The 61,333-nt window shown below is 37.0% G+C and overlaps 2 protein-coding genes across 2 annotated transcripts; one reads left to right on the plus strand and one right to left on the minus strand.

Moving 5' to 3' along the window:
* Nucleotides 1-6,212: 6,212 nt before the first annotated feature.
* LOC121425734 (transcription elongation regulator 1-like) lies at nt 6,213-49,536 on the minus strand. Its single transcript, XM_041621908.1, has 19 exons — nt 49,328-49,536; nt 35,444-35,696; nt 33,972-34,247; nt 33,195-33,405; nt 32,383-32,670; nt 30,485-30,675; nt 28,402-28,555; nt 26,791-26,912; nt 26,150-26,280; nt 25,860-26,011; nt 24,701-24,900; nt 23,985-24,193; nt 22,890-23,040; nt 14,449-14,625; nt 13,909-14,076; nt 11,722-11,901; nt 11,135-11,218; nt 10,107-10,207; nt 6,213-9,742 (listed from the first exon to the last, which is right to left on the minus strand). Exons 1-19 carry the CDS (start codon nt 49,462-49,464, stop codon nt 9,538-9,540), a joined length of 3,390 nt encoding a protein of 1,129 aa, XP_041477842.1. The 5' UTR covers nt 49,465-49,536; the 3' UTR covers nt 6,213-9,537.
* Nucleotides 49,537-49,635: 99 nt separating this feature from the next.
* Nucleotides 49,636-54,374, plus strand: LOC121425735 (H/ACA ribonucleoprotein complex subunit 2-like protein). The gene is made up of 4 exons (XM_041621909.1): nt 49,636-49,942; nt 50,748-50,817; nt 53,212-53,317; nt 53,959-54,374. Exons 1-4 carry the CDS (start codon nt 49,780-49,782, stop codon nt 54,082-54,084), a joined length of 465 nt encoding a protein of 154 aa, XP_041477843.1. The 5' UTR covers nt 49,636-49,779; the 3' UTR covers nt 54,085-54,374.
* Nucleotides 54,375-61,333: the final 6,959 nt, after the last annotated feature.

Here is a 61,333-nt window from a genome sequence, read left to right on the forward strand (position 1 = left end):
GGATACAAACACAACATACAATGTGGAGTTTCATGAGAAAGTAGCAAAGCCTCGTCCAACATCCTTCAAGCCGGAAGAAAATGTAAGTGTAGTGGGAGAATCATCCATGACACCATGGCCCTGGAACCATGGATGAGATTCTATGAAATGCTTGGTTGGTGTGGGCGACAGGTGTTCAAACCCAAATCTATTTCAGCCAAGGGAAAAATGAAGGGGCCATCATGGTCTGGTCCACATTTTCCTTTTTAAAATAATGAAAAGGATGTATAAAGTAAGAAAATATCCAAGGACAATTTAGACAATGAAAATATATAAAATCCTAAAAATGGATGCAGATGCCTAGAAAAAAAAATTCCGACAAAAAGATGCTCTCTTTTTATTTGACCCCCCCCCCCCCTTCCCACCCCTCGCATCGTACTTAACTGTACTTAAGACCCACCGAGAAATTGCGATAAGTAACAAATGCTAAATTTCTTTGGCAAAATGTTATTATTTTCACGAACTAAGCGTCACGATTTCTAGTTACTTAATGGTAGCTTGTAAATTGCTACTGATGTTAACTATTTTCTGAAATTTAGTCCAGATATTTCACCAGTGGCGGAGAGAGAAGGGTGAAATGTAATATTATTTTCTGAATGCTATGGCAAAGTCTAAATGCTGAAATTTTTGCTCGCTCGCAATAGGCCCTATACCGGGCCTCCTTAAAAATCTTTGTCTCATTACTCCACTGTATTTTGCTCTTGGATTGTTTCTTTGTCACTCCTATTATAGGTCATAGATAAAAAGCCTTTCAATGCGAAGACAGTTTACCAGGCTCACTTTAAAGAGTTTTCTCAGGAGGAGTTAGACGCTTGTAAGGTGGAGAAAAAGTTGCATCACGATAACCTGGGGAAGGAAGAGAAAGAGGTTTTCAATGCGCAGAGTACCGTTCAGGTATACGGTGATGATGAAGTTATGTTTAATTGTGGTGGCGGTGGTGGTTGTGGTAATTGTGATGGTGATTAGCGATGATATTGGTGATAGTGGTGATGCTGTTGCTGCTGATGATGTTGATTGTAATGATGATGATGATTGTGGTAATGTTGATGGTAATCATAACGTTATCATGATGATTGATCATGATGATGATGATGTAAATAAAGGTGGTGGTGGCGGTTTTGACGGTGTTGGTGGTTGTGATGGTGATGGTGGTGGTGGTGATGATGATGAAGATGATGATACAGATGATGATGTTAAGGATAATGAAGATGAAGATGATAATGGTACGGATGATGATGAAGAAGATGATCATAAGGATAATGGAAGCTGGTGATGATGATACAGATGATAATGTTAAGGATGACGATGAAGAGGATGGTGATAAGGATGATAATGCCGGTGGTGGTAATGATGATGCTGGTGGTGATGATGATGATAGAGATGATGTTAAGGATGATGATGAAGAAGATGATGATGATAGAGATGATAATGTTAAGGATGATGATGATGATGATGATAGGGATGATGAAGATAATGATGATAGAGAATTGATGACAATGATAAGGATGATGAAGAGGATGATGATGCTGGTGATGATGATAAATATAATTTTAAGGATAATGATGAAGAAGATGGTGATGATATGGATGATAATGGTGATGATGATGATGATAGAGATGAAAATGTTAAGGATGATGATGATGATTCTGGTGGTGATGATGATGATAATGATGAAGATGATGATACTGGTGATGATGATAGAGATGATGTTAAGGATGATGATGAAGAAGATGATGATAACAGAGATGATAATGTTAATGATGATGATGATGATGATGAAGATTATAATGTTAAGGGTCGTGATGCTGGTAATGATGATAGATGGTGCTCGTTTTGAAAATGATGAGGAGCATATGCCTAATACTCAAGAATATGAGGATGTCAGTGGTGCCGGGAAGCTTAGAGCAGAACAAAAATTGGAGGGGCAATTATTATGTTTTAGTCTTAAACCATTGCTTTCCTCTTCAAATCAGTTTCTCTGATCAGAACTATCCATTGCCATTTGATGTGGATAATAATGTTAAAGGACGTGCTTCTTTTACTTTATTGTCTAAACTGTCATTTAAAAAAAACAAATCCACATTTTCTCTGACCATTTTCAGGATTCCTTCCGACCGCCCGGTAAGGTTCCTCCAGCTCCTTCTCTTAAACCGACGGAGAACGCGCACATCGACCCCTCCAAACCATTCCAGGACGAAACCACCCACCGCGCCGAATTTACCCCGAAGAGCATCCCTCTCAAATCCCAACCCCGCCACACGCCGACCCCGCCACCAGCCAAGGCCAACAAACCCAAGCGGGAGAAATCTCAATTCATGACGGTGTTCAAGAGGGACTATGTCAAGCACAACACCACTTATACTGACCATAGCTACAAGCCGAAACGGACCTACAGGCGAAATCGTAAGTAAATACACGACACTTGTGCAGGTCCTGCACTAAAATAAAATTATGAAATGTACTAAAATGTTAGATCAACCCTTCAACATACCGAATGGCTGAAGAACAATATTCGGATGCTTTTCTGTAACACTTTTGAAGTATCTAAACTCTCCCTTTCTTAACCAGTTCTCCACTTCCCTTTATTCTTCTCCCTTCTCACTCTTTCTTTGATTCAGTTTTCTTTTTCTTCATCATCTCTTCCTCTTTCCTCCTCTTATCTTCTAGTTTGTTCATTTCACCCATTCGCCATAACATTTTCCTCCAGTTTTTTCCCCCTTTGTCTTTTTCATCCCATTCCCTTTCCCGTCTCACCCCACATGCATGTATTTCAATGTGTCATCAATTAAAATCAATACATGTTTTTAGATTGCCTTTTCCTCCGAGTTCCTCCAATACTTGATGTGAGTTTTACAAAAATATCAAAATCACACAAACGACGCTGAAAGATTATCCCAAAATCAGCTTCATTATAGGGTTTGTTGTTCCTCGATTCCCAATTTGAAATCCCTATCCAAATGTCATCATGGTGCCTTCCATGGCCACGCCCAGATTTATTTTGCATACATTTCATCCAATCACAGCATCCAAGTTTGATGGAAGGACAACGCACCGCATGTCATACCAACCAATCCCGTTCGTTTCCATGACGCCCCGCCCAGCCTGGGCCAATCGTGATAAGGCTGTGGTCGTTTCCAAAGCTCAAAGAGCTAAGCTCGATCTACTCACTTGTTATCAGGTGAGTTTTTAGGTTGGGGGTGGGGGTATGGGAGGAAGACAGGGCCCCGTCTTACAAAGAGTAAGTTATGATTGATCCGATCAATCTCAAGTATATGGCAATCCATCAATGTCATAATTTTTTCTTCAGAAAATTTGCTCAATGTCCTTTGAAATCAAAGAGAGGCATACTAAATTGTCCAGAAAAACAGTGAATGTATGAACATACGTGATTTCTACAAAATATTTTGAATGTGTATTTCAGATATTGCCGCTGCTGGCTTTCCATAGTTGCGGTTGATCAGATCAATCGCAACTCTTTGTAAGATGAGCCCCAGATATACATGTATACAGATAAAGAAAGGAGAGGGAGGAGGGGGGAGATAATTTTCACAAATTTGTCTCATGAAATCTAAGGTAGATGTCAACATAGCAATGTAAATTAATAGTCATTTCATAGGAGTAGAAATAAAACGATAAAAATCGCTGTTTTTCATTTTCTCAAAAAAGAATGTCTATTGCTTAGGTATATTTCTAGAAAATCAAGGACACCAGAAACTTTGTTTTCCCCTGGAACATGATGAGGTTGGAGGTATAAATTCAATATCCAATAAAGAAAGGATAATAGTAAAATAGTACTTTTTAGTAGGGAAGGGATAATTCTGGTATATATATATATATATATTTATATATATATATGTCAATAGCTATTGCAATTAAGACTAATACTTTATTCTTAAAAAAAAACGTCTGTATAATGCTATTCATACAATCTGTTTTGTTGACGATACTTTAAATGATCCAGTGATGACATATGCAACATTCTTGTGTTTCTATTCCGTTGCCAATTTTAGGATTCCTATCGGGACCCAAGTCGTATCATCCCGATGGAGAAATGCCGAGGGGTCACGTACAAGGTCTCCAACAACCTGGAGGGGTCGGGTGCGGGAGCTTCCGGGGACAAAAGGGCACCAATGGAGGATACAACATCCTATAAGATGAGCTACATACCATGGGGAAAGGCTAAGAGGGCAGAGTCATTCAAAGTAAGTGCACCCGGTGTGAATGGTGTAATGGAATAATACATAATACACTAATTCAATAATTGATGCATTCACACTGCAACTATAACAAGTAGCCAAACTTGTACATTGTAGTTTTCTTAAAAACATTTTAATTTCTTAAAAGAAAAAAAGCTGTAGGCTAATCATTGTTGGCGAGTTTGCTCCCCCTTTAATCCGACCTAGGCCGGGGGGGGGGGCCTCGGAGGCCCCCTCTTGCGTCTTGCGTAACTTTTGAGACCAATTTTGCGTCACCCGGGTACGTGATTCCGAAATCACGCAACATTATGTAAGTGCATGTCAGACCGAAAATAGCTCATAAACGTGATTCTGTGTACAAAGTCAATGCAAATTGTGTTTTCAACCAAAATTCATAAATGTTTGATTGTTTTTAGTTTTGCTAGTCTAAATGTATTCATTTTATGATTTCTATTATCAGAAGAGTCCTCAACAAATTTCATTGAAAAAACAATGAAAAACAAAAGGTCAAAAAAACAAAGAAATACATAAGAAATTGCAAAAAACAATATAATACATAAGAAAATGATTTGATATCACAATTTTTTTCATGTACTCTTGCTAAGGACACCACAAAGAGTTTCTATACCAAAAATTAGTACATTTGGAGCTTTATTTAGGGAGTTAGAGGAAAAAGTATGATTTCGCATACTAATTACACATAAATTAGCATAATCACTTAATAGTGATTCGCATGAAATGAATTACTATACAATTTTGTAGATTATGTCCCAGACAACCCGCGTGCCAATTTTCGGCGCGATCGCGCTGTCGACGGCCAAGATCTTAGGGGGGGCTGGGAGGCCCCCCCCCCCCGGCCATAGGAACTCCCAAAATACCCCAGCCTATATAGAGTTAAAGGCCGCTTGCTTATTTTTGTGGCTATTTGCTAATTAGAACTTGCAAGATTGTATAACACAAAATAATAATAAAAAACAATATTCTATAATCATAAATCACTTGATATATTTGCAACCAAAAAAATAAAAAATCAGACACATGTATATGTATATTGGAGAGATTTGAGAATACAACGCAATATTACCAAAGTATGCATTTTAAAATAATTTCATTGTCATTGCAGTTGCAGCAGCCCTATATGATACCCACTGCTCCATTCTTAGGAAAATCAACGACAGGCACCCATTACGTGGGTATCCCAGCACCCCCGGCCAAATCCTGCAAGCCCCCCACCAGACCCCGCTCCGGTCCGGGTAAAATGAGCAGCTTGACAACGTACAGGGCCACGTTCGGCCGCCGTGCAGCCAGCTGTCCTCCACCGCGAGAAGCCGAAGGTTCAGCCTCGGCGTCGCAGGTCTCGAGGGCGGAGAGGACGATCAAGCCACCAGCCGTGCCGCCCAACACAGCCACCAATAATACACCGGCAGCATCCATCTCTAATCACGTCTAATTTTCAAGATTAATTCAAGATTAAATGAATTCTGACACCATTGGGGGCAAATTTTGTCTGCATGGGTAGCAATAGCATTAAGTACAGTTTAATGAAATGAACATTAATCATTAATGATTATGAGAGCTTATTATTTATGAGGGATAGGTAACGATGGTGTCGGACAGAATCGAGTCTGAAGTTAGATGAGGCATATCATCACATTTTTTGGATCAGTGAATCGATTTAATATTTCTACGACGATTTTCCAAGTTGGAGCTATTATCTTGATTAAAAAGTAGGGATAATGAATCGAATGCAATGACAGCTGTAGGAAATCATCAGCATTAATAGCAATATTAATATTATGGTGCTACATATGACGAGCAATGAAATATTTTCATACTTAAGAATCATGATAAAATATTGCATTTATACTTCTATCACAGACAGCTATGTTGACCATGTTTTAAAAAAAGGTCACTCTCACTTAATCTTGCTCAGCTTAAATTCACAGTGTACTGGAAGAAGACCAGAGAATAAAGCACTCCATTGAAAAAATCCTTACCTTTATTCCATCAAAAAACACAACAAAATAGTACAACATTGACTGAAAGTGAAGTTCATTTGGATCTAGAGATGTACGAACTTTACATAATGTTTAACAGTATCTTACTTTTTACTCACATACAGTATGTAATAACATATGTCTTGATATGGCCTGATCATGTATGGAACAATGTGAGTGACATTAAAAAATAAAATTTAAAAACAAATCAAGTGTGAAGGTTATAGTGAAGTTTTAAGCAGTGTGAGAACATACAAGTTTTGAGTAGCCAAGCATGGTGGTGTCCCCATATCCATTGTCTTTTAGCAGCTACAGGGCTGGGAAGGATTTCACATTGGCTCTCACAGGCCCCTGTAACCCGAATGTTTGCGATGGATTGTAAATGTGAAAGGACAATTCCAATTGGTTCCTTGTCAGTGTTTTAAACAAAATGTGCATACAACTCTAATTCTGATTGGCCATCGATATCAAGGGATTAATTAAACAATGGCAAAGGTGCTGAGTGAGTGGCAGTTGAGTTGAATAGTGGCTTAGACATCTAGAAAGGTGCCTTAGCTTCTTATGTATATCTACCAGTTATTTCTAAATCAAATAGATTAAATTCATCAGCTAAATTTCCAACATACATGAAAAAAAGAGATATTGGCAAAGTGATAGTTGTAGAATTAGCTAAAATACCCCCCCCCCCCCGCTACCTCAATCAAGAATTATTTCAATTATACTCGATCAAGAATATTAAATTTAATAGCCTAACTCCTATAAGCCAGGGCAGGGGGGGGGGAGGGACAGTTGGAGTGTACTGCCCCCTCCAGTATATCAAGGATATCTAGCTGCAATGTTTCAACATTTTCTGCTCCAAATCTATAGATCATCTGCGACTGAATTCACTAAACAAGGCATGGACAACTAAGCATTTAATTCATACCGAGGGAAACAATTGCAATCCCTCCACCCCTAACCTTTCTCCCCATTCTACAGTATAATCATTATTTGGGTTAACATTACAAGAGGACTGATTCCATTAAAAGAAAATATCCTACAATAAATGTCAATTTTGTGGATCAAGTATATATTTCATAAAAGCTGTAAGTTATGAAATACTTTACAAATGACTGGTGATCCTTTCTTAGGTGCTAAAACAATATAAATGAAAATTTGGTGTACATCATTTACAATGAGAAAGGATCACAAGTCATTAACTTAACGACACTAACATACAGCAACTTTAGGAGAGAACTACCAGTTATGAGAATTACTGTGCAGTGGGGATACAATGCAACTAGAATGATTCAATTTCAAAGTAATGCTGTCATACAGGTTTTTCTGACAACATAATTCATAAAAACAAAAAGAGTAAATACTAATTGATGTGCCAGTAATTAAGATGTATTTAAGAGCTATAAAATGCTGAATTGAACTTCAAATTTGACGTTAGTATATTTGTGATTTAACTTAAAATATTCAATTACTTGTAGTAATATTATAAATAAAACATTCATAATTTAATTGACATGACGAGGATAAAATAACATTTCACTCATCAGTTTGTAAATTTGGTTTTGTCTAAAAAAAAAACCATATACAGTCAACAAATTAGCATCATAAGAAGCTTGTTATAAAATGAAGCGTTTTATACTCTTCTTCATTATGACTCGCAGAAAAAAATTTTGTTCAAAAATTTACATTGGAATTAATCAGTGTCAATAATGATAGTATAGACATAATGTACATTTCATTAGCATTATTGGAAAGCTGAAATCACAAATAATAATTCTGCACTTTAAAACACTTGCAAGAAACGGGAAGAGAAAATAATTCACAAATTGCAATAACAGGACTTCATAAATATAACAAAATTAACAGAGTTGGTAAACAGTTATGCATGATGAAAATTGAGATTTTCGGGGTGATAAATTTAAGCCTAAAATCGATTTGAAAAGTTATAAACCTGAAAATCAGGCATAGATCAAAGGAAGAAGGGGGGGGGGGTTGGAGCATGTGACCCCCCTTTCTTTAGACTTTGTTTATGCAAGTCAGAAACTCTTGTCCCACCTTCTGGTATATTCTTGATTCGCCCCTGGTTGTGACTGTTGAAAAAGACTGCAATAACTCAAAGTTGCTTGTGATCACAGTTACAGTGTATGAATAGCTCAAAATTCTCATCATTCAGCTGCAGATATGGTCAATATTTTAACCAATATTTTCACTCTGTATACCACTTAATTCCAATTCCCCAAGGTTGTCTACGGATAGCACCCTGATTCAGTGTGCAACAGTTTAATGTCTTCAGCGCAACTGCATAGTCACATCAGAATGACCAGTCAAGCTGAAAAATATGTACAAGGGAATTCTTTTTACAACACCATCCAAAATCTTTTTTGGATGGTGTTGTATTCTTCACAATTAAGTGCATTCATTCAGACTCAGAACTTGAACTCTGTGGATGCACTGAATCACGCTGAATAATCACTTTATAAATGCACGAACTTCCCACAACTTCAGAAGGGCATTCTGTTTGTAGCAAGAATTGCGATCTCATCATCTTACAAACATGAAACATGACGTGCAATTACAACATAACAGCACAAAACTGGATAGAATTAGAAAGACCATAGCTGGTATTTTGAAAATTATTTAATCCGTTATCTTAATTTATTGTCACAAGATGACAGAAATGAGATGCACCTGAGGCTTTACATCGTACACTTTTGTCATATGACCAGGTCCAAGGACACACTGCCACCTATCAAAAGAGTGCTTTCAAATTCTATTACAAGATTTACAATGGTAAAGATTAGATTAAAGATCAAGAAATATTCAGACGACCGGCCCATGGGCCTGATTGCGGAACCCTTATTATGGTTTCCATAGCTTCTACACAGAATTCCAGAAAGAATCTTCCATTTATAGATGCCTTAGGTATCAGCATCAGCCTCAATCACACATGGCGGCTTCATTCAGGCAAAAGTGATACGTTCCCATTCGGAAAGCCATTCCTCAAGGTGCAATCGGCAACATTCTTAATAGTCTCATCAAAATGCATGCCCGTTGGTCTTACAAGCTAGGGGAACACTTCATCCACACCCGTCCTTGGAACCTAGTCCGGTCCTTATCAGGTAATAACCTTCGTGTCTTCCACTGTGATGGGCGGGGCTCAGCTCATTTTACGTGGAAACTCCACAGGTGTCCATGGACTAGTACCCATTGTGCAGTCAATCTAAGTAGCTATAATCAAAGTATAGACGTTCTTAATACTGTCCTTTCAGGAACTGACGGACCAAGGTTCACTCCAGCGAGCCGGATCCTCATTTCATGATGGATCTCCTGGACGGTTCCGAGGCCGTCGGGGGCGGGGGAGGTCCGCTCCGAGCCACCTGGTCTATGTATTCCATCAGCATGTCCTTCCTCTCGTTGGGAACACAGTCCAGGATGAGGTACCGCTTGTCCTTTTGCAGGACCTTCTCAATGTCCTCAAAGTGCTGCTTGGACTCCTCGATCATCTTCTTGGACCTAGACAATGCAACCAGAGATGAAAAAAATGATTATCTGAAGAAAATCACCAAATGGTATAATTGCTACTTGAAAATACACCAGCTATGGTAAACCACACTTCAAATTCTGTCATTGATTAACCATGTAAGCCCAATGGACAAGAAAGCTTGACTAGGGTACATAAACAATGAGTATTATACTGATAAGAAATTTCTAATTTATCAAGTATTCAATCAGGAAAAAGAAATAAAAAATACACAAGATAATATTTAAATTTAAGGAGGTCTAAAATAACAGAAACAAAGAAAAAAGTTATTAAATAAAAGCACATGTACATAAATAAACAAGATTTCAAAAAAAAATTAATGTATTATTCACTTACTTGTATGTGATGAACTTGGTTTCCTTTAGAAGCTTCTTGAAGGCCACTCTACTGTCATAATATTTCTCTTTGATGTAATCATCAAACTCATGCTCACGTTTCTACAATCAAAACGACAAAATATCATGAGGCGCAATTAAGAAACCATTCATGCTGAGGAAGGTTGCAGCAACACATCAGGTTCATAATTCAGGCAAAAGTAAACTTATGTAAGCCTGATGGAATTAAATGCACCAATATGCTTCAAGTTTGTAACAAAATTTGGCAGGAAAAGCTGGCCATGGATACACCACTGGAGTATTTCATGGATGGTATGTTTAAAATCAAAGGTAAAAGATAGTAGTTGTAGCTAGGCCTTGTTGTAGCAAACAATTATTACGTGAAAAAGTATTCAAAATCAAGGTTCACTGCCAAAATATTACCGTACATCAAGATCTGGTACATTAATGTAAACTTATATTTGTAAAATTATGAAATCTTAGCTCAAAATAGATAATTCTGATGATCACTAACACAGAAAAGCATATGTGGGACGATGTATTAAAATTGCTTCCAAAAATACCAGACATTTGATGGAATTCCGTGCATATTTTGCTCATTTCTCGGCAATTCACGAATTTTCTTCCAGAGCTATTTGGCACATATTTTTTCAGTTATACATACAAACACTTTGGTGGTAATACTAATTTCATTGGATTCTGTTCAAACTCTTTTTGAGATCATTACCACAATGGGTATTTAACTTTAAATCTGTCAATTCATCTTTCTTTTGTTCTTGAACAGAATACAGCATACACAGGTAACTCCATCAGAGTCATGGGTGATTCACTCCACCATGAAATATGAAACTGAACTTTAAGAGGCAAATAGAGTCATTTCAGATTACGTCATAGTAGGAGGAATAATAACGTGCATTAGACCATAAAAAAGTCAATAATTTATCAAGATTTGATGCACAGGTTTCGTTTGTTTGTCCACCATAATAATGTCCATTTGTGGGAATGCTCTTTAGAAAGGAAGAAGCTTACCCTATCGCTAGAAGAGAACTTGGTGAAGCGAGGGTCTTCCTTGATGGCCTTCCTAACTTCCTTCCACGACGATGTTAGCTCAAGCTATAAAGATGGGGAAAGATAAGGAATAACAATTGGAAACTCTGCTTAAGAACCATGTCATGCTACGTCACACCAAGAGAACCAACTCTGAACTGATCAAATGTTTAAAGTTGCTAGAGCAGGTTTGACTGTAAATCTGCATCATTTTTCTTTATATTGATTCTTTGACACAATCAGGATCAGAGTGTAGTGGTCCAAAACAAAAAGAGCTGGGGTAAAAAAAATGAAATTGAAAGAGCACCCATATGTTTCTAAAAGGAAAGCTTCAATAAGCTGAAAATCAAAAGTAAAAATGGCTGATATCAGCTAAAAAGCTGAACTTTTACACCACTGTATATTCATTGTCTTTGAGTAACTTGCTAATAATCCAGCCATTTAATGATTTCACTCATTTTTATTTCATCATAAATCATGGAAATAATAGCAGCATCATTTCAATTTTTATTCCTTTTTTCCATTCAGCAGAAAATAAAATCAATGTGACTCAATGCTCATTCACTTACGGACTTTGTCTCATCTAGAAGTTCCCTGAACTTTGATTTCTTCTTGCGAGATAAATTGCCAACGTGCTCGTTGAAGATCTTTTCTTTTTCATCTCGGTCAAGCAACTCTGCCAGCTTCCAGCGGCTGTCTTTTCTCAGAGAGCGCCTGGTATCACGCCAGCTGGCATCGGAGTCACGTACCTGGTTTGTGGAAACGTACAGTGAGCAATGAATTGTAAAAAAAATTCTAAAATGATTGCCAAGCTTTGTGTTATGGCCCCCTGGTTTGTGGAAACACACAAATAATTGTTCATCATACAAATGAGAACTCTTCAAAATAATGTGAATTATTAATACATGCTTACAGAGCAGCTATAGTAGATCGCAGACTAGACTTGATTGTAGAAAACATAGATTGAACATGACTTTGTAAGTAATTTTCTATTGTTTGATAATCATGTTCTTAATTGATAAATACAAGAAATAGAGACTACTCCAACTTCCATTTCTCCTGTGGAATCTAAATGAATGAATAATCTGTGTATTTCCACATTTCAAACATCAAAATAATAAATGGTTTCAATAAATGTTAAGAAATCAATATATAAAGTGGAGTACAATGAGTATCTCACAGAATCCTCTGAATTTCATGGACAATGCATTTTTCAGGCCCAAAATTTTGAAATACAAGAGTGAAAATAGCAAAATTAAAATTAAAATATGCATCACTGGAAAATCTGTCTATCATACCTGTATTTGCCGCACTTTACTTTCGTACTTCAACCATGGAACCTTTTTAAAAATCAGCTTTTCACTATTTGCAATTGCTTTATCATTTTTCTACATGTCAAGGAATCATAAAGGAACTCAATGTTTTAGAAAACAGAAGAGCGCAAAATTTGCTGCTTCGAAAACAAAGCACCGAGTTGCATCTTTGAAAAATATAAACTGGGAACTAAATTGATTGATTGATAAAAAATTAACGACACTATCAACATATGCATGTCATATAAGTGTCGGACAGTTAATCTGGAAAGGTTACTATAATACAGTACAAATTACCCTAATGCAACTTTACAAAGGAACAGGATTATGAATTAGTAATTATCAGTAATAAATTAATACGTTAACTACTTCCCTGGGATAACTTCCCTACTCTTTACGAAAAGAGGAGGAGGTTTTTTAACGTGCAAATGGTGTGACTATCCTTTAAGGTGGTGTCACACCTTGGCGTTTTAGACAGCGTATGCCCGACGTATCAAAATTTCTCTAAAACGTTGGCATACGCTGAACTTTTTTCAACTCTGGGCGTATATTTAGCGTATTCATAACGAGTTGGACGTATAAATAACGTATTAGTAACTTATATCGAACGCTTCGTTAACTTATAAGTAACGTATTCCAACGAATGCTTAGCGTATTGCTGGCGTACACAACTTATGCCCTACGATAGCCTAACTTACGCATAGCGCGCGGCAGCGTATTGCTGACGAACACGTGTCGTAGCCTATAAAAAGGCTGCCACTCGACTATTCAAATCATAACCGCACGATACATCACCTATCAACACCACCGCCATGCCGAAGAAAACTCCTGTGAACCCCACCTTTATATACCAATTCCTATAAACATGATAAACGTTGTCAATACGCCATTATACGGTAGCTGTAAGTTATAAACACGTTCAGTAAGTCTTGTGGTCGTCTGGAGCACGTCTTCATACGTCAATATACGTTGGAGTTAAGTTACACATACGTTCAAAGCACGTTACTCATAGGTTAGAAGTAAGTTTTAGGGTACGCTGGACATTATCTCGACGTATATCGACTTATGAGTAACTTACGAGTAACGTGTGTCAACGTGTATCAACGATCGCGTAACTTGCCTACATACAACTTATGGCCCGCGTATGCGGGACGTATGAGCCATACGCTGGCATACGTCGAAAAATTTTGTGCTTGCACAAAATTTTTCGACGACGACCTCGCCGTATGACGACGTATACCAGCGTGTTTTAGCGTACTCTTAATGTATGCAAAACTTACCCGTAACGTTTTCGACGTACGCCAGCGTATTCGCCAAATTCCTCATACGTCGGGCATACGCTGTCTAAAATGCCAAGGTGTGACAGAGCCTTTACACGGGACCGACGGCTCCGAAAGACTAAGACTGGGAACTAAAGTAAAATCAATAATTGATTAAACTCACCAAGTCAGCCAGTAGAGCATTAAAATGTTGTTGGGCTTCATCTTTTCTATACTGATCCCTCTCTCTATCAAGCTCCTTCTGCTGCTCAGTCCGTGTTCTCTGCACCTCCTTCTCGCGCTCACGCAAACTAACCTCGATGCGCTTCTGCCTCTCCGCATCGTCGTTATTCTGAAAAAAGAATGTGAGAAAATCACAATGCCCTGACCGAGATTCGTATCCATGATCAGTGCTCTACCAATTGAGCTTCCCAAGCTCTTGTCAAGGATATGCAACATGCTAGCCTATTTCTTTTTTTTCACATTGAACATGTGATTTTATTAAACAGGGTGTAAAACCCTTAATATCTTCAGATTATATCTTGTTTCACCAGCTGAAAAAGTTTAGAGGTCACATTATATTCCAATTTCCTACTTTAAAAAAAAAAGGTCAGCCAGATAGGTGTTCCATACATGTACATGGAGCAATTCTCTGATATGCCTTTATTTTCTTGCAAGAACCGCTATAGTAGGCCATAAGATGCATTGTAGAAAGAAAACATACCTTGAAATGTTGGTCGATGAAATCATGGAAGATGTCCTCCCTCTTGGAGCTGCTCTCGACGCCCTTATAGCGAGGGTCTGACTTCATCAGATCCTTGACCTTGCTCCAGCGAGTACTGGCAGAGAACTTCAGCTCCTCCTTGTGGTCCTCCAACATTGCCATAAACTCCTTCTTCATCTGTTGTCATGGCAACAGATGCAAAATGAAAGAAAGAGACAGAAATTAAATGTTAGTGGGCATTCTACTGTAATTATGAATTTTAATGATATATTTGACAATTCAGTCAAAATGATTTTCTAGTGATTATTTCTACATCATGCATCTGCTCGCTCTTGCAATCTGGGTCAAAGTTGATAGAAAAAATTGATAGAAATTAAAATTTCTTAGGCTAAGTATCTTTCAAAAGCATTTAGCTTTATGTTGTACTAAAATTTTAAAACAGCAATCCAAAGACCTGCGGAGGCAAATGGTTAGATTTAAATTGTGTAGACAAGTTCTCTCAAATAAGAATTAAATAATATCAAAAAAGAATAACATTTCTGCGAATGCCCTTTAAATCAAACTTGAGTTCGATGAAAGTTTCTTTTCAAATCAATTTTTTAGGGCTAAATTTTGATATCTCCAAAAACTTCATTCATAAACAGTAAAGGAGCTAAATGTTGAATGTAAAATGTATCTGGTGAATTGCTCTTGGCAATAAAAAAAGATTAATGGCACAAGTTGGAAAAATAAGATTTTCAGTATTTGAGAGAACAAGTCTAATGAAGAAACAAATAACATATATTATACTCTTTGTACATTTTAAACAAATTTAAAAAGAAATTTGATTCACACATATTTAATACTAAGCTGATTTCATTTTAGAGAATGGACTACAGTATATTCTTTAGAAAGCAATCATAAACATGTAATTTGCAAGTTCAGTGTTGCATAAAATGTTTCAATAAAAATTCCAATCATGTTTAAACTGATAAAAAATGCTGATAGGATCATGTCTACAATATCTTTCTATTGCTTTTTCTCTCAAGGATGAATTTAATTTCCAAAATTTCTCACATGTTGATGTAGTATAAATAATGGATGACAGAGAAATATGCATAATATCTTTGTTCTAAAAACCCATTACAGATTAATCAGCAACACATATTCCATGGCCTGTTACTATGGGAAGAGGTGTCCTTATGACGACCAAATGATTTTGCTTATCGAGACTCGCCAATAAGAATTGATCAGGAAATTGAAAATCGGACTTACATTAGTGTGATAATATACACGAGATGCCTATCTGTAGCCTGAAAAACAATGCACAAATTCAGAAATCGCTACATTAACAAGCATCACCTTTGCGTTTCCCTACATGGTCTATTGCCACCAGTAATCTACATGTAAGTGGATTGTAATGACTCAAGAGCTCAATGCATTTCTCCATGAGTTTGCTGGAATGGATCACAAGTTTGTGTCAAATTCTCAGCGTTTTATGAGAAAATTAGTGAAAGATGGATTTAAGATAACTATGTTAGCTGTCACCCTCCAAAACCAACAAGTTGCCCAAAATTAATTTTGAGATTTTCATTGAGCTTTAAAAAAGCACATCCTGGTAGCTTGCCAAATTGATCATCAATAACCCCCACAATAATACTTGGTTGAATGCAGGAGAAATATAGTGAGAGCTTCCAAGAATATTGAGGACAAAAAAGGTTTGAAGTTTGGGAGTTGTTGTAACTTCAGCCATTCTCTGGTCTGATAAGGTCAAATGACACTCCCCAATAGCATAATAACATACAATATGTGTTGCTGTTTAGGTCATTTCAAAGTTATATCACAACAGATTCATTTATCAACACTGTACATATATATTTCACTAAAACCTTCCTTAATAATAATGTAATATCAGATCAACAATACATTAATATATACATCTGGAATGATTAAAAACAAAATTTGGTTATCTGTCACAGTATAAGATCAAAATAATAGTCATTATATCACATTTCAAGTAACATGGTATTATTTCTTTCAGCAAACATTCATTAGTGATGAAAATTCTTTCCCTAGATCCACTTTTACAGGGACTGTTTGATGTTTGGAGTTTATCAGGAAGCAAATGGTCAGTGATTTTTCACTAAAAAATATATATTCTGAGTGAATGAAATGTGAGGACTTCAGTAGCTTGAAACAGTAATCAGTGAACACATTGACTATTTGTTTATCTGAAATGCTCATATGAAATACATCCAGAATAAATGAAATTGCTTTCTCAACATGTAAAATGGAAAATTTTGAATGGTTCAAATAAAAATCTCATGAATAAGTTGTGTTTTTTATTATTATGTTACATGAAATGTGATTAAAAAAAAGAATGCTCCTTTGCACATTGGATGGCCAGAGACAAAGAGGAGAAAAATATTGTCATGGAAACAGTATCAAACTATCGAAAAGAGGAGAAAAATGATGGGATGTCGTCAGCACATTGATATGTCCCTTGTGAGTTTTACCATCTCCCCAAAAAATCTCCATTTGGTGTACCGGTAACATGAATTATACAGTAGAAGCAGTAACAGTAACAGTAGTAGTAGTAGTAGTAGTAGTAGCAGTAGGGGTAGTAGTAGTAGCAACAGAAGCAGTAGTAGTTAGTAGTAGCAGCAGTAGTACTACTAGTAGTAATAGTAGAAGTAGTAGTAGTAGTAGTAGTAGTGGTAGTAGTAGTAGTAGAAGTAGAAAAAGTAGTAGTAGTAGTAGTAGTAGTAGTAGTAGTAGCAGTAGCAGTAGTAGTAGCAGTAGTAGTAGCAGTAGTAGTAGCAGTAGTAGTAGCAGTAGTAGTAGTAGTAGTAGTAGTAGTAGTAGTAGTAGTAGTAGTAGTAGTAGTAGTAGTAGTAGTAGTAGTAGTAGTAGTAACAGCAGCAGCGACAGCAGTAGTAGAAGTCAGAAATATTTTAGCTTAAATGAACATCATATATTTATATAATACATTTTTCTTTTAATTCCTTTATTTGTAATCTTTAATTATACAAATATTATGGTATCAATGAACAAAGTTGCCTTAATAATTCAGTTTACAGTGCATTATCATTACCTCTCCTTTGCAGCAATGCAAGCTATCTTTACCAATTATAGAATATATCATTCAATAATGCTTCGATACGGGAAGCTCGGAATGGGTTGTAAAAAAAAATCTTGCAAACAAAATGTGAGAAAGGGAATAAGAGTGACAGGTAGGAGAGAAGGAATAGAGGCAATCATTAATAAGGTTGGTAACTTGGTAGGCATTATCATACAAGCTATTTTTCATTTTTCCAAGGGGATAAGACAAGCAGAGAGAGAGAGATACAGACAGAGAGGAGGGAAAGAGACAAGAAGTTGTAAACATGCACAATGAATACACAGTGAAAATTGGAAAACAAGTAAAATAGTAATAATAAATAGTGGAAAGGTGAAGAAATGTTAGTGTGGAAAGGGGGGAGTAAAATATGATTTATAGGGCAATAATATGTTATAAAAGATGACAAGCAATATAACATGGATAAAAAAAAGAGGAAACAGGCAAACCAGACCAGATGAAGTCAAGAAATTAAAGAAAACAACAAAAGGCTAGTGTTAACAAAGGAGGAAAAATAAAGGAAAAACAGAGAAGAAAGAGGAATTTCAAATCATATAAAACAGAATAGGAGGAATTGGAGAGAAAAAAGAAGAAATGACTGAGACAAAATTGGAATATCAAACAATGCATGTAAACAAGAAAAAGTGCAGTATAGAAAGTAACAAGACAATGGAAAATGACAAAGGAATAACTACATCATGCAGAAGATAGCATCGGCAGACAAGAAGACATTGTGAGAGAAAAGGGCAGAGAAAGTAAAGAAAGGGGAGAGATTAATGGGCTCATTCAAGTGCAAAGAAGCATTCAAAAAAATTCTGAAATACATAAAAATATATCATTTAAAAGAAAAAAAAAATCATTCTTCCACACTACACAGTCTGGGTTCACATTTTCTCGATCTACCATTTAAAAACTAACTTGGAACAATGTGCTGTACCGAATTTAGCTGGACTAATTTTGCAGCAGAAGCCATGAGGAGACCCGAGGGTCATTCCCCCCTTTGACACGACAGCTGAGGGAGAGAACGCAAGCAGGAATGATAGCTCCATTCAGCAACCCCGCAATCGCCATGGCTACAGGTTTGGATGGTCGTCATGACGAGATAAAATACAAGGCTTGTTAGGATTTAGGTGTTATCAATAAAGGTTCTTTTTGTCAGAATTGGGGAATTATTTCATTGTAATAATGATGCTCATGGAGGAAAAAACTATTGTTTGAACAATGGTAGGAGCATGCATTTATCAATAAGCTTTTTAAAAATTATTTTAATCAAAATTTTGTGTATTACTTCTGTCGTACAAAATCAACATTACAATCACAAGATAATTTGTGTAAACTCAAAAAGTAAATAATCTGGATTCTTCAAGTCAGAAAGCAAAGTATGATGTATGAAAATGGTTCTTTTAAGAGAAAATGAGACATGCAATGCAAGGAAAAACTGAGGGAAAATACAAGATATACAAAATCAGATCATGGAATTCAAACCTATAATCATGCACCAAAATATCCAGTGATCATATTCATATTTTTTTCAACTTATTTTTAATATACTTAATTTCATAACAATAATATTGCAACCTGTGGAGAAAACATTTTATCTTGAACATATCAACATATTTAACTTCAAGCAATAATGCAGGATAATGAAAACACAAATTCATAAGAGTGAACAGATGTTGTAAAAAATAATTTAAGAATTAAAATAGATCAATTAACTTTCATACCAGTTTGAAAAGACAAAATTGCAATTGAACTGTCTAACAATACAATGACATTTTTTTAAAGACAATTATGTAATTGAACATTGATTCATTGCTCAAATATTTGTCTTATTATCAATAAAGCATGATCTTCAATCATTGTTCTGAAAAGCACATACATGTATTCTTGGAAATTAATATAGTAATCAAATATTTTAAAATAAATAAGAATGCTGCAAGGGAAAGATTAGACATAGCAATTAAATCATACATCATCATATAATTTCAGTAAGTAATAAAAGTAATATATTATACTTTTCATTAAAACATGTAATATAATAAATAGTTTAAATCAACTTTATAAACAACAACATCATAAATATTTGTGCACAAGTGTATTTATTGTGTATTTGAACTCAATATAAAAATAATTCACAAAAAATCAATATTTCATCAAATCAAATTCAATATTTGAAGTAATAAGATGAACCTGAAAAAGAAATCATTAGGATTTAGTAGTGGACTGTAATATAGTAATAAAGAGTGGAGCAATACAACATAAACCTGCTAAATAAAAATTTTATTCACATTGTACAAAGTGCAGAACATAATATGGATGTTAAAATAGAAATATTCCATCAGAAGCCCTGGGCCACTTTGCAAAACACAAGCATTGATGGCAACTTTGCAATCAGTGATAACTTCCATGGCAACCTTATATATATTGGCAATGGTATAAGGTGGTATTTATCATTGATGACAAAATTTCCATAAAAGGTATTGTTTAACATTGTGAGCAGTCGATTTAAAAAATTCTCAAACCAAGATGAAACATGTGTACCAGTACATGTATTGGAACTAATAAACCATGAAAACAACCATTATTGAGAATGAAAAGCTAAAACTACAAGGATAACCCCGATTTTGTAAATAGACGTCTTATAGATGCCTAAATAGTACATATAAGTGTATGGGATGAAATTAAGATGGTGTTTCCGGTCACTTTATATTTCAATTATTGAAGCACTTAATAATTGTTTTCGAACGCAATTTTTTCTGGGCTTCATTTTTGTAACATATCCTAGACACAGGTGACAAGCGTGACCTTCTAGCTCAGATTTTTTAAAAGTCAAACTGATGTTAAACAATCACTTTAATGGAGTTTATGTTATGCAAGAGGGCCTGAGTCATATTAAAATGGGATTACTGTCCACAACAAACAATAAAACAAGATATTAAACAGCAATAAAAAAAACATATCCTTGCTCATTAAGCAAGAGTATACCTGCCATCTAAGAACCAAGAAATTATAGATAATAGAGTTTTTATGGGGACAAAATAAACTTCCTGCATTGAAATTTGAAAAAAAAAACAAAAAACATTTGACATGGAAAAAAAATCAATTTATGTAAATCTAGAAATTGCCTAATTGAAGAGGAACAGCCGACAGGTATACATTATGGGAACATTTTAAATCATTAGGAATGTTCAATGTAAGTTGTATTCATATAACAAAAAATGTCTACCGTAAGTAACGGTGTATTAACCGCACCTTTTTCTCGGCGGGATAGAAGCAAAAGTCGGGGGTGCAGTTTATACACGGTGACGGGTCTGAGCCAGCCCGCCGTAACCCCTCCCGTACATGTACGATGTCTGCCAGATCACAACACATCGAGTGGCCGGGCGTAGCCGCCCAGGCAATGTCGTTTAGAGGGGTATGAGCCGAGGGTAATGGGAAGCAATTATTATGATCTTAATCAAATATTGTCCATAACAAACGCACCCACCTTCATGACACTAATTTTGACTTTATTCTTGATTCAAAGTAGTGAAGTTCCCTGGCTAATTTAAAAGAGACGCCAAGCATACTCGGTAATATTTTGTCACTGCTGAGCGAGAGTTGAGTGAGCTTAATTATTGCGTTGTAATGTGGTTGTAGTGCGACTTAAGCTGGCGCTATTCAAAGTCCTTGTTTTTTTTTCCTTCCTGTTTGCTTTTCATAAGATACCATGTAAACCACGCACGAGAGAGACGGCACGAAGCCGTAAAAAACAACTGGAAAAAATGTCAATTTCTTTGTTTCTTGAACCTTCCTGTAATCCCGTATCCAAAATTCATGCTAAGACATCAAATTTCTGAAAGTGATTGTGAGATTGTGATGCAAGAAATGTGAATGTTTCTTCCTCCTACGCTGGGAAAGACACAGATCATAATTTGATAAGATGTACTGGCATGACTGGTACTGTATCGTAGTTTGCAATGTAATGGCAGTGCTGTGTGTGTACACTGTGACTGTGAGGTGAGTGAGTGTATAAGTTGCCAATATTGTCGGCCGGGGACCGTTCTTTCTAACATTTGTAGATGAATTGATCAAGAACAGCATATTTCCGCATACCGGTAATCTCTTTGGATACTTTGAAATCTTAAAAACTTAGATTTTGTTTCTTCGTACATGTACCTCAAATATGCATGTAAATGTGAGAATTTTTTTTTTTTTTAGTCCAAAGTTGGGGGTGCGGTTAATACACGGGTGCGGTTAATACACCGTTACTTACGGTACTTCTGATAGTAGCTCTGAAAAGAACGCTATCCTCGTTGTTTTGAGCAGATAAGCTTTGCTCTTTGTCAGGAGAAGAGCAAAGCTCTCCTGATGAAAAGCAAAGCTTATCTGCTCAAAACGAAGAGAAAAACAGTTCTTTTCAAAGCTACTATCAAATGGTCTACACATCTCCTCTCAATGAAGAGTAAAAAATCCCTCAAAGTTCCTCAGAAATGACAACAAAACCTCTATTTTTCCCTAATTTTTGGTTCCTCCTAATTTTTTTTTCAACTTTTGTGGAGTTTCTCTAGCCTAATCTGATTGAATTCACGATGTATGGCAACCTCAAACATGGTTTAAATCCATAAAACAGCATGTAAGTATAATTTTTTCAAATGAATTGAAATAAACTGGGGTCTGACCAATAGCTCCAAATATAAATGGAGAAGGACTATTTTTTTCTCCTGGTCAATCTTTCTTATTACACATAATTTGGGGATCAAGGAAAGTAAGGCAACTGACCAATGAGACAATTTTATTGTTGATCAACATTCACAGACTAATGTTTCATGTTCTGAAATTTTACAACTCAAAACAGATCTCAGATTTGTACTTTAAGTAAACATTCAAGTACAAACAGCACTTGATAAAGGTTGAGATTAGAACCGTTCTATTGTGAAGAGCAAATATCATACACATACAGGCCCTCACACTTCGTGAGGAAATCAGAAAAACATGAATTAAAAAATCACAAATGACATTGCATCAATTCTGATTCTGCATTATTACAGAAGGCATTTATATGAAGTGCAATAATCAATGCAAAATATTTGTGAATTCTTGGCTTCAGAATAAAAAAAAGGAAAAATCACGGAAAAAAATTGATTTTGGCATAAAAGAATTATGAGAGCCATCTTAGAATTTGGAAAAAAAATCAAGAATCCACTCAAAGCTTAGGATGAAAATTCCAGAGCACGCATGGTTGTCAAATGTTGCCCCCACCCCTACCCGCATCTCTTGCCCCACCCCAACCCCATCTCTTGCCCCACCCCAACCCTATCTCTGGCCCCACCCCAACCCTATAAAAGGCACCAGTACTCCCTACCTTTTCAGCCTTGCTGATGCCCTCCTCTTTGGCTTGTCGGCGGACCTGCAGCATGTACTCGTTGTAGAGGCTCTCTCGTTCTCTCATCTTCTCGATGGCCTTGAACCTAGACTCCTTGCCATACTTTTGTGCAAATTCACTGAATGTGGTCCTAGGAAGGAAAGAGGGAGGAGGATTCAAGAAATCCTTTACCGATTTTACACTAACACGATGATCAACATCTTCTATAGTTATTGTCCATGGGGGCGCTGTGGTCTATGGTTACGAATCTTGTCGTCTTTCATGGCGCAGTCAAATTTCCCCTACGGTCGCCGTACAGCGAGTCGCAAACAGCTGTTTTAACATTTTTTGTACCAGCAACATACATGTACGGGTGGTTTGAATAAAATTAGATGAAACGGCTATTTTCGACTCACGGTATGGGAACCATAGGGAAAATGTGATTGCAGCATTAATGAGAGGGGCATGGGTTCAAATCTCAGCCACGGCTGTTTTCCTTCAGCAAGAAATTTATCCACATTGTGCTGCATTCAATCCAGGAGAGGTGAATGGTTGCCAGGCAGGATTAATTAATTCCTTGAATGCACCAAGTGAATTTTGCAGCTAGAGCTACAGCCGGGGTAATACATAGTGCACCATTTAATAGGAAACTAGATAATTGGCGCCTCATGAATGCTATACATTACTATTATTATTATCATTATATAAGTGATCCATGCACAGTGGAAGGAAGGGGTTGGGGGTGATTACTGCAGGTGAAAGATAGTACCAGCCATCTCTGTTCATCTTGGTTCACTTATTTGAATGGTGTTTCATATCAAAATTGTGAAGACATGCCGTTCTTATTTCAGCTTATCTTGCTTTCCATACCCATCTTCTATTAAGATAATCTTTCAAAACTGCAATAAGGGAAGAGTCTCTCTCACAATGCAATATACCAGAGTATAGCCTTGCCTATTTAGGTTTAAACATACAAAACTGCTGAAACCTTCTTCTTCTTTTGGGGGGGGTCTCTTTTGGAATTTGTTAAGTAATCATAAGTCTAGATTTAACACTATGATTCACTAAAACATTTACTCCTGGATGTTGGCTTACTTTGGAGTCAGTTTGGCCTCCTGCATGAGAGCCTTGAAGTCATCCTTGCTCTGTTTGACCTTGGTGGCCTTCTCCTTGCGCTCCTCGTCAGCCCTCGTCTTGATGAAGTTCTCAAACTCATGCTTCCGCTCCCGGGGAGTCAGGAGTAGGTACCTCTGATCAAAGACGATCTTGTGGAGCTCCTTCTCCCAGGTGGAGAACGCTGAAACCTGTAGGGGGGGATAGAGATGATAGGCAAGACATTGATATATATTTGCCACTCTCCAGCCAGGTGCAGTAAATACGCACCAGATAGGAATTCCATCATCATCATCATCATCATCATCACCACCACCATCATCACCACCACCATCATCATCAACACCATCATCATCATCACCATCATCATCATCATCACTATCATCATCATCACCACCACCACCACCACCAACCTCATCACCACCACTATCATCATCATCATCAACATCATCACCATCATCATCATCATCACCAGCACCACCACCACCACCAACTTCACCACCACCACTATGATAGGCAAGATGTTGGTATACATTTGCCACTCTCCATCCAGGTGCAGTAAATATACACCAGATAGAAAGAAATTCCATCATCATCATTATCATCATCATCTTCATCATCATCATCATCAACATCACCATCATCATCATCATCATCAACATCATCATCATTGATTATTGAAAAGGTGAATAACTCACCCCTCTCTCCAGCAGCATGTCTCTGAACTGCTTCTGCCTGATCTCAAGGGGAACCAGTGCCCTCTCCCGGGCCGCTTTGACCTCGGCCTCCAGCGCCGCTAGCTTCTCCGGATCTCCCTGGTGCTTGTCCTTCTTCTTCTTCTTGGCCTTGGGCTCGTGGTCCTCCTCATCATGGTCCTTCGTCTCCTCTTTCTTCTCTTCTGACGGATTGAGATAGACAGAAGAACAAAAATGAAACATACTCGTATGCAAGACTGGGAATTGTGTGGTGTGTACAGTGGTGCTAAAGAGTTAATGAACCCCACCAAACAATGCACTCCTTCATGCTGAGTGATGAATGTAGACAACGAAACTACAATGTCTAGCAAGCCCAGAGAAGCAAACTATTGACTGAAATATTTTACCACCTGACTTCGCAATGAAATATCTAAAACATGGCAGAACTTGAACACTTTAAAATATGTTTATTTCCTGGTGGGCTTCACTAACTTTTAAACACCACTGTAGGGCAATTCCATGAAATGATCAACCTTTTTGCAAGTCCGACCCCCATTATTCTCAAGTTTTACTTCACTTCATAAACTGACCAAGTCATGTTCCTTTGAGAGCATTATAGACCCTCAAAAAAACAAGAAATCAGAGACGGAACATTTCATTAAGGCCCCACATATAGGGGGTCTGACTGTAGGGTCAGTGATTTTCCGTTTTACCTGTGAATAAAATGGAAATTACGTTTGTTTTTCATGTAAAAATTCATGTAATTTACCTTTGCGAAATGGAATTCAGGTTTAGCTGTGAACATTTTCAGTGACAAAATGGAATTTTTAATTTTTAGATAAAAGTTAAAACAGAATTACAAATTTTAAGAAACGGAAAAGACCTTTTTTAAACGGAAAATCACTGTCTCTGTGACTGACTACCGTGCTTCCGATTTTTGGGCTGTTAAAAATTCTGTAATTTTTTCTTCATCTAAGGCATTTTTCCCTGATTTGAGATAATTCCCTGATTTTTTTTCCCTGACTGGAAAAAAGGAAAATAATTTTCCGTGATTTCCCTGATGGGCTGGGAACCCTATTAAAGGCGAGTCCCAAACGTAAATACATGCAATAGAATCTTATTGATTCATGTCTGTAAGACCTCAATAACAACATGCACTCACCTTTCTTCTCATCCTCGTCTTGCGGGGGCTTCTCCAGCACCATCCTATCAACGTCTGTCCGACCCAACAGATCTTCAGGTCTGTCCCACAAAGACTGCCTTGTACTGGGGTTGTAGAAGAATACCTTGCTATCGCCAGTCCATACCAAACACCTATCAAGGAATAGAGGTACAACAAGACATGTTAAAATCATAAAGCAAGATGTCGGGTACTGAAAAAAGAATTGTTGACAGTGTTGGCAGTATAAAGATTGCCCTCAACTGATTAAGGAGGGAGATCATTCAACTTACCATGGGGTGCCCGGGATGGGCTTAGTAGCGATTGGTTTTGATTTGTCCACTGGCTTCTCTTCTTCTTTCTTGGTTTCCACAACCTCCACGGGTTTGCTCTCCACAACAGGCTCCGACTGGTCCATCTCCTCCTTCAAATTAAAAAAAGAAAAACAGAAATAATCTCACTTTTGATAATTTTAAGATACATGTATTTCCCATTTTCTTCCTTTCTTTAATTCTGTATGATCCTCATTTAAAAAAAATAATAATAAATTTTAAAAATGTCATTTGTATTTTTATGGTGACATCGAAAGGGGGGGGGGCTTCCTCTCCCCTTTCCCTGTTACAAATCTCCAGAGCATATACATATATACACATTCCACAGAGACACCTGTGCATGCACATCCAAATGCAATCCTAGGGCAAAGGAGTTGTTGGCTTGCCATAGTCAGACTGGCGCTCTAAAAAAAATAGGGCCATTATACTCTTTTAAAAATGTCTATACATGCTGAAAAGAAATTAACTCTTTCCATCACTGATCCAATGTATATTCCTAATACTTGGTAAAATTGAATCAGTGATCAGTGACCAGTGACTACAAATATGACTGTAATTCTGTTGAGTAAATTCTAAAGAAACGGATGAGAAAGCTTCCAAACCTCTTTATCTTCTGGTTTATCTTCTTCTGTGTCATCCATCTCCTCCTTGTCCTCCTCCTCTTCTGCCGGTGTCTCGGTCTCTTTCTCCTTCTCTTCCTCCTCTTCTTTCTTCTTGGCTTCCTCTGCAGACAAAAAAAAAACAACACTTGGGTAAATTGTACCTTGTCTACTAATGATAATACATAGTATTTATGAGGAGCTGATTATCTTGTGGCCTATTCAATGGCGCACTGTATATTACCCTGGCAACACCTCCAGCTGCTTAAGGCGCTTGGTGTATTCAAGGAATTCATCCTGCCAGGTACCCATTCACCTCACCTGGGTTGAGTGTGGGTAAACTTCTCGCTGAAGGAAAACATGCCATGGCTGAGATTTGTGAATTAACCCTGAACAGGCCAGGGGGGGGGTTGAATCAACCCCCCAACATTTTCTGCGATCATTCCGCCGTGCGAATTTTTTTACCACGCCACTCACAGAGTTTATACTTTTAACCCTATCTAGGCCGAGGGGGGGGGGGGGGGCTCGGAGGCCCCCCCTCAACGAATCGCGCGATATTTTCGCCATGCGAAATTTTTTGACCGCGTCTTGCACAAGTTTTGAGACCAATTTTGCGTCACCCGGGTATGTGGTTCCGAAATTACGCAACATTATGTAAGTGCATGTCAGACCGAAAATTGCTCAAAAACGTGATTTCGTATACAAAGTCAATGCAAATTGTGTTTTCAACCAAATTTCATAAATGTATGATTATTTTTAGTTTTGCTAGTCTAAATGTATTCATTTTATGCTTTTTATGATCACAGAAGAGTCCCCAACAAATTTCATTGAAAAAACAATGAAAGACAAAAGGTAAAAAAACAAAGAAATACATAAGAAATTGCAAAAAAAACAATATAATACATAAGAAAATGATTTGATATAACAATTTTTTTCATGTACTCTTGCTTAGGACACCACAAAGAGTTTCTATACCAAAAATTAGTACATTTGGAGCTTTATTTAGGGAGTTAGAGGAAAAAGTATGATTTCAAATACTAATTATGCATAAATTAGCATAATCACTTAATAGCGATTCGCATGAAATAAATTACTATACAATCTTGTAGATTATGTCCCAGGCAACCAGTGTGCCAATTTTCGGCACGATCGTGCGGTCGACGGCCGAGATCTTAGGGGGGCCTGGGAGGCCCCCCCCCCGGCCATAGGAACTCCCAAAATACACCGGCCTAGATATGGTTAAGTCTCGCGCATCTTTTGAGACCAAATTTACGATGCCCAGGTACGCGGTTCCGAAATTAAGCAACATTTTGTAAGTGCATGTGCACCAAAAATTGTTCCAAAACGTTAGTTAGGGACAACACATCATGCACAACAACTAAACATAACAAGCAGTATCGCTTACATTACGCAATGCAATATAGCAGCAGTGCTAACTTTGACAACTATAGCATAATTATTCACAAAAACACCATTCATATAACTGTAATTTTTTATAAATTAGTTAATAGCGTACTCGTAAATATAACTTTGTGAAATCACGAAATCTAAGCTGGAAAAAGAAAGAAATCACTCTGAAGATCACCATAACCTATATAAAGCAAAAGTACTAACCCTCCGCTGCTTTTTTCTCGGCTTCTTCCAGTTCTTTAGGTTTCTCCCATGTAGATTGCATGGTCCGAGTGTTGTAGTAATAGGTCCTACTATCACTGCTCTTATACTCCATCCATTCACTCTTGGCAGGAGCACTGTTGTTCGTCTGGTTTGACTGGGAGAAAGAGAAAAAAAAATGAATATCCAGCTGCGTATTTATGAGCAATGCTTTACACAATGTGCACACTTTTCTTCAATCCTCCATTTGATTATTTAATAAAATCATACCATACAATGGTGACCAAAGACTTTAGATTGAGAGCTGAGATTGGGATTTGTTCCATTTTCAATTCACAAAATACTACCAAGTACCAATACAGAGTAATGACATTATCACAAAGATTCAGCCATAACAATACCTAACAGGTGGAATGCCCAGAGATGCCAACTTTTGGAAATCAGAATTAGGGAGGATTTGCAACCGCCACCAAATTATGTGCGCGTAGCGCACATCTCGAGCGCGGAGCGCTTGACCCTTGTGGCCGGGGTCCAGGGCCCGCCTTAGGGCCCTGGAAGCTCTGGGTTTCTAGATGCTCTCTGGTGCAATCTGACCCTTATTTTGGGGCATTTCACATGTTTTGAAATAAACATTGTTCCCACTTTTTTAACGTTAAAAATATCAAATATGCATTTTCACATGTAAATAAAAAATGAGGGGACAAAAGAAGTACCTGTTCAACAACAATAATAAGGATGCATTATCACTATCGGCTATGGGCAGGTTATGTTCCACTATAAATCCAGTAAAGAAAAGCTCAGCGCCGCGCTGGTCCCTTGCTTGGTGAAATAAAGACAACAGGGTACTACTACTGTCTACTAGTGGAGCTCGAAGATCTTGCCATCGCAATGTCCGTAGGCCTGTGCAGTTTGCTCCCGAACGTGAAGTGCCTCCGAATTATCATCACGACCTCCCTGCTAAACTGAAATGTCCACGCTGCAAATTGCGCAAAATGCATGGTAAATTCCTCTTTCCGACTTCCGAACACACAGGTACTGGAGACTGTATTCAGTCTTATACTTCTCACACCATTTCTTGGTCTTCTTTTGTTGATTTTCCGCCATTTCGTGTCAATATCAACCCATCAATACGCCGAAATCACACACCGATATTCCACCGCACGACTCGACAAATCCAGTGGCCGCGAGTGCACACGCCTCGCGAAGCTAGCCGGGTCTACCGGCCTGGTGCACAGCACAGTGGATTCCCGTCGGGCATATCACATGCACCAGCTTTTCGCTGCTCCTTATTTGTCTACTTTTCACACAGAATTTAGTAGCAGCGAACGTAATGAAGTTACTACATGCTAAAGTTAGCAGACGATACATGTCCTTCCAATCCAATTTGATCAATGCAAAAAAATCGTAATTTCGGGAGGATAAGGATGGTAATCGTAAGGGCGGGAGTTGGGATGAATTTTCGGGAGCCTCCCGATGAAATCGGGAGGGTTGGCATCTCTGAATGCCTCTGGCAGTCTCGCCTGCACTATGCAATTCAATAAAGCAGTAGTGCTGTATCTGAAAACAACAGTGATGTTTGATTACCCTTCTGTCCAAGTTTCAAGAAATAGATTCTTTTAAATCTGAAATTTCTCTTAAAATATTGTGTTGAAAACAATGCTTGAAGCAGGGTGCTACATAACTTTTTGGAAGCACTTGCCCTGTCAGGCTAGTAAATTTCTAAATAGCTGGAATATACTTGCCCGTAAAATCCATTTCACTTGCACAAAAAAATCCTTGAAAAAAAAATGAAAGTATTGTGGTTTTATAAGCCATTGACCTTTTTTTTCTCTCTCCTGACATGAACTGATCTACCTTGTTATTACATTTCTTTTTCCAAAGTGATTTTATCTTGTCCGCCATGACCAAATTTAGGGTCGATAAATCATACCGACCCTAATTTTTGTCATTCTACTGTGAGAATTTTGCTTGCCCAAATCGGGCAAGTAATTTTGGTCTTCACTTCAAAACACTTGCCCGACTCTAACTTTACTTTGCCCGGTGCAAGTGCTGATATAGCACCCTGCTTGAAGGAGGTTTTATTCACCTGTTGTTGCTGTGGAGTTGATTGGTTTGAGCCAGATTGTTGTGGGCCAGACTGATTCTGTTGTGACGGTGGTTGCGACTGTTGCTGCTGCTGCTGCTGATTTGGTGGTTGCTGATTAGCTGGCGGCTGTTGCATCATGTTGCCCCCGCCAGGCATGGGCATCCCTCCAGGCATTCTAGGGGGCATCATACCTGATTCAATAAATCAGAAATAAGACGGTGCTTGACAAACGGTTGATAATAGGCAGTTTTCATCTAGAACTACATTTAATGAAAACATAGTGGCCCGAATTCACAAAGGTGGACTTAAGTTATACCCGAGGTATAAAATGCATCATTTTAATCCATGGACTTAAGTTAGCACAGGGGTATAACTCAGCCGTGGGTTAAATTTAAAGGAGAATGAAACCATTGGAACAAGATAGCTTGTGTGAAAACCGAAAAATCAAAGAAAAAGATCAACGAAAGTTTGAGAAAAATCGGACAAATAATGAGAAACTTATGAGCATTTGAATATTGCGATCACTAATGCTATGGAGATAGCAAATTGGCAATGCGACAAAGATGTGTGATGTCACTTGTGAACAACTCTCCCCATTACTTAAGTATAAATTTCATTAGAATTGCCTCTTTTATCACATCTATCCACAAACCATGTGTTCTGTCTACATGAGGGCATGTAATACATATTTTTTAAGAATACATCATGGATAAAGAGTTTGTTTGATCATCAGAAAAAGCAAAAAGAGACATTTTGAGGGTATTTTACAGTCCACCAAAGGGAAAGTTGTTCATCAGTGACATAACACATCCTTGTCGTATTGCCAATGTGAGGATCTCCATAGCATTAGTGATTGCAATATTGAAATGCTCATAACTTTCTCACTATTTGTCCGATTTTTCTCAAACTTTCTTTATTCTTATTCTTTGATTTTTCTGTTTCTACACAAGCCTATTTGTTCCAAAGATTTCATTCCCCTTTAACCCCGGGTGCTAAAGTTAGTCCATGGATTAGTTAGTCCACCGTTTGTTAATAGTGCGGTGGACTAACATTATACCCGGGTGTTAGACCCCGACTAAATTTAACCCCAGTATAACTTTAGTCAACCTTTGTGAATATGAGCCAGTATTGCTACATACCTACACATGATACAAAATTGAAACTGACACCATATCAAGTTTTCTCACCTACCAAAGTAGAACAAAATCGTACAACATATTTTTTGCAGCAGATTACAAAGTAATCTTAAAACTTATTACCCCCCTTTCCACTTGATTGATCGATCTTGTTTTGAGTATGGAAGAGATTGGTTGGTCATCTTGTTGTATTGTTTATTTACAAACATTCACTCTTTCTGAGGATCTGAGACTGGTCTATAACAAAAAAAATATCATTACAGTCACACGGACTAATTCAACTCCAAACCTACCAATGATATGCCACTCGGAATAATACAATATCTTTGATCGATATGGAGTTGGGATTTCCGGTTAGACTGTAACTACAAGGCATGGTCTAACAATGATTTGACTTTTGAAAATCTGAGCTGCACTGTCCTACTTTTCACATGTGCCTGTGATGTGTTACAAAAATAAAGCAAAGAAAAAAAAAAGCATCTGAAGTGCTTCAAAAAAGTGAAAATAAAGTGAACAGAAACCCTATGTGCTTAAGGCCGTGGAATTATGAAACTGTGGTGTGCATTGTACTTTTACTCTCAATAACGTTTTTTTCAGAGTTTGTTTAGTAATACGTGTGCTCATATACATGTTTAGTCTTGGTTTATGAATTCGTTTAAATCGGCTTTTTCTTGGTCATGATTTTTTTTTTTTTTTGGGGGGGGGCACCCCGATCTGGTCTAGCAAAGCTCGTCAGTGCCTTAACAGTAACATGAAACTGACCTGGCATGGGCATAGGGGGCATGCCAGGCATCCCAGGGAGGGGCATGCGGCCCCCAAACGGCCCAAAGTTAGGTGGGGGCATCATCCCCGGGGGTGGCATGCCCCCTGGGGGCGGCATACCCATGGGAGGCTGCATCATCCCCCCTGGTGGCGGCAGCAGCCCCTGGCCAGGGGTCATGTTCATCCGTGGGGGCATGCCCATCCCGGGCCCCCCGGAGGGCTGTGATGTGGGCGGGGTGGACTGTGATTGAGTGGTGGGTGTGGCCGACTGTTGGCTGCTGGCAGCATCTGAAAGAAAGAAGAAGAAATATTTACAACATTGCTTAATCAGAGTTTAATCATAAAAAAGTAGCAACAAAATAATTTACGTGTGCATATGAAAGCATAAGAAATATCAAATTTTAAATACTTTTATGGGGTTTAATTCAGAAAATATAAAAAAGGCATATTCATTATGAACATTCACAACCTTTTTATAATATTTCTAGTCATGACCTGACATGAAAGTTCCAATTTGTATTGCTAATTTGTACTATTTACATGACTTTCACAACAAAAATAATACCACTGTCAACTTTTGAGAAAATTACATTCAATATTATTTTTACTATATACCATATATGGAGAAACTGCTCGCATATGACACTACAAATACAAAAAAAAAAAATCTTGTAACTTTTTAATTTTTGATGGATTCTCCTCAAACCAATATATTTTTTTTTACTGCTATTCTTACAATCAAATTTTTTTTGTCAGGGTGAACTTTATCCCTTTAAATCCGATTTAAATAGTGCTCAAAATGTTAATCATACCATTTGATGCCTTCTGCCCTGCGCTGGCATCAGAAGCAGTGGAATCGGTGGTCTTAGTGTCACTGGTTGTGGATGTGGCAGTACTGCTGGTCGGCTGCTGGGACACTCCCGCAGCCGCCGCTATCGCGTTCAGGTCCGACTGCTTGATGATACGCACGTTCTCCGGTTTGGTCCACGTCGGCTCTCGCTTCTTGGCATGGAAGAAGTATGTCTGTTTGATGGATGAATGAATATCTGAATCAATCTTATGCTGCGGTTTCACCAATGAAACTGACTCCAAGTCACTTGCAATAGCTTTGGTAGGTCTGGAGTCAGTTTCGCTGGTGTAGCTGTGCCATTAGTTATTAAACCTAATGTAACAGCAAGAGAAAACCTCAGTTACTGTGAAATATTTCCAAGCAAGTCCAGAGTAGTGTAAAACAGCTTGATTTAACAACAGTAAAGGTATGAAAAATGTTCAGTACGATCATGTATAATACTGGAAAACTGTATGTAAAATGTTTTCTTTATGTATACAAGTAAATAATTTTCAGCAATAATGAATGATGCCACAAGTATAATTTAGATGCACTTTGTAAAAGTATCAAGTCGATTTGGGGTTTATTACTGTTTTACAACTTGATAGTTCACAACTATATCTTTTGAATTTTTAACGCCTCAACAAAATCAATTGTTGCAGTAAGCCTTATCAGGTGACATTTAATTACTTGAACTACAGTACATTTCCTACTTTTTTCCTGTCAATATTAAAGCTGATCACTCTATTCATTCGCTCACCTTTCCTTCTGGCGTCGCATTCTCCACCCAGAAATCTTGGTTGGTATCCATGGCGATGGCAAACACTGCCGGACTGACTCCGGGAGGGGGCGTGGTCAAAGCAGCGGGCTTGGGCCCGCTCTGCTGTGGTTGCTGCTGGGATTGCTGGTTAGGGGGTGGTTGCGGGAAGGGCATGGGGGGCATACCCCCCATGTGAGGGGGAAAGAAAGGGGGCATGCCTGGGGGTGGCATGCCGGGAGGGGGCATCATGCCACCTCCCATTCCTCCGGGTGGTGGCTGTTGGTTAATGCACACAGAATATCTGGTTATTCCTCATTAGTTCTTACTCTTAAATTGATTGAAAACTCTTTTACAGCGTATGGATGAATAAAAAAAAATACATGATAGAAAAATGTGACATTTCTCCCCAAACGATCCATTGCAACATCATTCAAATTTCCCTCAATTCTTCTTCTATAAATATTGGAAAACTCCATGAAAAGTAGCATCCAATTAACTTGCATTTATTTTCATGAACACTGCATCATAAGTGGATCTCAATTATGACATTATGACTTTAGGAAAATTTGATTTTTTTTTATATTTAATAAAATTTCAGATGCAAACTAAGATAGATTTATGAATTTACATGAACCATGATTCCCACCTACCTTAATTGAAAGCTCACTCCATGCTTTTGAAGCATTGTGAAATGCTGGTACAGTTGTAAAATACCTAAATGTATATGTGTATATATTTTACCTTCCAATGTTACCTAGGAATGTTCCCATGTATGTACTCCAACTGAAGTAGCAGAGCTCAAAAGAAAACACTTATAAACATTTCTTGACAATCTTTCAAAATTGATTGAATAAAGTGTTGAAAAAAAATTATAACTTTGATGTAAGGATAAAAATTGATGCTTTATGTAAAGAAAAGTAGTATTCATGTTAAAAGAAGCTTGGTAATTACATTTAGAATACATTACATTTAGAATACATCTCATGGTTTTCTCTAAAAGGGAATACCAATGAAAAATATCAATTTGATTGATTTTTAAACATATATTGTATAAACTTTGGCATTTAAATCAAAGGGCAAACACTTTATAACGTACAATGTATTTTATTTTCCTCCACAAAATTAGCAAAATATATATTCCATGCATGTAGTATTACTGAATATTTCAAAGCATTAAAAGTGACTCTCACCATTTAAAATTTGTATGAAATCTTTACAATGTTTAATCTCTTATAAGTATTTCTGGGCAGGACTTGAATTTAAATTTAAACAATACGGGTGCGAACAAGGCTTTTCAAGCTCATTTTAGAGAGCCCCGAGTTTGAAAGTGTCACGCTCAAACCATCTTTTCTCTTTTTAATGTCATCAATGTAAAGCACACCACGGTACTCACACGGTTATATTTTAAACCAATTGGACATCAACATTAATTATTTTTACTGCTATTAAATGATAAGGAAATAAAAAAATACCTGCATATTTGGAGGCATAGGAGGCATGTTCCTTGGCGGAGGTCCGAACCGGTTCCTTGGAGGCGGTCCGAAACGCGGATCAAACGGAGGTGGGCCTCCAAACCTGTTCCGGAAGTCCCTTGGGGGTGGGCCTCTGGAGCGGTGCCCACCGCCGCCGCCACCGTATGGTCCCCTCATCTGGTCTGGCGGGCCCCTGAATCTTGGTGGGCCACGGTTGTACCGGTCCCCATTGCTGCTTGGTCCTCCATACGATCTAGAATTTAAAAAGAAAACTAATTTTACTACATGCCACTTTTAAAGTTCTTACCAGTCGGTCCATGATCTTTCGGCAGTCTCTCAAGATCAAACTTGTTTTGTTTTTCCTTCTTAAATGTGCATTTTGAAATACTTATGGGGCCAGGCTCAATCAGCACTTGTGCCATTTTCTGGTCCCATTTACCATAGTATTTTTATACATGTATGTGTAACTGTTAAATGCAGTTTGTTTCATAACCTGTAAACATGTGAATATTGTTGGTAAATATATGAATCAAATCAAACCTTAACTTAAGGGACCAACCATACATGAATATGGGTGTTTTATGAAGTAACAAAGACAGGACATCAATTAATAAAATTCAGTGTTCAAGGTCATCATGGGTGCCCCCTTTGTAGGCCCAAATTTTTCCTCTCATTTGGGCTGGCAATCAAGACTTGGTTTGTGTTCCAATTTCCATACTGCACTCCTTCCAACCTACAATTGGAAGACTTGAAAAACACATTCAAACTTCCCAATTTAGTAATCTCACTTTTTAACCATTAATTCATATTTTTAATCCACTTTTTGTAAAATTCGCATGAACAAAATTTCATCTGTTTTGATAAATTTTCTTTCTGAAACCCTTTAAGCACTTTTTTGTTCCAAGGGTTTTTTTTTTGTTGGGGGGCCCGAGGAAGAGCAACTTGTGCTTTTACAAGCGCCTCCTTTATGAAGGCATAAACACTTTCAGAATTGAGGGGTGCAAATCATGTCCTTTTTCTAGAGTGAAAACTTTTTATTATTTGTTTGGCTTGCCAAAGATTTCTTAAAGTATCAACCTACGTATTCTGTGATGATCCTGCCCCTATAACATACATGTCGTGTGAGTCTGTGTGTGTGAGTGGGGGGTGTTGTATTGACTCGTCCTTATTTTCTATGGCGCTATTATAAAACTCTCGCAGCAAAATCTTACTATCAATGATACACAAGTGTCTCAACATTTTTACTCTAAATGATTCCACTCCACCTTTATTTATTTTTTTTTACTCCTCCTCCCCCTATTTTAAATGTCCTTCTTTTCTCCTCTTTCATTTTTTGTTCCAACCCCACCAAGTTGATAAGGGGGTAGTGACAGTGGTTATTCGTAAGGGTAGTACTAGTAGTAGTACTACTACTCGTAATATAATTACTAGTTTTAATGCAAATTTGTAAGATTTTTGTCCCAAAATTTTGCCTCCAATTATAATAATGTTCTTCTTATATAGGGCATTTCAGACCTGTTAGGACTGTCAATGCACTTTACAGAAATGAAATTATACGATATAAGAAATGACTTTAAATTACAAACAACATAAACATTAATCAATTAAATATGGCATAAGAATAAGGAATGGTCTTATTAAATGCCTTATCGAAAAGAAATGTTTTAATTTGGGATTTGAAAAGTCCAGGATTATTTTGTGATAGGAGAGTATACTGGGGAGGGAATTCCAAAGGATGGGGGCACTATAGAAGAAGTTTTCGCCATGCATCTTAGTTCCTTTAGTCTAAGTACTTGAAGGAGATGTTGGGTTGATGATGTTACTTTCCTTAAGGGCAGGCAGTGGATAGCATTAAATGTTATTAGAAGGAATTTGACACGAATTTGTGATTTGATGGGTGGCCAGTATTCTTTGAGGATTGGTGTGATGTGGTTGTGTCGTAACTGCTTCTCTCAATATCTTTTTCTTTACAATTTTTTTCATTTGGCAATTTGGGGATTAGATTTGCATATGAAGCCGATTTCAAAGCTTTAAACGAATATTTCAAGCTGAAAATAATTTGAACAGATAAAAGAAAAATCAGACAATCAAACACTGAAAATTTGATCAAAATTTGACAAAGAATATAACAAAGTTATGGCATTTTAAAGATTTGCATTATTCCTTTGAAACAGTTCTAGGCATGATCATGAATATTCAATGAGCAAACTGATGATGTCATATCCCCCACTTGTTCTTGTCTATTTTGTTATATAAGAAATTAGGTTTATTCTTAAAATTACTTTTCCTCAAACAACTAAAAAAAGTGAATTGACAACTGATTTTGTGCATGAAATATGCATTGCTGCAACTTTAATATTTTTTTTATAAAGGAGACACAATCATTCAAACAAACGAAACAAGGCAAAAGCGATTTTGTATCTCGCCCACGTATAACCAGAAATATTGTGATAACGTGATTTGAAAGGGCACGCAACAGAATTGCATCGATACTTTGTGAAATGACTGGGATGGAATTAGGGTTGCAAAATTCCCGGGAATTTTCGCGGTGGAAACTTTCCATGGGAATAAACGGGAATTTATTGGGAATTTTGGGAATTTTCGGGAATTTTCAAGAAGTGTTGGGAATTTTCAAGAAATGTTGGGAATTTTCAAAAAGTAGCAATTTTCTGATATTTATATACAGGAATTGAAAGGATTGTTCTGGCAGATGATGCTTGATTGTGCTTTGTCAGCAAGTTTCAAGCAAAATATAAATGCTAAGACAGTCAGACAAGGCAGAATTTCAATGAATTTCATGTAAAAGTTGATTTACTGTTTTACTGGTTGAATGGTATGTGCGATGGCAGTACATGTACACTGCAAATGCTTTACACTAATCATTAGTGTAAAGCATTTGCAGTGTACATGTACTGCCATCGCACATCATCTGCAAAAAGATGATAATATCTAAGAGACATTAGTGACTAATGTCTCTTAGATATTATCATCTTTTTGCAGATGAGAATCATTATTAATAATAATTATGGCATTATTGTTATTAGCATTATATTATTATTATATTATCATCTATTTCTCATTATTTCTGCATAGCAGAAGTGAGAACTTTGTGCAGTTTGTAGCGTTAATTTGATGAGTATATAGTTTTCTGGCTCAAGCTTAAAGTTATCTTCAGTTCAATTAACCCTTATAGTAATAAACATTATTTGTAAAATACTAGATCAAATTAAATGAAACTGATATGAGATTGTCATTTAATGTCACTAAAGATATGAAATTGATAACAAGTTTCTCAATCTCAATCAAGGTCAAAGGTTATCAAAGGTCAAACTTTAGCAGTGCATTTTTTTCTCCCTTTGCAAAAAATGATTCATCTTTATTGTTTTCAAAGTCACCCATTTTAATAATGATATTTCTTGCCACCCCCATGTTTTCGGGGGGCATCTCAGAAATGAAGTTGTAATATAATATTTTTTGTTCCTGGACCTGATTTTCCCATTTTTAGACTCAAGCCAGTGCCATAGCTGCTGGTGGGATTAGTCTACTGTGCAAACCTAGTCTGCAGGCACAGACCCTGATTGAAACTTTGATAAAAAATGGGTCTCCATGCAAAGACTAGCACAAAAAATCTTGCTGTTTCCTGAGCGTTAGGGCCTTCTGTACACAAGGCACGAGTAGGCTGCACATTCAGACCCTTAACTCGAGTGAAGGCTTTGCACAGCAGACTAGGCAAACCCTTCACTCAAGGAAAGTGGTCTGAATAAGCAGCCTAAGGTTTCTGCCAATGACTAGTGTACAGAAGGCCCTTTTGTTCAACAGAAAGTTGTATTCGTGCTAGTCTTGTTTGAAGTCCAAATTGTGGATCAAAGTTTCAATAAGGGTCTGTGCATGCAGGCTACATGTAGGGAGCAGTGTTCTCTTATTAACATGCTATTATATAGTGGCAGGTTCTCACATAAAAAACATTGACATTTAAAGAAAAATGAAAAAGAAAGTGTAATGCAAAGTATTATTTTTTTCATGTTGAATTGAAAAGCTTCATTTTGTACAGCTCCATCATGTTACTACATTTTCATATACTACATGTAGTTTGATGAATATTTTATACCATGGGCAATTTAAAGAATGAAGACTAGTATAAATACAAATGGGAAATATGATATTTTAGGTTATCAATTTATAATTTGTATTAAAAAAAAGAATTTATCACTTTTTGTGAAAAAATGAAAATTCCCGAAAATTCCCAAAATTCCCGGCAGCTGAAAATTCCCGAAACTTTCCATGGAAATTTTCCAAAATTTCCGGAAAGTTTCCAGCCTTTTGCAACCCTAGATGGAATAACACTTATCATAAATCTTTCTGGTAAACTTTAATGTTGACCTGAAAATGACCTTTGACCTTACCATGTGACCTCCGACTGCAGCCTAAAATGCAGATCCCCTAAGTCAATCTACCATCTAATTTTGGTTGAAAAGTGACTTACAGTTGCAGAGTTAGGTGTCATAAGAGAGTCGGATGGACAGACGACATTTGGATCCCTAAGTCTTGCCTTCACCTCTGGTGGGTGAGACAAAAATGAAAAAATTATGATTTCATGTAATAACATGAGAAAAAGGAAAGTGGGGATGTGACATCATCAGCCCACATAATAAATATTCCTGACGGCAAGTGTGTTTTCACAATATATTGCTAAACTTTGAAATCTAATAAGTTCACAATTTGTTATCAGAATTTGATGAAATTTTCAGAATTTCACCTTGTGAATTTTACTCTAATTTACTTAGATAAATATTTACTGCCCGGTGTACCCCTTTAAGATTCACTAATTTTCTTAGAGGGATGGTCCAGGCTGGAAATATTCATATCTAAATAAACAGAGTAAAATTTACAAAGCAAAATGCTGCAAATTTCATCAAAATCGGATAACAAAGTTATTTAATTTCAAAGTTTATCAATATTTTGTGAAAACAGTTATATGCACATAGTCATGATTTTTTTTCTCATTACATGTACATGAAATCATAAATGTTTCATTTTTTCATACATGTGTAAATGATGTGTCTATATTATGATGAAATAAAGTGCGGCAATAAATGACTAATGTTTAATAATCAGCTGTGAATCCAATAGTTTTACATGTAGTTCTTGGTAGAAAATTTTTGAATAAATCCAATTTCATATAATGAAATACAAAAGAACAAGTGGGGATATGACATCACCAGCCCACCTATTAATTATTCATAAAGAACTGCCTAGAACTGTTTTACCAGAATAATGCAAATCTTTAAAATTCAATAACTTTGTTATTGTTATCTGATTTTGATCAAATTTTCAGGATTTTGCTTTGTGAATTTTACTCTATTTATTGAGATATATCTCCAGCCTGGACCATCCTAGAAGAAGGTTTAAGTATCATCAAACATACCTATCTTACAAATCTGTAAAAACTGCATTAGCCGTTGCAATATTGTTGTTGTTGTTGTTGTCATTTAACTATTGAGTCCTTATGAAAATGTCAATTTGGTTCAGTGCCTTCACTCATCCTATTTTAATCTTAAAAAGGGCTACTCATCCTACAAATTTATTAATTGGACATGCACATTTAAAAAAAAATTTACCATTCCATGCCAGAGACAAGTTATATTTTTGAGAGAAAACATGCAAATATTTTTCTTATCTTATCATGCATCTCATTTCAAGCTAATAATCACACATATTTGACCAATCAATATTTATCCTTATTCATCCACATCATAACTGTTTTGGGACATATAATCTAGAAATACTAGAATAGCAACAGGTACTTTTGGGGAATATATACCCAAAATTTGGCCATTACAAATAGCAAAAAAAGGGCACAAACCAGACTTCTTTCACACAAAATTCAAGATACTGATAGGTTTTATTTGGAATTCACTTTCACTTTAACATAAAGGCATGTCTGCTCGAAATACACAAATTATTTTCTGTATTTGTTCTTAAAAAAAAAAAGTCAAAATAAAACAGAAATGTAAAACATACTGTAACATAAGAACATTAAAAAAATGCACATTTTTTTGCCATTATTTCCACATCGTAGAAAATTTAATACATTTTTTACAGTACAAGATATGTAAATAATACTTTCACATGAAAAGGAAAAATGTTGAATCATGGAATACATCAAAAGTACTAAAGTCTAAACTAATGAACTACTGTACATCTTACTTCGCTACAATGTACCCATAAGTTCAATTACCATATCAAAATGAGACTAAAAAAGAAAAATAGAATGCATTTTTCTTCAATAAGTTACATTATTCATGAAATTCACATAAACACATAGGGTAGAATTGCAGATCATGTGCGACACTGATATTTTTCCCATAAACTCTTCAATTTCATAATAAATAAGATCATGATTCCTGACTCTAATTCAAAAATTTAAGGACTATCCATGCATAAAATTCATGTACATGTGACAATGAACTGCTGTATACATGTACACAGATTTCACAATGGAACAATTCGGTTTGACCACTTTCATGGTTTTTGAAAATAATGTGCAGTTTAAATAGAGGCTTACATACTCTTATTTTAAGTACCTGTAAAATTAAGATATGTAACATGAATCGACTTGTTAAACCCGGTAATGAAAAGATACAAATTTAAAAGGCGATTTTGATGCATGTTCTTTATTTACACCAGCTCACAAGTACCTTGATGAAGCAACCTGCTCTCATGTTAAAAAAAAAGAACATTTGGTATGTTATGAAAATGTTGAACTGAAAATCCATGCTTTGATGCACTTTGCATCCTGGTTTAAGATTTTATGATTTTAAAGGTCACACAAAAATACTGTTTCATCATAATGATAGCGTTCCAAAAAAGTTATTTTGTTTATGAAATGTGAAGGAATTTAGATCCCAATAACATTTCTTAAGATGGGAATATTGTAAGAGCCAGGGTTATTATTCAAGTCCATATTTCAGCAAATTGATTTTCCCAGTACATGTGCATGTGTAATTTATGGCTTGCTCCCAAACATTATACGTGTACGTGTATATAACATAATTTGACTTTACAAAAACAAACTTGATACAAAACAATATGTACAGACTTTATGGAGCAAAGGAACTGCAACAATAGTACATGTACAGTATATCAGCTTTTTCATTTCAGATTTAGAGAAATCACAAGGTGTTACTGGATTTATCTTCTTTTGCCAATTGAACCACGGAAACACAAATACAGTTGCCCCTTCAATTAAACTATTGGTACGTGTATATGTTATGTAGCTGGATTCTTGACTGTGTATATAGGCAAAATGTACAGCTTGCCCATTGCCAAATCTGAATAACTGACTTCTTAAGTTCCATTAAAAAAAAAAAAAATGTAATGCCTCTGGCAGTCTTGTCTGCATTTACGTGATTCGATTCAGCAGCAGAGCTGACTTTGAAAACAGCTATTGAATACATGTACATGTAATCATTCACAAAAGAAAACATGATAACATTGATAACATGTCTATGATTCATGAACTTCATGTACATCTATAAACTTTTAAAGTTATGATGACAATCACAAATACCAGCAACATTACCAAAGTTCGTTGATGTTAAATGATCTTTGACCTTGGTCATATGAGCTGAAACTCGCACAGGATGCTTAGGGATACTTGACTGCTCTAATGTCCAAGTTACATGATCTAGATCCATAAAATCATGAAGTTAAGATAACGATTCCATAAGTGCCTCCAACATGGTCAAAGTTCATTGGCCTTAAATCCAAATGACCTTTGAGCTTTCACTTTCAGTTTGGTTTACTTTCATTTCAACTCAAATCAATATAACAGTAAAAGAAATCACTACAAAGACATTTATGAATATACAAATATACATGTATACACATGACCTTGGTCATGTGACCTGAAACTCGCACAGGATATTCAGGGATACATGGTCATTCTTATATTCAAATTTCATGAAATAGGTCACTAAACTTTTTAAGTTATGATGACATTTCAAAAACTAAACATTGGTTAAGATTTTGATATTGATTCCCCAAACATGGTCTAAGTTCATTGACCCTTAATGACCTTTGACCTTGGTCATGTGACCTGAAAAAGAAACTCAGGCAGGATGTTCAGTAATACTTGATTACCCTACATGTACATGTATGTCAAAAGTTTCATGAACTACATGTAGGTCCATATACAGTACTTTCTAATTATGACATTTCAAAAACTGAAACTTGGTTAAGTTTTCAATGTTGATGCAGCTGTCAAAAAAGCGGCACCTACATGTACATGCAGGCGAGACCAGATCATCACTCCCATGTACATGTATAAATAAACCTCCTTCAAATTCAATGACCTCTTTATCTAAAATCATGTACAGTGTATATTTTTATTCTGAAACATGCTTGATACAAATTCATCACAAATATAGAAAAATACACAATTACAAATCCATGATTTCATCTTTATAAATACATTGTAAATGCACATTATTTCTACTATAAAATCTTTCCATGTTTTTGTACATGTATTTCAATAGTCTCCAACTTAAAAGTTTTGTCATCTACTTTGAAAATATTGATCTCATAAATAAAATCATTTGTAATGCATTCCTTACAAGGTATTTTTTCATGTGCATGCTTTTACATCTGACATAAATACAATTAGACTACTATTAATTGGCAAACCAAGTTATATTTCCGATTCTAGAAATCATGGCATTTCATATTCTTCTGTACGAGTCTCTTGAATGCGTCCATCAGGGAAAAATGTGATTTCTGTGATGCGTCTGAAAATGGCACCACTTGGAAGCTGGTGCTCAAAGGATTCTGTTTGCCTGTGCGGCTTGCTGCTGCTTGCATTCTCTTCCACCCATCCCGACTTCATCACCTGATCCTGCTGAGGAGAAGATGACCCAGGATAAACAGCTCCCTGCATCCCATCACTCACAACAACCAACTGCTGGGAATTGGCAACGTCTCCTTGGTTGAGGACCTGTCGAACTGACTTGTTTTCTATGTTAATGACAGGAGAGCTTAAGTTAACGGTGGTTAAATTGGAGGTGCTCAAGCCTGCAGGGGTAAAGTTGGTCGCAGACAGGTTGGTTGCGGAAAAGCTGGTGGTGCCAACAGCGGTTGCCTTCTTCAATTTCTTTTCCTCGCGCTTTTTCAGGGCTGCTGCAACCGTGTTGCTTTTGGTCTTTGGTGCTAATGGACTGACCAGAGGGACTGCTTGCTTGGCGGAACCCCTGTGCACCTGCCCATCGTGACGGTAGAGGTCATGGCGCCTATTGGTGCTGTAGGGACACTTGCTGCACTTGAATCGCTTGCCCTGATGTTGGTCCTGTATGTGCGAGTTCAGTGATTGACGAAGCTTATACCAGGCACCACACACTTTACATATGAATCCTTGGCCACCATCGACTGAGGCCACACTTGACGACTTGCCATTGAAATCCATTAACTGCGGGCTTCCATCACCCTCCGCACCTGTAGGTGTGTACTGAACATATTTTCCATCTACAAACTTGTATTCTGTATCCCCTGACCCAGGAGTGCCTTCGTTCTGCGATGCTGCTTGGTCTATTCCCTCGGCTGATGGGGTACTGGAAGTTGACTCGCCTGTCGCTATGGCTTCACTTGTGGTTATAATTGGTGCCAGCCGGACAAAGGTTGGTGGTAGTTCATCGTCAACAGTTATTGATGCTTCCATCTCACTCCCGTCTTCTCTGCAGAGCAAGAAAATGATGGTTGGAATTGGTCACTCACGTCTCTCATCGTTAATCATTTCTCTCAGCTTTAAATCAAGGTTGAGCACTTTGTAACAGGCACATGTATTGATTATTTATTGTACAATTTGTACTATGAGTCTTGTTTATATTGGCCATCACCAGTCCTGACGAATGAGAACAAGAAGATCTAAGAAGTTGCGCTGACTCTTATTCAGTTCCTTTGACTCCATGGCTGACAAAATGGCACTATACAATGAAGTAGGCCTACAGTATACAAGATGATTTGTTGATTTTCAATGGATATCTTTAATCAATGCTTACAGGTTTTGTAATACAGTATACAGAGGAAAGGGATGTATGTAACAATTACATTACCCAATATGGCAGAAACACACACACACAAAAGTTTAGCATCAATTGCACAAATGATTTGTGTGCTCAATTGGACATATGAATCAGCCAATGTACGTGTAGTCAAGTGCATTATCTGCCCCCAAAACCAAATGCCAAGACTGTGTTACTTACAGGCTTACAGCACCCTTAGTGAAATTACAAAAAGATTAAAATTCAGAAATACAATTGAAATGAAATAAATGGAAATGAAAAACATTTGCACATCGTACAATCTTTCTTGAAGTTCATAGCTGTCATAACATCACAAAATATTTGGTAAGCGGCGGGGGGGGGGGGGGGGGGGTTGAAGACAGAATATATTTTTAGCACTCTCGATTCCAGTAATTACCAATATTTCCCACAAGGGGGAGTGAAAAAGAATGTTCCCATTAAACAAGGACAATCTCCATCAAGATTCAAGCCTCAAGCCATGATTTGTCTTGGAAACTTTAAAAGGATGGTCAAGGTGGAGATATTTATATCTCAATATATAGACTAAAATTCATAGAGCAAAATGGTATCTGATCAAAATCAGATGAAACATAACGAAGTTATCGAATTTTAAAGATTTGCATTATTCTGATGAAACAGAAAAAAATATTGATAAACTTTAAAATCCATTAACTTCATTATTTGTTATCTGATTTTGATGAAATTTCCAGCATTTTGCTCCGTGAATTTTACTCTATTATTTAGATATAAATATTTTCAGCCCACACCATCCCTTTAAGAGGATATCCTTGTCCTCTGGGATGATCCTTATCAATTGATGGACCAATGCATCTACAGGCACATTGCACATGCAAATGACAAGGACAGTCAAACTAAAGACTATACTTTTTGGCTTTTATTGTGAAATAAAAACCATTCACTGCCATTTATTTCATCAGCGCTGGTTACATCTTTCCACTCCCATATCATGGCATGGCAATAAGTACAAAACAAGCGCAGATACACACACTGACCATGCAGGCACGGGGTCTTCCCATGAGGTCGAGGGTCCACGAGGCCAACTTTTATCTAATCATATATTTTCTTCAATCGGTATGTTCGCCTTCATCAATATTATTATTAATCAACTAAGTCGCAACTTATATAGGCAAATATAATCTAAGTTAAGAATTTGAAAGAACAACTTACTTGTACTTCAAATGTCATTTTCATAGATCTAGTCAGTTCCTGTTGTTCTTTGAAATTGGTACATATTTGGCTTTGCCAAGTTATGTTTGTCTTTACCTTGCTATTTTTAAATGGAATAAAATCTACATTTCCAAGAAATAAAACATAACAAAGAAATAGTAACAATAAGAAAATGTTTAAAACTAAAGTTTTCAAATTTTGCTAAAGAATAAACAGCTGAAAAAAGGATTCAACAGCTACATTTTTTGAATGATGGGTGAGATGATACTCAAGCCTAAATCCCATTGTCCTGATTTATGAAAGCATCATATTATATTATATTCAGTTTTTAATGGGGAATATGCCAAGCGGAAACTTTTCGACCGATAGAAAAATCAGCTTCGTGGACCCTTGGTCTCATGGAAAAGTAATCGGCCTCGTTGACCCTCTGCCTCTTGTGCCTGCCCTGCTGACACTGTCTATGGTTTGTACATCGACATGCGACACGTGCACACACAGAAAGAGTCTGATTTGACACCATCATGTATCATTCTTTTTGGAGGGGAGTTCATAAAATAAGGTATATACAGATGTTTTCACTCGTTAACAGTTTTAAAAGTTCCTGATCGTTCGTTACTAATCTGAGATATTTACGACTTCTATTCTGTTTTATTTTCCTTTCCGCGGTTGTCTAAATAATGCGTCATTCATAATTCGTTTTTGAGGACGAGTTCAAAACGAAAGGTATTTAAACTATGTTTTTACTCGTTAACAATTTCAAAATGTTCTGATCGTCCATAAGTAACCTGAGATATTTACAACTTCTATTTCATTTTCCTCTCCACTGCTGTCTGAATAATGTATCATTTAGATCTATAATTCTTTTTGGAGCACTAGCTGACTAAAGTTCATAACAACAGGTTCATAAAATTTATTCTATCCATTTAATATTACTAATAATAGTACCGGTACCTAAAATCAAATTTGAAATTAACGGTTTATATGTGAGTGACCATGACGTTTATTTGCCTTTCTGACTTTCTTGGAAAATGCGTCTTCTGCAAATACATTTCTTTTTTGATAAACAAGACTCAAAGAGTTCTTTCCCTTAATATATTTGCTAGCACATCAAAACACACTAAAACATGTCCTAACAAAAAATAAAGATATCCCCAAAACTTAGTTTGAGATTAAAGGAGAATGAAACCATTGGAACAAGATAGCTTGTGTGAAAACAGAAAAATCAAAGAAACAGATCAACGAAAGTTTGAGAAAAATCGGACAAATAATGAGAAAGTTATGAGCATTTGAATATTGCGATCACTAATGCTATGGAGATAGCAAATTGGCAATGCGACAAAGATGTGTGATGTCAACTGTGAACAACTCTCCCATTACTTTAGTATATATTTCACTAGAATTGCCTCTTTTATCACATCTATCCATAAATAATGTGTTCTGTTTACATGAGGGCATGTAATACATATTTTTTAAGAATACATGTACATCATGGATAAAGAGGTTTTATCATCATAAGAAAAAGCAAAAAGAGACATTTTGAGGGTATTTTATAGTCCACCAAAGGGAAACTTGTTCATCAGTGACATCACACATCCTTGTCGCATTGCCAATGTGAGGATCACCATAGCATTAGTGATTGCAATATTCAAATGCTCATAACTTTCTCACTATTTGTCCGATTTTTCTCAAACTTTCTTTATCCTTATTCTTTGATTTTTCTGTTTCTACACAAGCCTATTTGTTCCAAAGGTTTCATTCCCCTTTAAGTTAACAACTTGAAATTCTGATATTTTTGTCAACTATTTTGCAGACATTGAATTCATTTATTGGCAGGCAGCGCGGCGTGCACCGCCCATCATCCATTCCGATCACAGCTGTTTACATAGTTAGTACAGGCATCAATAGACCAAAAGCTTCGGTCTCTGTTTTGTTGGTTGTTCAGCTGAACTTCGTTGGCTTCTCTCACCAAATACAGAGACCGAAGTTCTAGCGCAATCTGTACAGGGGACTCAATGACCATATGTTTATGTACTTAAGATCGGATAAAACGGGGAAGTGAATTTGCGCGACAGCCGAGGTAAGTCACTGTTTTTGTTCCTTTTAACTTCATTTTTCTCCGTTTTTTGGCAATTGATGCCAAGAGGGAATATAAATTTGCACTCTGGTCACTATAATTTTCGAAATTTTTATTCATTAAAGACAAAAATTGAAAAGCCCCGACGGGGGGATTTTGCATTGCAAGTCCCCTAATGGTGGCTGCACGATAGCGAGCCGTCTGTGTACGAGGAGAAATAAAAAAAAATGTTAAAAAACTCCTCGAAACAGACGGCTGCCAGCTGTCTAAGGCATCAAATGCTTTCCATAAATTGGCTTAGCTACATACATAGTCATCCTAGGCGAGTATGCGGCGTCGTGACGCGATTTGCAATTACATCCGACTTCTTTGCTGAACTTGCGCCGCGTATTGCGTCGTCGATCGTGTGTGACGTGTGTGGGCCACGGAAATTGTAGGCAGAACTTGCCATGCATGCCACACACATTTTTTTTTCTAATTCGGGGGTGTTTATTTACTGCTAATTATTTAGGAAAAAGCAACATTAATAAAGTTCCACCATATACGAACCTCGACCTATATGATCCTGGAGATGTTTCTGCATTTTCTCCTCCGTCATTCCCTATGCTAGAGTCGTCATTTTGCTGATTCTGGGCTGGAAAACCATCGCTCCCAGGCGCGTCTACTTCTTTCTGTTCATCCGCCATGCTTGTTAATTGAGAGTTGCCAATTTGATTATGAATCAAAGACTTTTTTTAAAAATATAAAAATAAGTATTTTTCTTCATGTAAATTATATTGTTTCGAAGAAAGAAAACAGCTTTGGGGTGCAAAAGAATAGTCAACACAATTCTTGAACGACGTTGCAAATCAATAAGCGACCTTAGAAACACAGTATATTTCACCGGAATCTCTGAAAAGCGCCACGCCGCCTTCGTCGGCGGCGTAGCTTGCCCTCTTACGGATTCGTATTACTGCAGAACACGTGGACGAATCAACAACATTTAATACAAGCCTTACAAAATGAAGTCACCAGCAGGAGCAAAGAATGGGATTGATCACGCTGATGATGAAGCTGAACCACAAGAACTCACATATGATGAACTTGTTGCTCGTGTCTCACCCATAGCAAATCCTTTGGCCTCAAGGAAACTCACGAAAAAATTGTACAAAGTCATCAAAAAAGGTGAAATTGGAAATAGGGAGCCTACAGTCCCATTCATTCGAATTTACGTTGGTGTTCATATTTATCAAATTATTTTATGTTTGTAGATGGCGGTATCGTATGCCAGTTGGAATGAGAAGAATGCAGTATTTGTCAGTACTAAACCACATTGTTTGTCATCGATTCCAGAATTTAATCACAGTTTTTTTTTACATTGATTGACGTCATTGATGAAACAAATTATTAATATTAAATACATATTAAATAAAGTTACAACGTTGTAACAGATTTTTCTTTGGGTTAGGCCTTAGGGCCTACTTACCTTACCTTACCGCAAATACTGGAAGAATGCTGAATTAGCAGTCAAGCTTCCAGATCTATCTTCTAATTTAGTCATCTTCCATCATGCTTCAATAAATTAAGGAGGTAGTGGGGCAAGTTGGTGAAAATTGACTTTTCATATCTAAGAGTAGTGGGAATCATAATGCTTATCTTGCCAGTATCGGTCTAGCCTGATTTTGAAGGTGTCTACTGTTGGAGCTTCAACTACCTCAGCTGGGAGAGAGTTCCAATCATTGACTACTCGGTGACTAAAAGCTTGCTTTCTTACATTTGTTCTGCATCTTGGCTTTACAAGTTTGTATCTATGACCTCTTGTAGTACTGTCAGCTAGTTGAAAAAAGTGGTCTGGGTTAAGCCTGTCGACTTCATGAGTGATCTTATATACTTGAATCATGTCTCCTCTCTTTCTTCTGTACTCCAAGCCAAGGATGGTAATTTCAGGTGTAGAGTTTCATTTTGATATCTTTATGGTTTTTCTTCACAGCTAGTAAAGTCAAGATGGTCAGACGTGGGGTAAAAGAAGTTCAAAAGTTTCTACGTAAGGGAGAGAAAGGGTATGTATTTTTTTTTATTGCCATTTATTCTCGGTCTTCACAGATTTCATTTCAAATCTCTATTGCTGCTGTATAGTGTATGTTGTACAACTAGAAGTTTGCTTTTTATTTATATCAAGACTTCATCAGTCGATGTTTGGTTTTTTAATGACATGAATCTCTTGGTAATTTAGACTAGAGGCTAACTTAAAATACTTTTCGAATTGCCTTAAAGGGGAAGTTCACCCTGAAGAAAACTTTGTTGCAAAAATAGCAGAAAAAATAGTAAAAAATATTGGTGAAGGTTTGAGGAAAATCCGTTAAAGAGTAAGAAAGTTATTAGAGTTCAAAGTTTTGCATTTGTGACGTCATAAACGAGCAGCTGCCCCATGTGTTATGTAATATAAAATGCATGAATTTCAAATTTTGTATGGTTCCTGATGACTTAATTTTATTTTCTATCCATGATCTGGTGTGAAATAATTTGTCTATTGATATACAAAAGGTACAGCGAAAACCATTATCAATTTTCTGAGAAAATGACATTTCATTGATTTTTTACCATTTGCTATGTAGGAATGCTGCTCGCATATGACGTCACAAATCAAATAATTGAAATTCTAATAACTATGTAATTATTTGATGATTTTTTCTCAAACCTTCGGCAATATTTTTTATTATTTTTTCTGCTATTTTTACAATAAAGTTTTTGTCAGGGTGAACTTCCCCTTTAAGATCTCATGAATCAGTTAAAGAATGTCATAGAATACTGAGACTTGTCCTTGATTCTATTCACAGGTGAACAGAATGGCAAATATTTAAGTGCCAATTTTATTTCTTGAGATTGATTGGACCCATTTTCTTTTTGTGACAGTGTGCATGGGATGGGGTTGTCAGCTTGCATTGTTTGATAATTCTTATGGGGAACGCATTTCGTCCCAAATGTGGTTGCTGTTTATCCATCTTCCAGACCACAATTAATTACTCACAACTGATCTCATTTGGGCCCGCAGTTAATACAAGTTTGCTTTCATGTAGGTCCCATCATACTTCTTTGACTGAAATTAAGCTTTTACCTTATAACTCGACTGATTGTATCGTTATATATACTTCTCAGTTGTGTATAATTTATGCATTTTTGTTGCTGTTTTATGTCAATGGGGAAATATGAAAATAAATAAACTGAAAAAAACCGAAATGTCTATAGATACCCTACACTTGAACATGTAATGTGTAATATCTGCATTTATTGAAGTACTCTAAAATGAGAAACATGTTGCACAGGTTATTCTCTCAAAGTCAAAAATCTTTGGACTGCATTGAATTGAGATCAGTTCAACTTTAAAAAGTTAAAATGAATAGACTTGGTCAATTCAAAATCATTTTTAATTGAATTGAAAGTGGGATTGGAATTGACTTGAAAGCGATCCCACCAATGTGGTGTAGTGCTTATGCTTGTATTTTGAGCCTTTAACTCAAGGCAATTGTCCAACATATTTGATGATGGAAAGTTTCATGTTATTGTTATTGTTAACTTATTTTGGTTGGTGATATGGAAATATGTTGAGAAGTACATTTGATATTTAGGATATATTTTCAAACTCAAGACTGGTGTCTTGGCTCAGTTGGCAGTGTCCGTCTCACAACCGGGAGGTCGGGGGTTCAAACCCCGGCCGCGTCAGACCAAAACACGTTAAAAGATGGGAGTTGCTGCTACCTTGCTTGGCGTTTAAAGATATATTCCAGTTCTGGTAACGATCTCGAAATGACTTTTTACAGAATCTAATATAATGACCACCCAAGCGTCTGTTTGTATCAATAAAAAATATGTGCCAAAGAATTCTGAAAGAAATTGTGTAATTGCTGAGGAATAGCAAAATAAGCATGGATTCGGTCACTTCCGTTGGGTCTTTATTCCAGCAATAATAATATAGTGTCCCGTGTGTGCCTATCTGTGTTGGTGATCTTCAGTGTGATCGTATTTCAGCTTAGATTTTATGATTTCACAAAGTTCAGTTTATGCAGCTGTACCAGATCTAGATCCATGATGATATAGTCATAGTTAACCTTGGTTTTACAGACTTTCTCACAAAATTAGTGTTTTACTGCAACTGCTTTCATTTAGCTTTAACTATTAAAGAGATAGAGCCTCGTCGATCTGGCGCTGCACAGCGGCAGCCAGGCCCACGATCAATTGGACAAAGCAAATTTTCAGAGTATTTCATTTCATGTCTATTTCTAACAATAATTGGATTTTTATATCTTGTGTTGAAAATGAATGAATAATACACTACCCCTCCCCCCCCCTTCACCCTCTCTCCTACTGCTATCATGTGCCCTCCCTTTCTTGCCACTCCCTCTCTATCTCACTCTCCCATTTTTCCTGTACTCTGCTTCCCTCCCTTCTTCTCTCAGGTTCGTGGTATTTGCTGGAGACGTAACACCCATTGAAGTTATGTGTCATTTGCCTGCTGTCTGCGAAGACCTGGACATGCCCTATGCCTATGTACCTTCAAAATCTGTAAGTATAGATCTGTTTATCACAAGAAAACAAGTTTAAAATAGAATGAACATGATAGTGAGTTTCAATTTTTTATGGTCTCTGGAAGAAGTTTTGACATTGTTCTACCTTTTTGTGATATCATTGTCATGATGGGTCCACATTTTGAGGTCAAAAATTTCACATAGTGTGAGATAGTTCATCAATGGAAATACTTCATTCTTTGCGTAAGAAAACTTGCACATATGATTTTGGTTAAGAAACTTCTTCTTACACACTCTTACTTTCCATCAAATTCATGTGTAGAAATAAAGGAATTTGCAATTGTGAATATCAGTTCTAACTTTACAATTGATTACATATAATTCAATTATGATAATAGCTGACTTCATAATTTATCTTGAAAAAAGCAGACAAGCTAGTGATAAAAAAATAATCAAGAATGCCACTTTTCATACTTAATCAACTTATTTTCAACCATAGAAAACACATTTTTTGTGTGTATGGAATGGATAATTCTAGATATTCAGAATTTTTTATGAATTCATAGTGGCATCCCTGGAAAAATTTGATGTGCATTGTAAAACTTGATCACAAGTTTCATTTCATGTCCAACTTTCACTTGTTGATTCTCATGGTCATTAAATTGTTTCATTCTTTAGGACTTGGGGGCTTCGAGCGGGGCAAAGAGGGCGACATGCTGCATCCTGGTGAAGAAGCACGCAGACTACGAAGACAGCTACAAGGAATGCCATAATCTAGTGAAGGCTCTACCCCCTCCAATCTGAGAAGAGAAGACATTCTGTTATTATAGAGGACTCGACAGATAAAACAATCAAGAAATCAGACTCATTCCGAGCTGATCTCATTGAGATCAAATTCGTGGAATCATGATGGGATACCATTGAAGCATAGTCTGATCTTTTGAGAGAAATCAGAAAAGTAGCAAAATGGAAAGGATGTATTTATATTTTCATGGTCATTAAACTGGACTCCATCATTCCTGTTCCATTCACGACCCCATTGCATAAAAGTTACTATTATGATTACTTTACCATCCAGTTGTAACTACCATGGTAACAACGCTGATCAAAAGCCAATCAAAATCAAGGATTCAATGCAAGTTTATAATAATTGACAGTTCTTGTATAGCGCACAACACATGAATGACGTCTCTATGCGCTTCCAAAGGACATTATTACCCGGCTGTAGCTCAAGCAGCCTTCCATCGCTGTGCATTTCAACGAATAAATTCCTGCCAGGTACCCATTCACCTCACCTGGGTTGAGTGCAGCACAGTGCAGGAAACTACGCCATGGCTGGCATTTGAACCCCCACCCTCTGTTTCAAATTCTGGAGACTAATCCACTGGGCCACAACGCTCCACATTACAATTGGTTGGCAAACTTATAATGATGGTAACTTTCGTGCAATGGTGCCCAGGTTGTTAAATGACGTAACAGCTAACTCTGCCTAAGTCAAATCTATTGCAACCACAGAAATTTGGATTATAAGAGGTATTGTACACATGTATTGAATAATCTTGGTCCCGTAACACAAAGGTTAGCAATTAATTGTACGCTTGATTTTCATGATTGATTGATTGTACATTATAGTCAATGGAATCAATCGTAGAAAAATGTACAATCATTGCTTTGCTTGTGTTACTGGGCCCCAGGTCTAGAAATTGCTTCAACTTGAGCAAATATTCATCTTATGGAAGGTTGACTTACAGTCGTCCTCAAAATTATTCATACCCTTGTTGATATTTGTGATTTTTCATGTTTGTGATGAAATAAATGCATTTTATCAAGTTTCTCTATGATTTATGTGTGACCTACTAGTGAAAGAATAACTACAATGCACAATTCAAGAAATTTCTCTTTTCAGGGGTATTTTATTCATAGATATTCAAACAATGTCATGTTCAAAATTATTCATACCCTAGGTTTTCTGAGTCCAATGTCTTTCATTAATAGTCAATAGCATAGCCTTTGTTCTTTACGACTGCTTCTAGACAATTCCTGTAAGTGTCCACAAGCTTCCTGCACGTCTCCTGCGGGATGTTGGCCCATTCTTCCTTGGCGTAGGCCTCAAGCTGGGTCAGGTTGGTCGGGTTCCTAGCCATCACTCTGACTTTCAGGTCTCGTCACAAGTTTGCGATCGGATTCAGGTCAAGACTCTGACTTGGCCATTCTAGGACGTTGACATCAGGGTCCTTGAACCATTTCTTCACCAGCTTGGCGGTATGCTTTGGGTCATTGTCTTGTTGGTACTTCCAGTTGGGGCCAAGCTGGAGTTTTTCGGCAGATTCCTTCAAGTTCTCATCAAGGATCTGGATGTAATCCTCCTTTTTCATGATTCCTTTGACTCTAACGAGGTTCCCTTTGCCACTGGAAGAGAAACATCCCCATAGCATTATGTGCCCACCACCATGCTTGACGGTTGGCACAGTGTTCTTTGGATTGTATGCTTCCCCTTTCTTCCTCCAGACGTATTCAACATCCATATGGCCAAATAACTCCAACTTCGTCTCATCAGACCACAGGATGGTTGACCAAAAGCTTGGATTTTGCTTCAGATGACCTCTAGCAAAGGCCAGTCGAGCCTTCAGGTGTTTCTTCCTGAGCAACGGTGTCTTCCGAGGCCTGCGTCCATGGAGACCTCCTTTGTGCAAGACTCGCTCGATGGTGGACCGGGACACCTTCGTCCCTGACCGGTCAAGCGTTTCAAGTAGGGCCTTGGTTGTGGTCCGGGGGTTGTTGTTGACCTCTCTGCAGATTTTCCTGGCAAGTTTAGGGGACACCTTGCACTTCCTGCCACGCCCACTAAGGTTCTTCACAGTGCTGTACCTCTTGTGCTTCTTGATTACGCTCTGGACTGTTGCCACAGGGACGTCATACTGCTTTGAAATGGCCTTGTAACCTTTTCCCTCAATGTGGGCATTCACAAGACGTTGCCGTAGGTCCTCACTGAGCTCCTTCTACTTGGCCATGATTATCAGAGACTGAGAATAACCAGAATGCTTTCCTCTATTTATACCCTTTTAGAAAGATGCTATTTTCCATCATTGTTCAATGGCTTGTTTAACAAAGAGGGTATTTAATTCATTGGAACATCTTGAAATAACTATAGAACAAAGAATAGCACATTCCCAGACAGTGAAAATAATGCGCATTGTCATAAAAGGACATTTTTGTTGAGGTATTGGCAAGGGTATGAATAATTCTGAACAAGTGCAAAAAATAACTTTCGACCCTATCTATTATTATGCTAATGAAGACTTTCCAGCTCATACGTCAAATCATGCATAGCAATAAGCAGACAAAAGATACAAAGAAAGTTACATCATAATAGCTTTTACAAGTGAAGAATCTACCGAAGATTGTTTTTCCACAAGGGGTATGAATAATTTTGAGGACAACTGTAAATAGGGAGAGTCACCTGTACTCTGTTTTGCTTAAAGTGTGTGTATAGCTTTGGTAAAGGGTCAATAATGTGATTGATAATCGAATATCATCTAATATGACAGTCTTACTGAAGCGTAGAGACCGTTAGATATTTTTCCAACTTCACTTCTCTGAGAAAATTTCAAATATTCAAATCTTGGATATATAGCGCCCTCTCTCGGCGATGCTTGTTTTAAATTAAAAAAATGGGCATTCAAGCACTTATCTTATAAATTTAGTGATTAGATATCCAAAAGTTACAAAGAACATATCTTGAAAGTTTCAGCCCATTCCATGATTTGGAATAGGATTTAATTGAAAGACAAAAACACACAGATATTTTAATTTGACCGGGTGACCCGATCAAGTTAAATTTCCATGTAAAATCGCAAAATTTATCCTGTAAAACACATTTTCATTTCATATCCTCCACATCATAACTGTTATAGGGCATATCCATTCATATTAGCTAGCAATGAATTGGAATAGTGATAGGTGCATTTTGGTGGATTTACCAAAACTGTACACAAGCTTTAACAGCTGCTGCTTTCATATGCCACAGTCACACAAACGAAACCGATTTCTCATTGACCTTTGGAAATGATGTATATAAGCTTAGGTCGGTCCGGATTTAGTTTCGCTGGTGTTACTAGGGCACTAGACCAAAGCTTTATGGATGTGAAAAAATATTGGCAATCAATTGCAAGTCCGATTTTTTTGGGAAGTTGACTTATATATGGCAAATGCAATTAATTGCCAGTTAGGACTGATACTGCGACCTAAATGTGACTTGTAATTGATTGATAGTTTCTTGCAATGCCGTATCAGTCTTTGGTACCCACACCCTGTTGACTACTGGAAGCAGTTCGTCCCTGTACGTAGTCTATGTACATAACAGAATTCATTAATCAACAGGTTCACAATTATGAACCACATTAATAAGCGTCTTTACGCAGGAAATCCAAGAATCCTACTCGGCGGCGTCTTCAGCATTTCAATTTCTCCCATTCTCGTTCTCCATAGACAAAACAATGGGACAAGGAAAGCCCTTGTGAAATTATTTGTATATAATCACTTAACTCTATTTTTCTTGTCTTGAATTTTACTTATAGGGTGTATTACTAGGGTGTATTACAGTATGTATATGGAAACACCGATTGTACAACATATGCTTCTTATTAATATTTTTGTTCTAATAAAAAATGTGACATATGCACATGTAAGTGAAAGCCTGACTAGTCTGTGTCTTTTTAAATCTATTGTGAGGAAATAACAGCAGAACCATTAATATTGCTTGTATTTATATATTTTATCTAAATTATGTCAGTAGAGGGGTATATAAACTGTTTCCTCATAGTTAAAAAAAATTGAATTTATCCATCAAAAATAATAGTAATACACGTGGATGTGAATCCCTTTGGCATTACGCATTTAGCGATATTTTCCACCAAGTGGGTTTCAACCATTACGTTAATAAATAAAGTGTACCCCGTTGGGTGTGCAGTATTATTTTCAGGTGAAATGTACAATATACTTGGATTTAGTTGAGGCATGATTTTTAGAACCTATAAATGTTGCTTATTTTGGTATACAATATCAAAATGGCAAGAAAAGGTGAGCTAGTCCAGGGGTCCTGTTTCAAAAAGGACTTGAACTGATGTAACTTTGCCATTATGGCAACTAGTACTACCATGTTAACAGGGCTCAGCAGCCAATCAAAATCAAGGTTGCCTTGGTAGTTGCCATAATGGCAAAGTTACATTTGTAACTTTGTGAAAACAGGGCCCCTGGTCGTCAACCTGCCATATTTTATGGTATTTGTAAAGCCATGCAGAAATTACATACAGTGTAATGGAGTGCCCTCTATTACTGAAAACAAGTAAAGGTTAAAAAAAAGCAAATTTCCATGTAAAAATGAAATACAGAGACAAATATTTTGAGTACCGGTAATCTCCTTTTGTGAAGGAAAGGCAAGCTCTATTCAGCACCATTGTATCAAAGCATACAAACGTGCCAAACATAGCTGTATTTAACGAAGGCAAATACATCACCCTAAATTCTGTAACATAATGAATCGGAATAACAAGAATGGTGTACAAAAGAAAGGGAAAGAGATGGATTTCAAGTGAGAAAAGGAAAAAAGTAACAAAGGAGATAGATTCAGGGAAAGAGAGTAATCGGCAGTTGAGGAGGGGACCTGGATACCCCCCCCCCCCAAAAAAAAAAATGGAGAAAGTGAGGAATAGCTCAAGAGACCAGGAATTCGGGAGTAAATATAGTCAGACCGCAGGTCCCTATGCTAATGAGCAAAAAGGCCAGATTCATCCAAATCTCGTGGCTGAATCCTTGCAAAATCTCGTAATTCGTGAGATTTTCTTTCTCTAAGAATTTACCTGTTTTAACCTCAAGTTAAATGAAATATTACACCATCAGATAGAGTAAAAGTTACTCTTTCATATTGGACATTTATTTTGTATACAATATTTTGTTAAAAAAGTACATTTCTGGCCTAAAAATGTGCCTCAAAACTGAATTTTCTTCCTCTGTTTTCTTTTGCAAATTGTGCAAAACTTTTTATTTTGAGCCTCAATGATATCTATATCACCATAAAGCTGAACTTCTGTACTTTCTCACAATGCCACTCTTGATATGCAGCACCTTTTAATCCAGTCAAGATCACACTTTTCCCACCAAGGTACAAGACGAGATTTCTGAAATTTTGTACTTGCATTAATATCCAGAGTTCTGATTGGCTGGATAAGGTTCACAGAACAGGCGCGGGGTATTTGAGATTACCACATGGGAAGTGTGACCTTCCCACAAACCCAGGCACTGGGACCGTTGGAATTTGCCATTGTGTGGTCTCCTTGACCAATCAGAGAGCTGTATTCTTGTTTTCAAGCTGCTTTATGTACTTGGCAAATGAAAAGTGTGATCTTAACCCGATTAAACCAATTCTTATTTTGAAACCTATATTATTTCAAAGCATACATATTCAGCTTTATCATTTTTTTTATCATTTGGGCTCAAACAAAAATAAAGAGTGAAAATAGCAGCTTTTGTCAGGTGAAAATATTTATTTTGTAGCATGGGTGTCGATCACGGGGGGGAGGGGGGATGGGGGGATATATCCCCCCAATTTTTCAAGTGGGGGGATGGCCTGTATTATCCCCCCCCCCCAATAATTTAGGGTAGAAAAATTATAATGATGATAAAAAATAAAGTTTGTTCATGATGATTATAGTCATGATTATAGTATGCCATCAATCAGTTTGTTTCCCTCGCAATTTATGTATATTATTAAATAAAAACATTCCTTTTTCAGGACTATCAAACAGATGTATATGATATTTTTTAACACATGACATAAAAGGATAGGGTGTTCCATCCCACCAGTGGTGAATAAATTAATTTTAATAAATCAATTAATTCAAAAGGTTTGAAAAATAAACGGGAGTAAAAGGGTGGCAAGATAAATCGTCTAAGGAATGACCATAATTATAGCTATTACAGTAATAGCTCTATGGAATGACGGTGAGCCCAATGGCGCACAAGAAGTCACACAGTTTGTAATTTGTACTAGTCTTAATTGGTCCCAATCTGCATTTTATCATATTGCCAGTCGGGTTAGATTTAAAAGAGAAGTTGTATACACAGAGGCGTCGATCCGGGGGGGGGGGGGGGGGCAACCATATCGTTTTGGCCCTTCCCCCATAATTCCACATGTGCAACTAAAAATAAAATAACATTGTAATCCTACACTGAAATCAGCAAGCGAGATTGAGATACCAACTCAATTTTTATTTAAAATCGTGCTCAAAATGTTTGCTTTTCAGATTGGAATATAAAAAATTTCAGCTCGTGCATCGCGCTCGCATCATTTCTGTACCAGAAACCCATACTTTTCATGATTAAATAGGTGAATAGAATATCCCGTTTTCAGTTCTAAACCTCAAAAGAACTCCTGCTTCAATTTGCAATAATCTTTTGTTGGATATCTTGTTCTTTATTAAAAGCGTCCATTTAACTGTCTTTTTCCAGATCGAAATATCAAAATTTTCAGCTTGCGCTTTGCGCTCGCATCTATTGTTCTTCTTGATACCCATCTTAATTATTGGTACCAAAAATGCTTAGGATATCAAGCTTTCAGGTCAGAATATTAAAAAAAATCAGCTCGCTCTCTAGTGAGATACATGTACATGTATCTATCCTTCTAATGAGTTACTACAAACAAACCTAAACAGGTAGATTTTTCCTGTTTTCATGTCATACCAAAAAATTTCAGCTTGCGCTTTGCGCTCGCATTGTTGGTGAGGGTAAGATATGTGTCTCTTTCACATGAGTCATATATATGATATATATATATATATATGTGTGTAAAGTTATACATGTACAACAGCTTTTGGCAACTCTTTTTTATTTAAATATTGTAAAGAAATGGATGAAGAGAACAATGGTAGGCGTAGCTTAAATCAAGGTTCCCCAGAGCTATCTACCCTTTGGAAAAATTGGTGATGCCGAAAAAATGTCTCTGCCGGGAATCGAACCCGGGCCCCCAGCTTTGAACGCCGGTGCCTTGACCTCTAGA

Source organism: Lytechinus variegatus, chromosome 12 (assembly GCF_018143015.1).
Source record: "Lytechinus variegatus isolate NC3 chromosome 12, Lvar_3.0, whole genome shotgun sequence".
Taxonomy (NCBI): domain Eukaryota; kingdom Metazoa; phylum Echinodermata; class Echinoidea; order Temnopleuroida; family Toxopneustidae; genus Lytechinus; species Lytechinus variegatus.

What these genes read in the sequence shown, in the direction of transcription:
- LOC121425734 (XM_041621908.1), bottom strand. Translation starts at nt 49,464, where the DNA reads ATGGCGGATGAACAGAAAGAAGTAGACGCGCCTGGGAGCGATGGTTTT. An exon ending in ATGCGACGCCAGAAGGAAAG is followed by an intron (nt 33,406 to 33,971) that starts GTGAGCGAATGA and finishes TCCATCAAACAG; the next exon opens with ACATACTTCTTCCATGCCAA. An exon ending in ACCAAGTTCATCACATACAA is followed by an intron (nt 9,743 to 10,106) that starts GTAAGTGAATAA and finishes TGCATTGTCTAG; the next exon opens with GTCCAAGAAGATGATCGAGG.
- LOC121425735 (XM_041621909.1), top strand. Translation starts at nt 49,780, where the DNA reads ATGAAGTCACCAGCAGGAGCAAAGAATGGGATTGATCACGCTGATGAT. An exon ending in GTACAAAGTCATCAAAAAAG is followed by an intron (nt 49,943 to 50,747) that starts GTGAAATTGGAA and finishes TTTTCTTCACAG; the next exon opens with CTAGTAAAGTCAAGATGGTC. An exon ending in CCTATGTACCTTCAAAATCT is followed by an intron (nt 53,318 to 53,958) that starts GTAAGTATAGAT and finishes TTCATTCTTTAG; the next exon opens with GACTTGGGGGCTTCGAGCGG.